The sequence below is a fragment of the Diadema antillarum genome, unplaced genomic scaffold, assembly GCF_040938485.1.
Source record: "Diadema antillarum isolate AM-2024a unplaced genomic scaffold, OU_Dant_1.0 scf00000029, whole genome shotgun sequence".
Taxonomy (NCBI): Eukaryota; Metazoa; Echinodermata; class Echinoidea; order Diadematoida; family Diadematidae; genus Diadema; species Diadema antillarum.
Genome location: NW_027270918.1, coordinates 5,466,437 through 5,538,525, shown reverse-complemented (window position 1 = coordinate 5,538,525; position 72,089 = coordinate 5,466,437). Strand labels below are relative to the sequence as shown.

Genomic DNA, 72,089 nt, shown 5'->3' with positions numbered 1-72,089 from the left:
GATTAGCAAAAATATAGATGAATAAATAGACTCTTCATACAGTCTCACTTTCTAGTCTTTCCATCTACTGGGTATATGCAATATTCATGGAAGTCCATAATACTTTCACATGAAGAAAAAAATGAGGGAGAGAAAAAAATATGAACAATGACGATAAAGTTAGAACTGCCATAACACACACAAAAGGAAAATATGCTTACTCAAATATTTTGTAAAATCTATTTAGATGAGAGGGTTTGATGTTCTTCTTTAATTTGATTGCTGCTTTTCATGACGCCATAGGTAATAGGAGCCGTGGAACATTTCGGAAAGCCTTCCTTTGGTTTACAGAAAGATAATAAAAGCTATTCAATACCCTCTTTTTCATTTTCGTAAATCCCTATCTCTTAGACATACTCCTACGTCGATGAAAGAAAAAGGGGCGTAATATAGATTCTCTATTGCTATTGATAATATGTTACCCTTGAGAAGGAAATGTCATAGCCAGAAATCGTCGACAAAAAAAGACACAATGTCAACATTTAACCCGTTCACTTCGGGAACCTGGTGACCTGTGTATTAAGTCTATGAGGATTTTAGAATTCAGTACGAAAGTGGTTAAATACAGCATGGCAACGGTGTTTTCTCGGCCTTTCTTGATATGCATTATGCTATTCTTCTATCACAAAACTAGCCTCCGGTAATTCATGCTGGGAATTTTATTGCAGACGTGGCAATTCAAAGAATGAATGTTTTCTTCAGTCTCCTGTGTGAAAGAGTGTGAAAGAGTTCGGGCTTCATTGAACCTATTATGCTCTCCATTCCATTGTATACCTGTGCAACAGAGGCGGTTCCATTTCTCGTGTATTTATCATAATTGCCGATATTGAACCTTTACACGAATACAGTAGAGCCGAAGAGTCCGCTTTGCTTGATTTGACAAATGTCTTTCATATCAGGCTTAAAGTCACACTCCCAAGGCAAATAAGACAAAATAAAAAGTTATGTACACTTTATATCCCGGGGAAAAAGATATCTTGTGCTTCAAAAGGCGGGAGAGAGAATGCATTACAGTATAATCATGATCACTGTGGCTCTTTCAAACCAACTAATTCAGTCAATGAATCTGTCTTATTATGGCATGTCATTATGCAAATATATATATTAGTCAATGTGTAATGTCGAGTACAGTCCTACTGTAACACCAGCAATTTCATACAAGCATTTCAATTAATTAACTAGTATTCAGTGGGTCTTTTAACGTGCATTATTTGTCATCTAAACCAAAACAAACAAAACAAAACGAGTAACTTTGGAGCTCCTTATGGCGCTAGGTTAAATTTCCAAACTTCTCTTCGTCAATAATGTTCTTGGCATAATCAAGAAGATTTAATTTTACCAGGTATAAGAGGACCGCGCAGACGACAACGTAGGCGGCCTTGAAACACGTCACAATGGTATCCAGTCACGTGATCGTGCCAATCCACCAGCCAATAGAGTGCAAGCTTTTATAAAGGATATTTGTTTTTAAGACACCCTCGTTATTGCTTTCCGGAATCACCCTATATCTCTATATTTTATAGCTTACACCGTCCTGGTCATAAAGAGACTCATTGCAGGAGGTCTACCGCTTTAATCGAGATTGTGAACTTGTCATCTCAGCCTTGTAACACGTCTTTGAGCAAAATTCCATATATTCTAGCAATTTGAATTCAGTATCAGGTAGTAAACTGCTCGTAGTTCTCTGCAGCATCAATGAGCTACTTTCAAAAGAGCATGACAATTTGCTAAGTCAAGTGAAATACTTATCATTGCAGTTAGTTGATGCATTTTTGCCCTTGTCTGTACAGCTCCTTTACATATTATTTGACTTTGTAGTTTACTGAGATTGGTGAAGTAAATCTTCCCAGATCGGAGACAGACTATTTCTTTCAACGTAATAATCAGGGTAAATATGACCACGGCATCAGTGCAGACATACCCTACACTTTGGGTTGAAATTGTTCTCGACAATTCAACCGGGAGTGAAGTATACCCTAAATCTGGAGGGTCGAACTCTTCCAGCATTTTCGGTCTCCTCTGGCCCTCTCTGTTTACGGCCTGCATCATTGTCGCAAATTTTCTCACTCTTGCAGCTTTTTGCGTCAACAAAAAACTTCGCACTTACAACAACTACTTTATCATCAACCTATCCATTCTTGATCTTCTCTCTGGTGTATATCTTATTATTACTGTTGTCCATACCCACGTCGGCTACTATCCTTTGAACCAAACCCTTTGCAAGATCCTGAGCGGGATAAGTCAGGCTATCATCGGTGGTTCTAATTTCGTCGTCGTGATCATCTGCGCTGACCGACATCGTGCAACTTACGACCCCATCAACCATTTTATGACTCGCAGCAAACGTAAGGCTTTGTTTCTTAACTCCCTGGCGTGGCTTGGTGCTTTTTCTTTTTGGATGTTGTTCATCACAACATGGGAGTTCGTGGACAACTTTGACAACGGACGTCACTGCGTTCGTCGATATACTAACATGCCAGGCGTGTCCATAGTCAATGGCATTGTTATCTTTTACCTGCCGCTCGTTATAATCTCCGTTCTCTACCTTCGTATATTTCTAAAGATCAGAAAGACGAGGGGTGGGAAACTTGTCGAAAAGAAATTTGATGTGAAGGATGATATCAGTACAGCTGTTGCAGATCTTACCAAGGTCACCACAACCTCGTCTCTGAATGATCCAGTTATCGATACCGACGTTGAGTCGGTCAGAGAAAAGGAATATGGACAAGATATGCCAAGGAGGAGTACCGGAAAAGCAGGTTCAACTATCAACACGAAACCAATCGTAAGAGATCAGCTTTTCCCCCTTTCTCAACGGTGAAATCGTCATGTTAACTAACACGACGATAAGTCTATTACCGCTCTAAAATGTGTGTGTTTAAGAATATTTGATTTCGTTATTACTCCCTGCTGTAGCAAGCCCATATAAAACAAGTTATTTCAGAATCCTTTATGAAGATCTGAAGATAAGTTGTGAAATTGACAATTAATAAATGACTGGCTTTTAGAGATAAGAAGATGAAATGAACCTTTTGTGTTTGTTGTACGTTGCAGAATGTTATATGTTTTATAAGATAGTTTAATCTCCTGTCTTAAAAGGGGAAATCCAGGCAATTTTCAGAACTTCACTTCATGTAGTACGTGTTCGAAAGCTCCATGTCTAGATTTATGGAATTAATTGCGGTCCTTGAGAAGTGAAACCAATACTCTGAAAAGACTAAAACAGTGGGGGCTCAGCATAAGAATGCATCAGTACAGGAGGTTCACACGTTTCAGAAATGTAGCAATGTGATTCCATTACGATAGAGATTGCAAGGACAAGGTCACCTGTATCGAATTTATGCGTGCTTTCTTCTTTTGTTCTGGTTCCTTGAGCCCCCACGCATGCATTCATATGGTGAAGCTGTTATGTCATCATCCTTGTTCATTTCGATTTGTTTATAGATTTTGAAAACATTCTTATTTCTGAATCCCAATCACTATACATTCTGAAAGTCTGTACCACTATTACCAATTGCTGTTGTTCAAATGTAAAGTATGAAAATCAGCCGGAGTTCTCCTTCAAATGTTTTTACTATAATGAGACAAAATTAGCAATACAACAATATAAGTGGACACTTCTTTACATAAGTAAATGGGTAATGGTTAATATATCCGGATATGGACAAATCTTGACCAAAAAAAAAAAAAAATGCAGCAATCAAATACATTTTATGTGCATCTATACATGGGTGTTGTTCGTCATTCTGAGGGTTCGTTATTTTGTAACACACATTTTCCGTATACCACATGTTCGAAAATGAAATAGGTTTCGTTAACCCTAACGTTCTGCGGAGCTATTTCGAAGGTTTAATATTACAAAGGTTCGTTAATCCTAAAATGGCATCGAGTTCCTTAATCCAAAAATGAAAAAAAAAAGAACAACTGCGTACTTACGAATCTTCGAAACTAGGGACCTTATTTCATTTTTTTTTTAAAACCCTTAAAACAAAACTCTCTTCTTCATTTTCGGATTAACGAACCTTCGGAAAAACGATCTGGAAGTACATAATGCCTCTAAACAAAACACCTCAGTCTGTCAAATATTTTGACTTAGACATGGATGATATGAGAAATGGAAAAGAAAAAGAAGGTAACTCACTGTATCTAGAAGTTTATCATAGAACACAACGTACAAAACGCATATCCCACAAATATCATTTTTTGTTATAATTTCTTATAATCAGTAATAGGAGCAAACTCTTTTAGATGGCACATTATTGAAGGAAATTTTGTTGTTAAGGTCTTTGATAATGATAAGAGACCAAGGTATGTGACGGTATGAATTCAAAAATGCTTTTCCTTGTTCCCTATTTCCAGCGGAAGCGTGAGTCGGCTGCCGAAATGCGGAAAGCAACACGAACCCTCTTGTTCATCGTACTATCTTTCGTTGTTGCCTGGTTACCCCAGAGCATCATCGGTTTGATCTACTCCATCAATCCCCTGCTGGTCTTCCAGGGATTACCTCGACCTGGAAGACTCTTTTTCACCTGGTTGGCATCCTGTAACGGCCTTCTGAACCCGATCTCCTACGCAGTAAGCCAGCCGCTTCTCAGGTCAACATTAAAGAACATGCTTTTTAATCATTGCAAGGAAAGATCTCCACAGAAAAGCGTAAATATTTGAAGCTTAAGGATTTACTATATTTGTTAAGGACGTTTAAAGATTTAAAAAAATGAGCTCAGTAGATTCTTCATAAAACTGACCATACGCATATCAGTTCACTGTAAATTGCATTCATTAAATAAAGTAAGGCAAAGGTATAATGTAAGACTTTTAAACATTTAAAGGCTTATGTAATCAAAATTTAGAATGTCATGAATGAAGATCATGCAATGCGTTCATAAATTCGGTTTAACTCTTGGTAACTAACTGTTTGCAAGGATCGTTGCAATATTCGAGTGATTTGATGAGTATACACGCACTCTCTTTGTTATCAATACGGACATGTAATATTATGTTTCAATCCTGTACGACTATACTAGTCGAGTACTACTAGTAGAGTACTTGTACATGAACGTTTTTAAGATAACCGTCACATTTAACGTATCACAGTTTGGAAGCCTCCAAAATGCTCATGTGGTGCTTTTGCACTCTTTCTGTGATAGTATGTTTCTGCGCTTGCCCGAGGCTGGATTTTGTATGATGTAAGATAAATCTATCAATATCATTAATCGTTGTATATGAAATCTACAATAAGTGATATTTGCCCTCATTAAACCCTCCGCATATTTCATGACATATATTTCATACGTTTTATGACCAGCTAAGATTAGCTTTGTTTTGGTTTGTTTTGACATTGGAAACTATACATTAAGAGACAACACAATTTCTAAGAAAATTGTGTATGTATCGACCCCCACCCAATTACCAAAGACTAAACTCTTTTCTTTCCTCTTCTTTTTTTTTTTTTTGCATACATAGCCCCGCATTTTGTATCATAAACGGTTTACTTACTTTTTGAATGAATGGATGTTTTGGGAGATTTGATTTTCATAGTCAGTGCATATTGAAATCTTTTCATGTATGGAAACTCGTATACTTTGTCCAGAACAGGCAATGGAGTTTTGTCTTGTGGAATCTGAACGTGCATAATCAAATTATATATTTCAATGTCTTTTTACGTAAGATAGTTAAAAGTTGTCAGGTGGGTCAGTGTCTTATAATCAACAAGTAACGCAGATACATTTATATACTTTATGTCGTTTACGTTCTGTTCTGAAGTGATAATATTGGAGGGGGGGGGTGTTCGTAACTCTTTCTTACTATTACAGCATTTTGAAAACAGTTTTATCTTGTAAAATTCCGAAAGTGGTTGGACCATGCACTGAACGTAATTGGAGCTGAAATGAAGATCTGAATGAGAACATTTTCTTCCTTCATCATGCCTTTTCCCCTGTCACTTCTCATGATCAGACAGGTGAAATGATCAGGAAAACTTGGTAGCATGCACGGCTGTAGCAAAAAGTAACTAGCACACCGGCCTTAATTGCTCTGTGTAGTAGATGGGAAGAAAGTTACAGCTAAAATGCGTTAGTGCTGTTTCTAAAACCTGCTGTAAAGGGTTGTATTTTATGATGGTGTTTTGTTATATTTAATTTTATATTCTATACTTCTAAAGCTGACACACTGTAAGATATGTATAAAATCTTCGCTTGCACTGTAGAAGTGGACACTCGACATTCTACACACAAAAAAAGTACTATTCATTTCACCAACAGCCGTATATCAGGTTTCTTGATGAAGCAGAATCTTTTACTATAACTGTCATGTTGATATTCTGTAGTCTTTATTCCACATTTCGTCTGTTTCACTGGTTTCATCACCCAATGACTCTAAACATCAAAACATTAACGGCTCATAGCAGTTTTCATCAAGGATTGATCACTCCTTTTCACCATTGTATGTTTAAGGCGTTTCTTTGTTAGGGAAAACATCGGACTAGTGAACAAGTTCCGGTTAAAACCTGATGACTAGTCCCCCCGAATTATCCAATATTCTTCAATCCTGTTATGTGATACGGGATTTTTTTTTTCTCCTAAATCACATTGTATATATATACATTGTATATAGACATATTGTGTTTTTGTACATGTGGGTATAGACATATTGTGTTTTTGTACATAACCTTCACATTATTTGTTTGATATTATTTGTTTGTGATATATGCTTATATCTGCTCACATCTATAGCATTCGAAATTTAATGATATCCACCCATCAATATAGGTATAATTATACTTCTGCAGTTTGAAAAAAAATCAATGTAATTCGTGTAGACGTAATCAAGGGTTCACACACACACACACACACACACACACATATATATATATATATATATATATATATATATATATATATGTATATACATATATGTACATATATATATTATATATATATATATATATATATATATGAGAAAGAAAGGAGAAATCTGTGCCTAGATTTGACATCATTATTCATCTCAATGTTCCTCCTTTTCGGAAAAGCGCAAGAGTTGAAAAATTGTCTCCACCGGGACTGGAACCCGGGTCTTTGGCATGGAACGCCAACACCTTAATTTTTCAACTCTTGCGCTTTTCCAAAAAGGAGGAACAGCAAGAGGAATATAATGTTTCATATGAAAAGGAAAAGTACGATACAAATAGAGTTATTTTTTTCAACAAAGCGTCATAAAGATAGGAAAAGTTCAAAAATATAGAACAATGTGCTCTTGTCTTCCTGTGAGCTTTAGGCTCGGGTTTGAGACCGAAAAAAAAATACTCCTTTGTTTTGGGACAAATTCCTTGATAAGATCTCCACTATCTGAATATAAATATTTATGGCGTTTCTCAGGAAACGAACATAAGGAATGTTCCTATCGATAGAATCCCACTATGTATCTGAATTCTCGAATATGATGCGTCGACAGAGAAAGAAATTCACGAGTAACTCCATCCGTTTTGTAGACAGCAAGCACAAAATGAAAAGAGGAAAGCAGCAAAGTGGACCTATCTTTCAAAAGTGTCAAATGAGAATTTTTTTCTTTCGTTCGATTGCCGCGTGACACAAAAGGCGTCATTTTAGGGAAGAAGATACCGGTGATGCGCGCTGCACAAAAGATGCTCTTTACAGACGATTCAGAAGAAATCTATATTCTGAGTCAAGTATTGATCGCACTTACGGGTATAGTGAGAGACGCTTTTCTACGTCCTTTTAACTCAAATATCAAATGAATGAAGAGAAATGCTAAATGTGCTTTTTATGTCAAGAATTGGACTTTCTTTTAAATCAAACATCAAATCAATGAAGAGAAATGCTAAATGTGCTTTTTATGTAAAGGATTGGGCGTGGGTAGTACTGGTACTCATTCCCGCGCTTATTTTTTTTCTAATGATAACATATAGGTATCATGAGTTAGTATGCGTATAAATACGTTTATGAATCATAATTGATAATTCCAGTGCAAACCAAAGTCGGCAGGTCTGATTACTTTTTAAAAACTGGTTTTGGGTTTGAATGAAGAACTTGACAGAAAGTTTAACAATAAGAAATATTACGACATCCTCAGCATATCTTGGAGCTTTTGCATAACTTTCTTTTATTGAAGTAGTTTTCGCTGAAAGCGGAAATTCCTTTCTAGCGGCAACCATTGTTCATCTCCTAACAACAAACCATAGAATTACCTGTTGGTTAAGTAAGAGCCAGCTGCATACCTTGCATTCAAAGTGTCCTTGTCATTGCATGTCATCTTTATGACTTTCAGTGATGAAGTTCGATCTTGTTGTATCACTTTTTGCGAATAAAGATAATGAGTAATCAGATAAAACGCAGTAATCGAATGAAACAGTATCCTTCCCGTGGCAATTCCTGTGCAAGCAACATTAACTATCATGTGCACCAAGCTGTCCTCGAACGAGGTTTTGAGAAGTGCGTATAGACTATAATCATTTTTTTCAGCATAGGAATGATTTATATTCAGCTTGTACACGTTCGTTTCACTTGTAGATTGCGAGGAGATGCTTATAAAGTATTGGCGAAAGTTTTTCTCCACTTGAGGCGAATAAGAATTTATCATCAATTTACAACAGGAGCGGTAAAGGTATGGTTGGACTCAATATCATTCAATTTGCATATTTTACACGTAATACATGTACGCACAAACATACACAGCATACACACACACATGTGTATCTATACATATACATATGTATTTATATATATATATATATATATATATATATATATATATACAAAAGGTTTGACACTAACGGTGGCCCGGTGGCCCGGGGCCACCAAAAATGAAAGTCGGGCCACCAAATCTAAAAAAGGGCAAATTTGGTGGCCCGCCTCGAGTAGAGTAGATAAGAATATGTCCAGCTTCCAATTCTTACTGTGATAAAACTTAAATTTCTCACTCATAAACAAAAAGGACTTTTAATGTTTTTATTGTTTTTTCGGGCCACCAAATTTTTCTCTCTGGCCACCCAAAATTTTGAATTGATGATTTTGGTGGCCCCGTCGGGTCACCAAATGAAAAAGTTAGTGTGGAGCCCTGATATATATATATACATATATAGATATTATATACATATGTTTTATATATATATATATATATATATATACACCTAGATATATATTATATGTATGTACAGTATATATGTATTAATAATATGTATGTATATTTATTCATATGCATTCTATGTATAATATATATACATTTACATATTATTTACATATTATATATGTATATATATATATATATATATATATATATATATATTGAGTTTGCGATTCAGATTTGCCATTCCCTTGTTACTACATTGCATTTTTTTCTAATAGCAACGTATCTCTAGACAGATTGATGTACAACATATCAATTCTGGCTGCTTTAGAAAAAAAAAACATTTACATAACCACAAAGGAATTCCGTTTTGACGGTGCTGCAAAATGACATTATAATACAAGTGATACAAGTGTTTGACAAAGAACATAAGCTTGTGGTTGTGAACTCTAGGTAAGGGCAAAGCTGTGAATGATATTCCACGTACATCGATTCTATTTCTTACATCATGCCGGACAGTAGACAAAGGAAAAATTTTATGATATTCACAATTACCACTACAAGTGTATTTATTCATAAACACCTATCTTGCTTTATAGAAACGAATGTGGCGTTAGCACATTATTTCTATGTGATGACTGGACGTCCTAAAAGTGTATGAAATGTCGCTCGTGAGCAGGGGTGATTGAAGAAAATCGATGTTTTTCTTCACAGCAGGCAACGATGAAAGAAATATTCTTGCTTAGTTTTTTCTTTTCTTTTTTCTTTTTTTGCAATTTAAATGAGTAACATAATTTTCCGAATATTCTACCTAGTGTGCGCAGCATATCATCGAATTGAAATCGTAAAAACGAAAAAGCCCCAGCGTGTATAGTTCATGAGTGTCGAGGAGGCGTAGGAGGGATACCACACCCTCCCCCCACCCCTCCCCCTCTCGGAGGCAGCACTCAGATATTACCCTTTTAAACAACTTGATTAGCAGGGATCTGAATAAGCTAATTTAAAGATTATGTTTCTTTTTTATTGAGTTTTCAGTAACCAATGTATTGTCATTCGTTTTGCATTGAAAAATTTTCTAGGTGTTTCTCCAAAAGTGTGCACCAGATTGTTGAATTTCATTTCGAAAAATGCAGGTTCCTTATCTTCCCCCTACTCGGTTGCCGCGATTGGATATTACGTTTTCAAATAATTCTATCAGAAAATGAAAGCATCATGCTGCAATAAAAAACCAAACTAAACTTGTTTTCTTAGTTTTATATTGCAATGTAAAGAAATAACCAATAAGACCAAAGTGTTGTCTTACTTTTTTTAATCAAAGATTTTTTTTTCACAAAAATTTCACTCCTCCCCCTGTTCAGATCCGTTCGGTTTTTCAGTTCCGTTCGATATTTACGCTCTCCCGCTCACACGTCTACCCCAGATTGAACAAATTCGCAAAGGACCCGACTCCTCCGTTCGGTCGCTTCGCTCCCGTAGAAAAGTCCACTTTTTCCTATTTTAAACACCTTCCCTGTGTAACTCTAGACAGGTCTGAGGAGGGCTGAAGAAGGCGAGGGAAGGGGGGGGGGGACATTAATTGGGGCAAGTTAGAACTACTGGACTTTGGTTAATCAATCTATAAACATCAGACTGTTACGGTGAGAGAGGGGTCTCTCTTACAGCAGCAGCACAGCATGTTTCTGAGTGTAGCTCTTAGAAGTGGTTGGGTGATCGCGTAGGAGATGGGGTTCAGAAGGCTGTTGCCGAACGCCAACCAACTAAAGAATATTCTTACTGAACGGGGTAGGCCGGGAACAATTAGGCCAGGTTCGATGGCGTAGATGAGTTGGATGATGTTGTGTGGTAACCACGAAATCACGAAAGACAGGACAATGAAGAGCAGAGTACGTGTTGCCTTCCTCGTCTCGGATGCTGCCTCGTGATTTACCTTATTCACGTAAAGAGATAAGGAAAACTATATCAACAACACATTAAGTCCACAAACTAGCTCTCCTGTTTTTTTCAATCTCGATGAAAATTAGAACTAGACTCCGGGACATTACGAAGCCACGAATCACTTCGAAACATCTAAATACAAAATAGTAAAAGTAAAAATTAACCATTACAGTAAACGTAATCTCCGTGCAATGTAAACATGGCAGTTCATGAACACTAATTTCACACTTCAATAGGGCAACTAATACAGGTACCATACTTTTCTGATATATGGATATCTGCGAGTATGGCGATGCACATTCCTGTGTACATAGAGTTTTCTGTGATAATGTTAGGCACGTAACAGAAAACAAGACTCATATAGATACTCAACCACTTTCAAACTTAAAGCAGACAGCAGGAAAATCCTTACATAATACTGTGGGTTCCTTTTTTTTTTCGTGTCATAAAACTGCATCCCCATATCTACATTTCTTCTGGTTTTGGTGTCAGAGAAATATATTTGACGTCTTACAACTTGTTAGCTTCTCCTTCTCCACGCTTCTCACCTTCTTGAGCGAACTTCTCTGAATACTCTTGCCTGCCACAAACTGAGTCGAAACATTGGTGTCGGAGGAACTCGGAGTCGATGATGCGTTTTCTTTCATAAGGTTTGCCATTGTTGTCGTGTGTTTCTTGCTCCCATCAGCGTTAGAAACAAATTTCCTTGTGACGTTCTTCCTGTTTCGAGTTTGTCTTATTTTTCTCAGGATACGAAGATATAGCACGGAAATGACTGCAAAGGGCATGTAAAACATGAAAATCGTGTTGATGATTGATGCTCCTGGTGAGCTTGTGTATCGACGAAGACAATGCCGTCCGTTGTCGAAATCGACAATGAACTCCCATGCCGTCACATATGTCATCCGGAAACCGAATGCGGCCAACCAGGCCAGAGAATTGAGAAAGATAGCTTTACGTCGGCTGCGAGACATGAAGTGGTTGATTGGATCGTAGGTTGCACGATGTCGGTCTACACAGATGATTACGACCACGAAATTGGAGGCATTGGTTACCGCTTGCCCGATCCCGCTCAGTATCTTACAAAACGACTGGTTGAGAGGATAGTAACCAATGTAGGTATGAACAACGCTGCCGATTAGACGCAAGCCAACAAGAAGATCGAGAATGGACAGGTTGATGATGAAGTAGTTGTTGTAGGTTCGAAGTCGTTTTTCGACAGAAAATGCCACTAGTGTTAAAATGTTTGCGGCAATTATCAAACCTGTGAACACGGAGGGCAAAATAAGTGTATGAATTTTGGTGTTGGTTGAGGGGACTGCTTGTACCCCAGTAACATTCACGAGGTTGGCATCCACCGAAAAAATGGTATTGGAATACGTTGTGACTGCCATCATATCTGGTGATGATTAGGTCTTCACGAACTAAATGTACATACAAGATCAACGAGCGGTCACACTGGAGAAAACTTACATTCCAGATTGCCAGAAAAGCTCCACTTCTCGAATTTTAGTAGACCCTCTCTTCAGCTTCTTTATATACGCTGAAGAAGAGAATCGTGTCTTTGTAATTGCCTAATCTTTACGACTTCTGTGAGGCAAAAAATTTTCAATGACGATCATCATGATCGCGTTTCAGATTTTTTTTTTCAATTTTATATGTTTCTTAGAGATTTTACTTAAAGTAATATTCCACATGCAATAGAGAAAGCGGATTTCTAAATTCAATGTGAAAGTAAAATATTTGAAAATACTCTGAAGTGCGGCACAATGCTACTTCCCTTGACATTTACTAACTAGTCGAGGAGTGAATGAAGTGCTAGAACAATCCGTGAAACAGATTCCATGAAAGCAGAATGGGAATCATTCCCCATTATTCCAAATCTAACGAACGAATACTGGGAACCCTCTATCCAAGGGATCATCAACGCAACGTATTTTGAAGAAAACGGAGAACAAGGCCGAGTCTCTGAATAGATTCAGGTCACCTGATTCCGCTATCTAAGAGCTAATGGCGGCAAAGCAGCCGTAGCCACCAAGCTTGCTGATTTATAGTTGTTCAAGCCCTCGTCTGGAGATGCGTTTTGTACATAACTTTGGTCTATTCTCATTAAGTGACACCAAATAAATTGTCCATGGTATTCCACAAAGAAGGAGCATATTTGTTGACGAATGACAAAGAAATAAAAAAGAAAGAAAGATATAATATAAAATAGCTGCCGAAGAAATAATGATTTGGTACTGTGTTTGATGAACTAATATTTCAGTAACCGCATTCCTTCATAAAGAAGACACCATTTAGTACTCAAAATTATCATATGGGAGTTGATACTAATATTAAGACAGTATCTCAGGAATATCGACGTGTGATTACTTTGATGTCTTCAAAGTCATATTTATGAGAAAAACAGATGTCCCTTAATTATTGGATATATAAGCCAAACGTACTTGAAGCCCAAGCGACATTATCATGATGTGTTGTGGACATTTTGCAAACGGCACACATTTAGAAGTAAGCAAAATGTGGTCAAGACGGGTGCTGTTCGTTATTCCGAAGGTTCGTTATTGCGAAGGTTTGTTAATCCGAAACACGTAAATTCCCTATACTTAGAGGTTCGTTAATCCGAGAATGAAAAAGGGTTCGTTAATCCGAACATTCGTGGCGTTATTCCGAAGGTTCGTTAATTCGAAAGTGAAATAGGGTTCGCTATTCCGAAGGCTCGTTTATCCTAAAATGAAATAGGGTTCGTTATTCCGAAGGTTCGTTAATCCGAAAGTGAAATAGGGTTCGTTATTCCGAAGGTTATTAAGATTTGATTTGATTTGATTTGATTTATTCATTCTCCGTATGGCATCATATACACCTTTTCAACATAATCAAACATAATGATATACAAATATGAGACTCGTTTATAGCTAGTTTCAACAATTGTGATTACAAATACATTTGTGACAAAATTACAATACATGTATTATGAAATACCATACAGAACGGCCGCCAATAATAAGCTATAAGCTTGACCCTTTGGCAACCGATGATACAATACGTTACGTTAGAGAAAGGGGGATTCAGCATGATGCTCGTGGATAAGAGGAATAATAGGAGAGACAGAAAGAGCAAGAAAGAGAGGGTGATAGAAACCTTCCGATACCAGGCCTGCCAGATCAAACTCACAATAAATACATACACATGTACATGATTATAGATTACGGTAATGAATTCACATTTCACGCACAAATAGACATGAAACAGTGTTGCTATTTTCGAATAAAGGTTACATTGAATTAATAGAAGAGAAGTAAGAACAACTACGAAGTATACACAGTTCAGCGCCCTACTAGGGCGTATAGAAGAGTATAACTTGCCCGACATAACAAGAATAATAGACATTAGAGACAAAGACGTATGTGGGAGGAGTGTCCCGTATGTGCCGAGTCTCAAGAACAAACTACAATAGCCAGGGATAAAGAATGATCACTTATGAAAAGGGTAGGGTTTCTGCAACGCCAAAGTACATCACTGATCGTGCTGGTACTGTGTGATCAACATGTTCTTAATTGCTTTTTTGAATGAATATATGGACTTGACGTTACGTAATTCAGGAGGTACTGTAATTTATTCCAAATATCTGGGCCAGTATGTCTAATGGATTTATGGACTAAGAGTGTTTTGGGGTTACATAAGTGCACGTCTGTTGCTTGCCTTGTTGGATACCAATGAATTTCTGCATTTGGATGGAACATAATTCGAATGAACACGGTAATGAATTAGTATTGAAACGGACATGAAAAGTGCGTTTTGTAAAATATGAATATCGTTTACCTTTAAAATCTTAAAAGAGAAAAAAGGGGCATCTGTGTGATCATAATAACCAGCATTTGCACATATACGAATAGCTTTCTTTTGCAATTTGAATATGGTATCATTGCCATAAATCGAATTTGCCCATATGATGTTACAATAAGAAATGTCGTTGATCCGAAATGATATAGGGTCCGTAACGAACCTTCGGAATAGAGAGCTTTGTTTCATTTCCGGATTAACGAACCTTCGGAATAACAAACATTCGGACTAGAAAACCTTCGGAATAACGAGCTGTAACGGTAAAGACAATGAAAGATATCATTTGATGGCTTAGTATCTCTAAAACCCTTCATTCTAATTACACAACAATCAAAGACTGCGTGCACATTATGGTAAAGTCGCAAGATGTCATTGCAAAATTTGTCTGGGCCTACTTTATGCTTGCAAGTAGGCATTTGAAAGCAATTGGTACAAGACAAAGGCAATTTTGACCAAAAAAAAAAAACAAACAAACGCAAATGCGTATTGCAAAGAGTTCGATGACATTTGATTTTGCTTCTATACATTTCAAAGACAACATTCAAGAGCTAACGAAGAGAAATTCACTTGTAATACAGCGTGGCATGCTTTACGGCAGATTATTCAAATACTCAAAAAGAAATTGATCGATCAGTACGTGCATGGCTCTGAAAAATAATGAAAAGAATATATCACAAAACTTGAAAAATCTTTTTCGGCCTATAAGTTCAGGTATACTCCCTGTAAATACAACTTGTCATGATACTCTGAAAGTTTTCTATAATTGCTGTCTATTTTTTTTTTTGGCAGCAATTGTATTCTTTATCTGGTATGTGTTTGTTTGTTGTTTGTCATTTTCTTCTCTAATGAATGAAGAAAATCGATTCTTTTGTTTTTTTCACATCAGGCAGCAATGAAAGAATATTATCGCTTTGTTTGTCCCTTTTTTGCAATTTTAATGAATGATCGATGTATATCATTACATATCATTTTCATTCATTTCACACGCATGCATGTTCACATGCATGTTTTTTTTTTTCATTTCCAATCAAACATAGGTAATACACTTGGACATGATTTCATATATTGGAACATGATAATACATATTGGCTCTTAAAAGAACTTCATGGAAATGAAAATTGAGGAGCTGCTAAAAAGCGAACTTGTAGATTGCAGTCCCCTCACTTACGTAACATTACTACAATACATTAATTATATATGACTTTATAACACAATACAACGATACATGTACCGTACAAGCTAATCATTGAAAGTATACAGTTTTCATTCAATCGAATCGGATGGTTACATGAAGTATACGCTTTCACATGTATACACGTACACATACACATACACATACACATGCACATACACATACACATGCCTGAAAATTTTCAAAAAATGGAATATTCCACCTAAAGTGCGCATATCGTCGAACTTAAATTGTAAAAGAGAAAAAACCCTCGCGTTTATATGTGTGTTGCGGGGGAGGTGGAGGGACCCCCCCCCCTGCTCTGACGCAGATATTACATTTTAAAACAACTTATTAGTAGGGCCCTGAATAAGATAATTGAAAAATTCGTTTGTTTTTATTTTGTTTTCGCAAATGTGAACAATAACCAATATATTGTCATCCTTTTTTGTATTAAAAATTGTCTAGGTGTTTCACAGAATGTGTGCACTAGATTGTTGAATTTCAATTCCAAAAATGCAGATTCCTCATCTTCCCCCTACTCGGTCGCCACGGTTGGATATTACATTTTCAAATAGATTTATCAGAAAATGAAAGCATCATGCTGTAATAAGAAACAAACAAACTTGTTTTATTAATTTTATTTTGCAATGTAAAGACATAACCAAAGTGTCGTCTTTTTAATCAAAGTTTTTTTTTCACAAAACAATTCACTCCTCCCCATGTCCAGTACAGTGCAGTTTTCAGTTCCATTCAATTGCTGCGCTCTCCCGCTACACACGTCTACCCCAGATTGAACAAATTCGTGCAAGACCCTGCTACGTTCGGTCGCTTCGCTCCCGTAGAAAAGTCCACTATTTCCTATTTTAAACACCTTCCCTGTGTAACTCTAGTTACAGGTCTGAGGAAGAAGAGGGAAGGGGGTGTAAGAGGAGGGTCATTGGGGCATGATAGGACCATTGGATTTTGGTTAATCATGCTATTAGCATCAGACTGTTACGGTGAGAGAGGGGTCTCTCTTACAGCAGCAGCACAGCATGTTTCTGAGTGTAGCCCTTAGAAGTGGTTGGGTGATCGCGTAGGAGATGGGGTTCAGAAGGCTGTTGCCGAACGGCAACAGACTGAAGAATAGTCTTGCTGAGCGGGGTAGGCCAGGCCAGATTAGGCTAGGTTCGATGGCGTAGATGAGTTGGATGATGTTGTATGGTAACCACGAAATCACGAAAGACAGGACAATGAAGAGCAGAGTACGTGTTGCCTTCCTCGTCTCGGATGCTGCCTCATGATTTACCTTGTTCACGTGGAAAGATGAACAAAACTAGAGCAATAACACAGGAACACCACAAACTAGCTCTCTTTTTTCAATATCGATGAAAATTAGAATTAGGCACTTTCATTGACAGATTTTATCCATTCAGTGAGACATGCATTGCTCCTTCATGTGACACTCAAACTTGGAAAAAGGGTAGTTTGTCATTGTTGTCTTTAAAGTTCATGTGCTCAGTCATGCGTGATATTTGTCAACATAATTAGGCACCAATGGAAAGAAGAAGAGTTCTTCTTTCCTCACAACTAACATTGAGCTCTCCGTAGCTGACAATTAAGAAATGGTAGTCCTCCAAAGTTGGATTACCTTTTTTTATACGCACTGTACAGGCACTTTATATTTTTATGATATATGGATATCTACGAGTATGACGATACACATTTCTGTATAAATAGTTCCGAGTTTTCTGTGCTGTCAGGCACGTAACAGAAAACAAGGTTCCTTTTTTTCCGACATTGTTGATTTGTTAATTTCTTAATTTACAGATCAGCACTTGGACCTTAACAAATTTAATTTGTAGAGGGAGACAAAGTGAAGAAACTCACACCTGAACCTTCACCCCTCTGAAAAATATCTTTCTTTCAAAGTTCATATAGATACCTAACCACTTTCAAACTTAAATCAGACAGCAGGAAAGTCCTTTCATAATACTGTGGGGTCTTTTTTTTTCTTAGCATAAAACTGTATCCCCATATCTACATTTCTTCTGGTTTTGTTGTCAGAGAAATACATTTGATGTCTTACAACTTGTCAGCTTCTCCTCCTCCACGCTTCTCACCTTCTTGAGTGAACTTCTCTGAATGCTCTTGCCTGCCACAAACTGAGTCGAAACATTGGTGTCGGAGGAACTCGAAGTCGATGATGCGTTTACTTTCGTGACATTTGTCATTGTTACATGTTTCTTGCTCCCATCAGCGTTAGAAACAAATTTTCTTGGGACGTTCTTCCTGTTTCGAGTTTGTCTTATTTTTCTCAGGATACGAAGATATAGCACGGAAATGACTGCAAAGGGCATGTAAAACATGAAAATCGTGTCGACGATCGATGCTCCTGGTAATCTTGTGTATCGACGAAGACAAGCCCGTCCGTTCTCGAAATCGACAATGAACTCCCATGCCGTCACATATGTCATCCGGAAACTGAATGCCACCAACCAGGCCAGAGAATTGAAAAAGATAGCTTTGCGTTTGCGGCGAGACATGAAGTGGTTGATCGGATCGTAGGTTGCACGATGTCGGTCTACACAGATGATTACGACCACGAAATTGGAGGCATTGGTTACCGCTTGCCCGATTCCGCTCAGTATTTTACAAAACGACTGGTTGAGAGGATAGTAACCAATGTAGGTATGAACAACGCTGCCGATTAGATGCAAACCAACAAGGAAATCGAGAATGGACAGGTTGATGATGAAGTAGTTGTTGTAGGTTCGAAGTCGTTTTTCGACAGAAAATGCTACTAGCGTTAAAACGTTTGCGGCAATTATCGAACCTGTGAACACGGAGGGCAAAATAAGTGTATGAATTTTGGTGTTGGTTGAAGGGGCCACTTGTGCCCCGGTAACATTCACGAGGTTGGCATCCACCGAAAAAATGGTATTGGAATACGTTGTGAGTGCCATCATATCTGGTGATGATCAGGTCTTCACGAACCAAATGTACCTACAATATCAACGAGCGGTCACATTGGAGAAAACTTATATTCCAGAAAAGCTCTACTTCCCGAATTTTAGTAGACCATCTCTTCAGCTTCTTTATATATGCTGCAGAATAGAATGGTGTAATTTGTAATTGCCTAATACTTACGACTACTGTGAAGCAAAAATTTTCGATGACGATCATCACGATCGCGTTTCAGAAACGTTTTCAATCTTATGTTTCTCTTTAAGATTTTACTTTACGTTATATTCCACATAGAGTAGAGAAAGCGGCGTAAGGATTTCTGCATTCAATGTGAAAGTAAAATATTTGAAGATACTCTGAAGTACAACACAATGCTGCTTCCCTTGACATTTATCCTCAAGTCGAGGAGTGAAAGAAGTGCACGAACAGTCCATGATACAGATTCTAAGAATGCAGAATGGGCATTTATTCCAAAAATCTAGCGAACGAATACTGCGAACCCTCTGTCCAAAGAAACATCAACGCAATGTATTTGAAGAAAACGGGTAACAACGCCGAGTCTGTAAATAGATTCAGGTCAACCGATTCCGCTATCTAAGAGCTAACAGCGGCAAAGCAGATCTAGCCACCAAGCTCATTGATTTACATTTGTTAAAGCCCTCGTCTAGGGAAGCGTTTCGTACATAACTTTGGTCTATTCTTATTGAGTGACACCAAATCAGTTGTCCATGGTATTACACAAAGAAGGAACATATTTGTTAACGAATTACAAAAAAAAGTAAAAAAATAATAATAAGAAAATAAATGCCGAAGAAATACGTTTGTTCTGTTTTTGTGACAAATAATGCATCCCTTCATAATGAAGACCTGCTTTAGTACTATATTATGTGGGACTTGATACTAATATCAAAATACTATCTCAGGAATTCTGCGCCAAATATCGACTTGTGATTCCTTTGATGTCATATTTGTGAGAAAACATATGTTCTTTATAGGGTATATAAGCCACACACTTGACGCCAAAACGACGTGATCATGCTGTGCTGTTGACATTTTACAAATGACCCACATTACGAAGTAAGCAACATGTGGTAAAGATAAAGTTTGATGTCTACATATCCCTAAAACACTTCTTTCTAACTACACAACGATCAAAAACTGCGTGCATATTGTGGTAAAGTCGCAAGATGTAATTGCGAAATTCATGTCTGGGCCTACTTGCAAGCATTTATGCATTGAAAGGAGATGGCTAGTAAGTGATCAGTGGGAATATTTCCAGGTTAGCATGTCTGTACAGTGACGGGCCTTAAACTGCACATTACTTGAATATGAGACCATTCTGAAGCAAATAATTTTCACACAACAACAGATATATAATATACTCTTAAATGAATCCCACAAGGATTGGAACAATCATCCCCCAGCATTCTCACTGATTCCCACTGATCAGTTACTAGCCATCCCCTTTACGTTGAAAACAAATGTCACAAAAAAGGAAATAATGACAAAGGCCATGCAAAGAGTTCGCTGTTCTTTGATTTTGTCTTTGATTTCGATGACTATATTCATGAGCAAACGTACAGAAATTTACTTATAGCATGCTTTTGGGTAGATTATTCAAATATTTTAAAAAGGGAAATGACAGATCAGTACGTGGCTATGGCAAATAATGAAAATAATACATCAGACAACTTGAAAAGTCCTTTCAGCAAATTAGTTTAGGTATACTCCTAAAATACAACTTGTCATAGTACCCTGAAATTTTCTATTGCAACTTATCATCATTATCAGCGAATTTTCTGATCGCTCGATTGTTCGATTTTGCATGTTTATATCATAAAGTGTGTTCCATTGCCTTAGGATAAGACAAACTATTATTGCTTTAAACTTTAACAGTTAATAAAAGATTGAAAAAAAAACCAATGTCTGTTGACCGAAAAAATTTCTACCGTTATCGACCCCCGATTCGTAAACAGTATACATGCAACATAAAGAGCATTGCCACAAGGAAGACACGCTGGACTATTAATCTTGCTAATTAGCTCAGTTTGAAAAAAGAGGGTGATCGTCTCTTTCAAAATTTGTGATTGAACCATTCAATATTTTTCCATTAAATGGCATTTAATTCTTAGGTCATGAGGGAGGAAAAGCTTCATTAAGGAGAGACTGTTCACTGGAGCCTATCTCTTCCACGGTGACTCATCATATTTCTGATTGTAGCCCTTAGAAGTGGCTGGGTGATCGCGTAGGAGATGGGGTTCAGAAGACTGTTGCCGAACGCCAACCAGCTGAGGAACAGATATGCTGAACGGGACAGGCCGGACACGATTAGGCCAGGTTCAATGGCGTAGATGAGTTGGATGATGCTGTGAGGTAACCACGAAATCACGAAAGACAGGACAATGAAGAGAAGGGTACGTTGTGCCTTTTTCGTCTCGGCTGCCGACTCACGCTTCTCCTACATGTTTGAAAAGAAAAGCATAGGATTTATCTGACGCTATCCCTGAGGACATTTGTCTCTTTCCAAAGGAATCTCTATAGCAAGGTGTAGAATACTAGTATTATGGAATCTTCATTTCACGTGTTTACATGCCCTTGATTCCTTTTTTTTATCAAAATGATAATGAAATGTGTAAGAAGGACGTTTTTGCCATTTGTCGAGGTATGAAGAATTCTAACCCCACCCTCCCCCCCCCCCAAAAAAAAAAGAAGGTTGCTCTGGAATGAACGTGTGCCAGTTACTAGCAATTCATTGGATCACTTAAAAGTAAATATAAGGGATTGTAAAGATTTTTTTCCACTATCTGTGAGGGTATTGCGATTTCGCTTTGACATATAGTCCTATTATGACACAACTTGTGGTATTTTAAACCATGATTATGCAGAGACATGAATTTGATATACTGCTAAACGGAAAAGCAGACGAGTCCAGTCTTCACCAAAGAGAAAAAGACTGATATTAATGAACTAATAGGCTTTAATGACCTTACGTTTCAAATTATACAAACCCTTTTTGGGGAGTATTTTTATGGGGATTGATTCCAATAAAACGAAAATAACTGTAGGATATCTTACCGTATTTTCAAAATCCTTCACATGTTTGTTGTGTCCATGCCTCTTAGAAAAGCTCATTGCAACATGGATGTCATGTGGAGCTGTAATTGACGAAGTCGAGAGTTCTTTCATATCACCCGTTACTGGATTATTTCCAACTACGCCGGCATTTTTGTTTCCTTGAGATGACATCGTGTTCTTCAAATTTTTGCCTCCAACCGTCTTTCGTATCTTCCTGAAGATTCGAAGATAAAGGACAACAATCAAAACTAAAGGCAAGTAAAACAGGACAATAATGTTGACGATATAAGCCCCAGGAATGTTGGTAAATCGACGTAAATAATGATGTCCGTTATCGAAGTCGTTAATGAACTCCCAAACTGTAACAAACGGCATCCAAAAAGCAAGAGCAGCTATCCACGCCAGGGAGTTGACGAAAATTGCCTTATGTTTACTGCGAGTCATATAGTGGTTGATTGGGTCGTAAGTCGCACGATGACGGTCGGCGCAAATGATCACGACGACAAAATTAGAGGCACTGCAGACCGCCTGACCGAGTCCACCAAGGATCTTACAAAAGACTTGATTCAAAGGATAGTAGCCAAAGTAGGTATGGACAACGCTGGTGATGAGATTTAGACCAACGAGGAGATCGAGAATTGAGAGGTTGATGATAAAGTAGTTGTTGTAGGTGCGAAGTCGTTTCTCTACGCCAAATGCTGCGAGGGACAGGCAGTTAGCGGCAATGATTAGTGTTGTGAACAACATCGGCCAGAAAAGTCGATGGATGTTAACAAACTTTGAATGGACTACAGGAACCTCTCTTTGGATCTCGTTTTCTGTATCATTTTCAAACTCGATCTCAGGGGCTAACGTCAGAGACGGTGTCCATGCCATGGTCGACATATTGCAGTTTAATGTCCTTAATGGTTCCCGGTGTCTTGCCTCATAGAAAAGAACCAGTCCTCATCGACTTTTTGTGATAATGTTTGATTAATCTGAGAATGTGACGTATATTTATATATGTATGTAATCATCTACATGTACGTATATGCTGGTCAAAATTATTGTTGTGTATGTATGGAAGTTCAACCTGTAAGAATTTTGTTTTTTATGTATATACAAGGAGTATCTATAAGCCTTGGCATCACGTCTTCCATATAAAATTACTGAAATCATCTTACGGTTGATCTTGTCTTTCTTTCTTTCTTTTTTTCTTAATTTCTTTAGGAACTAAGTTTCAAGAAACAAACTCCCCTCAGCACTCGGGAGAGAGCATCGATCACTGCATATGCGACATTGTGTTATTCGTTTGACATTTCATTGGTTAATCAAGAGTAAAAGTCAAATGCATTTAGGATTTTTTGCACAATAGAACATAAACCGATAGGATCTTTTCTTTTTTGAGTAAAACAGCAGTGCAAGAACCTAATCAGCTGTCAAATATCTTAACATAAGAATTTATTTCACTACAAATTTCGAATAGTGTTCATTACTTACTCTTGAATGCTCCTGTTCAGAAAGCTTAGAATCAGAAATGGTGCGGATGCAAACAAAATTTACTGAACGGACTAATCGATACTTAGCTCTTTCGCGGAATGACTCGATCTTCTGTCAGTGCTGTTTGAACGAACGTCGGTAATAGAAAGGAATATAAAGGAGAAATGATGGACTTCGATCCAGTTTGCAAGCAAAAGATAACATTTTACATTCTCCGGGACAATTTCAAAACTGCGAGCCTGAATGACTGATTGACTATAGAAATCCATTAGGAGAATACTCTTTCACTCTTACCTCAAATTAGAGAACCGCGCATCTCACGTCCAAATGACATTCGCAATCAAATCTGGCATGATAGGTATTCTTATGCCTAAAAGGCATGGTGATAGAGAGGGTTGTGGAAAATGGGCAGAATTCGTCATAATATGTGGAGAAAAAGGAATTAAACATGAGAAAAATCGCATTCAATATGGCACAACATTTATCATTTTAGCGATATATGTATACATATTATATGATTGTTTATCTCCTCATGGAGAGTGGATGGTCAATATAGAACGAATTCAGTTACATTTACTGTATGTTGTTTCATTTTCCATTTATCAGAATTCGTCATAATATGTGGAGAAAAAGGAATTAAACATTAGAAAAATCACATTCAATATGGCACAACATTTACCAATTTAGCGATATATATATATATATATATATATATATATATATGTATATATATATATGATTGTTTATCTCCTCATGGAGAGTGGATGGTCAATATAGAATGAATTCAGTTACATTTACTGTATGTTGTTTCATTTTCCATTTATCTTTTTCATTAGCTTTTCTAATGAGTTTACACATAAACTCATCTGTCACAGAATTTGGCCGATTTCCATCCTTTATAATGAAAATAGAACGGAACAAAGAAACTTTTATAACCTCTGAGAACTGTTGTCAGGCGGCAAATCATACAAGACGAAACGGAGGAAACAATGTGCATTCAGTTAACTCAAATATTTTAATTTTCTATAACTGTGAATTTTGGTTTTACAGCAAATTATAAAAAGGAAAAAACGAACAAATTTCACCCTGCTCAGTGGCTTTCTGGCTCTTGAGAATTTACAACGTTTATCTTAAATTGGGATTATTTCACCTCGATCATGGCAGTCGACAGATGAACAGCGTATACTGCGTGATGATGACGTATACAATGACGATGTATGACGATGACGATGTAGGTCGATGACGGGGCCCCGTTACGCTGGTGCTGGTATAGACGGTCGCTCGGTCCGTCGTAGCAACTCGTCGCGATTGCCGTTCGCGTGGTCGTTCTCCCGACGGATGCCTTCGCGATGTCTCCTCAGCACCCAGGAATTATGTTCAGCGGCGTGAGTCGACAGTCTAGGCTCCCTTTACTGCCTCGGAGCTGGTCGACAGTCAGTGACGCCTTCCCGTACCTGCCTCTTGCAGTGGTCCTTAACCCTTCGGGAAACCCGGAAACCCTTCGAATATTAAAATGATCAGATTACTTAAAGCCAGAGCACTGAAGCACATTCATATTACATTCACATCCTGACTGACGTTCAAATTCCCTCTTTATACAAATATATTCAGGCTCATGCAATCACAAATAATAACCATTCATATAACACTTTAATAGTTAACCGAACTATTCATCATAATTCCCTCTCACTTCAGACATCATTATATCAGCCAACGGAATATTACAATTGGAAATATGAAAATTACAGAAACAATGCACTTACCACTATCTGTGGGTATCTTTACTGACTGGGGTGGCGGCCCCTGTCACCGTTACCCAGTGGCCATTCTCATAATACAATGTGTCACGGAGACAGCACCGCAACTTCGTGTCCCCTTCAAGGCCTGATGTCATACTGCCGCTCCTTACCACACATAGCACTACCTTGGCTCTACCGAGAGCGATCTGGAATTTCTTCTATTGAAAATGTTAAACAGTTTGAATCAATTTACATGCTTAAGTGCTCATTTGCAAATTCCATGCAAATTGACCTCAGTGGAGGAGAGCGTCTGTCACTCCACTCGTGACATCATCGTATATTTGTATGTGTATGAATGTGAAATATATTCAGCCTGAGGCTGGAAATAAATGTTCAGCACTAATACCTTCTATACCACTAATACCACTAATACCACTAATACACTTCTTTCCGCGTCAGGAAGAAATCTTGAATAAATAATGCTGGGGGAAATTTCAATAGAAACAATATAATGGTAATTTTGTCCGACATTCAAATATGAGTTCTTCTAAAACATTGATCTATTACTTTATATGTTTTTATTTGTTCTTAAACTTAAAGGGGATGGCTAGTAACTGATCAGTGGGGATCAGTGGGAATGCTGGGGGATGATTGTCCCAATCCTTGTGGGATTCATTAAAGAGTACATTATATATCTATTGTTGTGTGAAAATTATTTGCCTCAGAATGGTCTCATATTCAAATAATATGCAGTTTAATGTTTCCATGTAAGCATGCCTGTACAGTGACGGGGCGATCGTCAACGGGCTGTTAACAATTGCCCCGACACTGTACAGGCATGCTAACCTGGAAACATTGAACAGCACATTACTTGAATATGAGACCATTCTGAAGCAAATGATTTTCACACAACAATATCTATACATATATATATATATATATATATATATATATATATATATATGTATATATATATATATATATATATATATATATATAATGTACTCATAAAGGAATCCCACAAGGATTGATGCAATAATTCCCCAGCATTCCCACTGATTCCCACTAATCAGTTACTAGCCATCCCCTTAAAGTAGATCTAAATTCGACTTCAATTCAAACTATTAATGTTTCAATATCTCAAGACAAAAAAAGATCAAAATAGCAAAACCTTCATCACATCTAGAATGTCATTTTTTAAGCGCACCAAAAACACACATTTTTTTTTTTTTTGGGGGGGGGGACGATATAATTTCTTATTCAACAGTATTTCCATAATATCATTTTTACAAAATACTTAGCGCCTGGACATTACTGGAAATCTTAGGTAGATAAACATCAGAAACTTAATTGTCTGTCCCGAAGTCTGCCCTCTTAGCAGCAAGCTTGACTAATTTTGCATAATTTTTAGCATGTTCCTTTATGCAGGGCCGATGAAACGAGGGAAGGGGGTGCCCCATTGTTTTTAGCATAATAAACATGGCATTGGTGGAAACTTTTTTTAACTGCTTGTCAGTTTAAATTCCCGGAAGTGCCACCAGAAAATGTTAAGCTCACTGCCATTTTGGGGGCTTGTCAGCCATTGTTTTTTTTTCAAATTATCCTCCTTCCATTCTCAAAATCGATGTTCCCGTTCGAAAAAAAAAATTAAAATGTGCCCCGTTACTAGTGAAAACGAATATAGCGCCTGCCCTGATATGTACGTCAATGTGCACAGTCAATAACGCAAAATCTAATGACTGTGGGGATTTTGGTTTTCTAATCGCTGCTGTCACTATATATATTTAGATTTTACTTCAGTCTTGAATGTGTATCCTATTTTTTCATCATATTATCAGTTACCATATTTTCGTTCGCTTAACTTTTCATAAAACTCATATCATTGCTTTGCTTTAAAGGGGATGGCTAGTAACTGATCAGTGGGAATCAGTGGGAATGCTGGAGGATGATTGTTCGAATCCTTGTGGGATTCATTTAAGAGTACATTATATATCTATTGTTGTGTGAAAATTATTTGCTTCAGAATGGTCTCGTATTCAAGTAATGTGCAGTTTAATGTTTCCAGGTTAGCGTGCCTGGTCAGTGACGGGGCATTAATCTGCACATTACTTGAATGTGAGACTGTTCTGAAGCAAATAATTTTCACACAACAGTAGATATATAATGTACTCTTAAATGAATCCCACAAGAATTGGAACAATCATCCCTCAGCATTCCCACTGATTCCCACTGATCGGTTACTAGCCATCCCCTTTAAAACGAAAGTCACTATAGAAATACTGTGCAGCATCCAGGAAACACTTGCAGAAAGTAGCGATTATAAAAGTCTGTGACATGCTCGTACATGTCTAACCATTTCAACTAGGGCAAAGGGATAGTTCAAAAACATGATCTAAATCAATTAAGCAATCAATGAATTAATGAGATATAGAAATAAGGATCAAAGCAACAAATAGAAGATGAACACAATTGAAACCTCTCATATTGTCTAACATTGGTGCATTCGTGCACAACAGGATCGAGATTTTGTACAAGTGATAATGGGTTATGGCTCTCAATTTTATTTTGTTATATCAATTTCTATGATCTATCTACCACGGCAGCTTATCATATTTCTGAGTGTAGCCCTTAGAAGTGGTTGGGTGATCGCGTAGGAAATGGGGTTCAGAAGGCTGTTGCCAAACGCCAACCAGCTGACGAAAATATATACTGAACGGGGTAGGCCGGGCACGATGAGGACCGGTTCAATGGCGTAGATGAGTTGGATGATGCTGTATGGTAGCCACGAAATCACGAAAGACAGGACAATGAAGAGAAGCGTACGTTGTGCCTTTCTCGTCTCGGCTGCCGACTCACGCTCCTCCTACATGTTTGGAAAAGAAGAGGATGGGATTGTTCTGGCGCTATCACCGGGGAATCTTGTTTCTTCCCATAGAAGTGGATATAGCTAGGGGTGGAATACAGTATGTTCCAAAAGATTACAACGGGACCCTCCACAATGATAAATTTAAAGAATAGTGAATCAATCCAACAGCAATTTCAAGGTATAAAACTATAACTTATTATCGTCATCTTATACAGGATACCCTATCCGATTTGATTCAGTGGTCAAAGAGAAATGAGGAGGGGTTTTTTTTGAGCATATCAGTTCTGTCCATTGTGTTCACTCATTATGCAGTTCCAAGAGCATCCAAGTACTAAACTCGGAAGAATCAGAACCACATTTCTCTGTGATCACTTAACCAAATCGAATGGGGTTTTCTGCAAACTATAGCTAAGATGTTATATTTTAAGACCCTGAAGTAGCATTTAGGCAAGTTCATCATATTGGAAGTTATCAATGCGAAAATCCGATTGTAATTTTTTGGGGGACATACTGTATTATGAACTTTTAATTATACGTGATTACATACAATTGTTTTTTATCATTATTTCATGAAAATGATTATCAAATATGTAAGAAGGTCATATTTGCAATTTGTCGAACTATGAAGACTTCTACGCCCCCCCCCCCCCCCCGGAAAAAAAAAAGAATAATCTGAAGGTAGGCCAGTTACGACCAATTCATTTCACTACAAAGTAAATGGTAGGCATTGTCAAAATTTCTTTTCAAATGATATGCGAGTATTGCAAATTCGTCTTGACATATCGACCTAGTTTGGCACACCTTACAGTAGTTTAAGCCTTGCTTGCACAGAAGTATGCTTGATAAAATGGGTTCAAAGCTACGCAGACGAGTCATTTCTTCACCAAAAGATAGATAGATAAATAAACAATAATAAATGACTGTACGTTTCAATTCCGAGAAACACTTTTGGGGGGCTTTTTGTGGAAATTGCTTCCAATAAAAGGGAAAATAATTGTAGGATATCTTACCGTTTGTACAAAGTCTTTCAGAGGTTTGTTTTGTACATGCATCTTAGACAAGTTCATTGCAACATGGTCGTCCTTGACAGATCCAACGTGGGTGTCATTTGGAGGTGTAATTGACGAGAATTCTCTCATACTACCCGTTACTGGATTATTTCCAATTGTGGCGGCATCTTTGTTTCCTTGAGATGACATCATGTTCTTGACATTCTTGCCTCCAATCGTCTTTCGTATCTTCCTGAAGATTCGAAGGTAAAGAACAACAATCAAAACTAAAGGCAAGTAAAACAGGACAAAAATGTTGACAATATAAGTCCCAGGAATGTTGGTGTGTCGACGTAAACAATGATGTCCGTTATCGAAGTTGTCAATGAACTCCCAAACTGTAACAAACGGCATCCAAAAAGCAAGAGCAGCGATCCATGCCAGGGAGTTGACGAAAAGTGCTTTACGTTTGCTGCGAGTCATATAGTGGTTGATTGGGTCGTAGGTCGCACGATGGCGGTCGGCGCAGATGATCACGACAACAAAATTAGAAGAACTGGTGACCGCCTGACCGAGTCCACCAAGGATCTTACAAAACACTTGGTTTAAAGGATAGTAGCCAAAATAGGTATGGACAACGCCGGTGATGAGATTAAGACCAACGAGAAGATCGAGAATAGACAGGTTGATGATAAAGTAGTTGTTGTAGGTGCGAAGTCGTTTTTCCATGCCAAATGCTGCAAGGGACAGGCAGTTTGCAGCAATGATTAATGTTGTGAACAGCATCGGCCAAAAAAGTCGATGGATGTTAACAAACTTTGACGGGGCTACAGGAATCTCTCTTTCAATCTCGTTTTCTGTATCATTTTCAAACTCGATCTCAGGGGCTAATGTCACAGACGGAGTCCATGCCATGGTCGACATACTGCAGAGTAATATTTTTAATGGTTCCCCGTGTCTTGCTTCATGGAAAAGTTCTAGTCCTCCTCGACTTCTTGTGGTAATATCTGATTAGTCTGAGCAAGTGACGTATGTGTTTATATGTGTACAATTATATCAATATTTGTATGCAGCTAAGAAATATGATATGTCGTGTATGTTTTCAAGTTCAAACTGTAAGAATTTTGTATTCATGAATATGTTTTGATAATCTATACCTCAGCATATCACGTGTCCATATAAAATGATTGAAATCATCTTACGGTTGATTTCGTCTTTGCATTCTTTCTTTTTTTCTTCACGGGTACTTCATGAACGAACTTTCAAGAAACAAACTTCCCCGAGACCTCAGGAGGGAGCAATTGATCACTACATATGGCACTTTGTGTTATTTGCTTGACATTTAATGGGCGAACCAAGGGTAAAAGTCAAAAGCATTTAGGATTCTTTCCATAACAGAACATGAATCGATCGGATCGTTTCTTTTTTCGAGTATAGACAGCAGTGCAGGAACCTGATTGGCTGTCAAATATCAAACAAAATTTTCTGTCTTAACAGACATTTTTATTTCATTACAAATCTAGAAAAGCGTTCATTGCTCATTCTTGGATGCCCCTATTCATGGAATCTTAGAATCAGAAATAGTGCGGATGCAAGTAAAATTTACTGATCGAACCAATCGATATTAAGCTCTTTCGTGGCATGACTCGATCTTCCGTCAGTGCTGTTTGAACGAACGACGGTAATAGAAAGGAATAAAAAGGAGAAATGGTGGACTTCGATCCAGTTTGCAAAGAAAAGATAACATCTTACATTCTCCTTGACAATTTCAAAACTACGGGCCTGAATGACTGAATGACTATAGAAATCCATTAGGAGAATACTCTTCCACTTTTACCCTAAATCAGAAAATCGTGCGTCTCACGTCCAAATGACATTCACAATCAAATCTGGTATGATAGGTATTCTTATACCTTAAAGGCATTGGTGATAGAGAGGGTTGTGGAAATGGGCAGAACTCATTTTGATGATTAATATGTGGAGAAAAAGAAATCAAATATGAAAAAAAAAATCACATTCAATATGGCGCCTTAGCAATTTAGTGATGTATTATGATAGTTTATCTGCTGATAGACAATGGACAGGGTCAATATGTAATAAATTCAGTCACATTTACTGCATGCTGTTTCGCTTTTTCATCAGCTCTTCTAATGAGTTTAGGCATAAACTCATTGTATATATGTATGTGTATGAATATGAAATATATTCAACCTGAGGCTGGAAATAAATATGCAACACAAATACCGCATTTAGCCTTCGCATCTTCCCGCGTCAAGAAGAATGTTGAACAAATAATGCTTGGGGGAATTTCAATAGAAAGAATGAGTTTCTCTACAACATTATCATTTATTTTTATTTTTTGTTTGTTCTTAAACATAAATAGATCGAAATTCGGCATTAATTCAAACTGCTAATGTCATATCTCCAGACCAAAAAAAAAAAATAAGATAGCAAAAATTACGTTACCTCTAGAGAGTCCAATCATTTTGAGCGCACCAAAAATGCACATTCATTCATTTGATTTTTTTTTTTTTTGGGGGGGGGGGACAAAATTTCTTATTTAACAGTATTTCCATAATATCAGTTTTACAAAATACTTTTATGCCTGGACATTACTGGTAATCTTATCTAGATAACAAACTGCATTGTCTGTCCCAAAATCTGCTCACTTAGCACTAAGCTTCAGTGATTTTGTATAACTTGTAGCAATGTTGATATTGCTATATGTAGGGCCGACGGAACGAGGGGAGGGGGCGCCCCAACTCTTTTTTGCATAATTAATATGGTCTTGTTAGATAACTTTTTTAATTGCTTGTCAGTCGATAAATTCCTGGAAGTGGCGCCAGAAAATGTTACGCTCACCGTTTGTTTGGGTTTTTTTCGGCTTGTCAGTCGACTTTTGGACACGATTAACTTTCATCCAAAATATTCCCCTTCCATTCTCAAAATCGACCGCCCTGTTTTCTCATAAAACTGGGCCCCTTCATTTTTTACACATATATAGCGCCGGCCCTGATGTACGTCAACGTGTACAGGCAAAAAAGCAAAATCTAATGACTGTTCTTTTTTCCCTTTCTAATCACTGGTGTTATAGCTGAATTTTACTCCAATCTTGAATGCGTATCCTATTTTTGTTGTCATAATTTATTATCACCTTGCCATAATTTTATTTTCGTTCGCTTAACTTTTTATGTAACTCATATCATTCCCTTCCTAAAAGTATATATAGAATTACTCGCAGCATCTAGGCAACACTCGCAGACACTAGTGATTATAAAAGTCTATGACATGCTCATACATGTCTACACATTTCAAATAGGGAAAAGAGACAGTTAAAAAATGATGTTCCTCACTTAATCAATCAATCAATTAATCATACATACAAATTAGTTCAAAGCAAAGATGAACAGAATTGAAACTTCTCATATTGTTTAACATTGGTGCATTCGTGCACAACAGGATCGAGATACAACTTAAAATGGGTTATGGCTTACATACATTTTTATCTATTTTTTGTTACACTAGAGAGAGAATTTTAAATTTTATGATCTATCTGCCACGGCAACTCAACATATTTCTGAGTGTAGCCCTCAGAAGTGGTTGGGTGATCGCGTAGGAAATGGGGTTCAGAAGACTGTTGCCGAACGCCAACCAGCTGAAGAAAAGATATGCTGAACGGGGTAGGCCGGACACAATGCGGACCGGTTCGACGGCGTAGATGAGTTGGATGATGCTGTAAGGCAACCACGAAATCACGAAAGACAGGACAATGAAGAGAAGCGTACGTTGTGCCTTTCTCGTCTCGGCTGCCGACTCACGCTTCTCCTACATGTTTAGAAAAGAAGAGGATGGGATTGATCTGGCGCTATCACTTAGGTCTTTTGTCTCTTTCCAAAGGAGTCTCATAGCTACGTGTAGAATATCATGAAATTTCACTTCTACGTGATTACTTACAATTGTTTTTTATCATTATTCCATGAAAATGATAATGAAACATGTAAAAAGGGCGTATTTGTAAATTGTGGAAGTATGAAGATTTCTAACCACCCCCACCCCGAAAAAAAAAATGCTCTGAAGGTAGGCCAGTTTGGGGCAATTCATTTCACCAGAAAGTAAATACCAGGCATTTGTAGTTTTTTGCTTCAAATTTATTATAATTTTGACATATCGGCCTAAAATGGCACACCTTACAGAAGTTTAAATCTTGATTCTACATAGATATGTTTGATAGATGGTTAAACATTTATGCAGACGAGTCGTTTTTTAATCGAAAAAAAAGATAGATTCATGACTTTACGTTTCAAATCCTAAAAAACTTTTACTGTTTTTTTTGTGGGAATTGCTTCAAATATAAAAAACGAATAAAACGAATATAATTGTAGGATATCATATCTTACCGTATGTTCAAAGTCTTTCAGGGGTTTGTTGTGTCCATGACTCTTAGACAAGCTCATTGCAACATGGTCGTCCTTGACAGATCCAAGGTGGGTGTCATTTTGAGCTGTAATTGACGAGAATTCTCTCATACTACCCGTTACTGGATTATTTCCAATCATGGCGGCATCTTTGTTTCCTTGAGATGACATTATGTTCTTGACATTCTTGCCTCCAATTGTCTTTCGTATCTTCCTGAAGATTCGAAGGTAAAGAACAACAATCATAACTAAAGGCAAATAAAACAGGACAACAATATTGACTATATAAGCCCCGGGAATGTTGGTGTATCGACGTAAACAATGATGTCCGTTGTCGAAGTCGTCAATGAACTCCCATACTGTAACAAACGGCATCCAAAAAGCAAGAGCAGCGATCCATGCCAGGGAGTTAACGAAAATGGCTTTACGTTTACTGCGAGTCATATAGTGGCTGATTGGGTCGTAGGTAGCACGATGACGGTCGGCGCAGATGATCACGACAACAAAATTAGAAGAACTGGTGACGGCCTGACCGAGTCCACCAAGGATCTTACAAAACACTTGGTTCAAAGGATAGTAGCCAAAGTAGGTATGGACAACGCTGGTGATGAGATTTAGACCAACGAGGAGATCGAGAATAGACAGGTTGATGATAAAGTAGTTGTTGTAGGTGCGGAGGCGTTTCTCCACGCCAAATGCTGCAAGGGACAGGCAGTTTGCGGCAATGATTAGTGTTGTGAACAACATCGGCCAGAAAAGTCGATGGATGTTAACAAACTTTGAATGGACTACAGGAACCTCTCTTTGGATCTCGTTTTCTGTATCATTTTCAAACTCGATCTCAGGGGCTAATGTCAGAGACGGAGTCCATGCCATGGTCGACATACTGCAGTGTAATATATTTAATGGTTCCTCGTGTCTTGCTTCATGGAAAAGTTCTAGTCCTCCTCGACTTCTTGTGGTAATATCTGATTAGTCTAAGCAAGTGACGTATGTATTTGTATGTGTATAATTATATTAATATTTATATGTAGTGCAGAAATATGATGTGTCGTGTATGTTTTCAAGTTCAAACTGTAAGAATTTTGTATTCATGGATATGTATTGATAATGAATACCTTAGCATATCACGTGTCCATATAAGATGACTGAAATCATCTTACGGTTGATTTCGTCGCTGCGTTCTTTCTTTTTTCTTCAATTACTTCATGAACTGACTAAGTTTCAAGAAACAAACTTCCCTGAGTCCTCGGGAGGGAGCAATAAATCACTTCATATGCCACTTTGTTTTATTTGTTTGACATTTAATGGGTGAACCAAGAGTAAAAGTCAAATACATTTAGGATTCTTTGCACAATAGAACAAGAATCGATTAGATTTTCAAGTATAGGCAGCAGTGCAGGAACCTGATTGGCTGTCTAATATCAAACAAAATTTCTGTCTTAACAGAAGAATATATTTCATTACAAATCTCGAATGTTGCTCATTGCTCACTCTTGGATGCTCCTATTCAAGAGAGCTTAGAATCAGAAATGGTGCAGATGCAAGCAAAGTTCACTGAAAGAACTAATCGATACTTGGCTCTTTCGTGACATGATTCGATCTTTCGTCAGTGCTGTTTGAACGAACATCGACAGTAGAAAAGAAAGCAGAAAGGAGAAATGATGAACTGCGATCCACTTTACAAACGAAAAAGAATATCTTACATTCTCCTTTACAATTTCAAAACTGCGGGCCAGAATGACTGAATGAGTTTAGAATTCCACTAATCGTATACAATATTCTACTTTTACCTCAAATCTGAGACTCGCGCGTCTCACGTCCTAATGACATTCACAATTAAATCTGGCATTATAGGTATTTTTATGCCGAAAAGGCATTGCTGATCAAGAGGGCTGTTGAAAATGGGCAGAATTCGTTTTGATATGTGGAGAAAAAGAAATCAAACATTAGAAAATCATATTCAATACGGCACCACATCTAGCAATTTAATACTTTGCGATAGTTTATCTGTTCATGAGCGGTGGAAGGTCAATGCATTGAGTCCAGTTACATTAACTGCATGTTGTTTCATTTACATTTTCGGTGGGGTATTTTTGTCAGCTTTTCTAATGAGGCTTCACATACGATGATTGCATGTATGTATGTGTGTAAGTGTTTGATTGTGAAATATGTTTAACCAGGGGCTTGAAATAAACGTTCAACAGTAATACCGCATATTCCCGCGTCAGGGGGAAATATTGAACAAATGATGACTAGGGAATTTTGATAAAACGAAATGAAGATTTCGCCCGACATTTCAAATAGGAGTTCTTCTACAACATTCATCTATTGTTCTATATGTCTTTATTTTGTCTTAAACTTAAGTATAAAAAAAATCGACTTCAATTGAAAGTAATATTGTTTCTACATCATGATATATACGAGAAAATAATGAAAAAGAAATAGCAAGAGCTATATTCCCTTTATGATAACAATGATAATAATAATGATAATGATAATAATAATAATAACAATAGCATCAATGACAACATTTCGTCGATGAAATGACTGATTTCGTAATGAAATAGGTCATGCCCACACTTGGAGCTCCATACAAATTGTCCATGGTTTAAACCATGGTTTCATTTGTACCACCTTCGTGAATTCGGGCAGTGAAATAGGACAACCTTAACTCATTTTAAAACAACTGCCTAAACCCCTTAAACCAGTTAACTATGTTTCTCCTTAGTTCGGTTCCATTAGGTATAGACACTGGTTTTAATGTATTTACATAGATTCCTTCTGTATTTCTGCGTTTCTCGATTTGCTCGCATCACACATACATGGCTCTTCATAAATTTGATAGAAGGATAAAGCCTGAATATTTTATGATTATTGAAATGACGGAAATATTTGATCATAAGGAATAAAACGTTAGCTCTACCTGACCCGATCATCACTTAAAAAATCATAAGATAAACAACTTTCCATAATGTCAGACAACTATGTCAATGTATGTGTTCTGAGTTTATCTTTTTGTGGATCGTCATCAAAGTTGTTTAATGTAACAACAACACTCTTTGCCCATTTCCCTCAACATCGAAATAGGACTTAAAACTCACGAGTGAGAAATGTGAAGATTCTTTCATTAGAAGTGTGTTTTACATATCAAGCGCAGTTTTTTTTTTACCATAGTCTTACAAAATGACATTTTAAGGCGAGGTTATTTTCAATACCAAATGTAAGTAAGGTGAAAGGCACAAGATTACCCTTCTGCATACTGGAGAAAACGTTTCTACGATTTTGAAAAACTCATTGTGTGTTTCAAAGCACTTCGTTTTATATTGTTGTTGACTTTAGGCAACAGGAACAATGTCTTCTACACCTTAATATCAGATGCTGCTGAACCACCTCGTTGGACATTCGATTCAGGAAGCTGCGTCCGGGATAAGGCCGTCGGAGAAAGTGAAATATCTTAAGCCCTTGTCACACTTTGCTGGATAGGCACAGGTAATTGTCATGTGACTAAGCCGTGGGTGTGCGTTCAATGTGCTGTACATAGTCGTTCTAGCCGTTCCATATCTTGCACCGACGGACTTTACAGGAGGCCTGGCGGGTCGGAACGGGTGGAATACTACAAATTCCAGGAACGATACAGGAGAAAACGTGCAATTATAAGGACAAGGGTCGGATTGCGCTATCCGTTTTGATGTAAAACTTAAAAACACTATTTTATATGTATTTACTTTTCATCTTTTATTTCGTGCACAACATCATGTTAATAGTGTGCAAGAGTGATAATGGGTTAAAGATGTGTGTTTTTTTTTTGGGGGGGGGGGGGGTGAGGAGGGTTGTTACACCTCGGAGAGAATTTTAATCACTGAAACTTATCTGCCACGGCAGGTTATCATTTTTCTGAGTGTAGCCCGTAACAGTGGCTGGGTGATAGCGTAGGAGATGGGGTTCAGGAGACTGTTGCAGAACGTCATCCAGCTGAAGAATAGCCTTACTGAACGGGGTAGGCCGGGTACGATGAGGACCGGTTCGACGGCATAGATGAGTCGGATGATGCTGTTTGGCATCCACGAAATCACAAAAGACAGGACAATGAAGAGAAGCGTACGTTGTGCCTTTCTCGTCTCGGCTGCCGATTCACTCTTCACCTATATGTAATATGGAAGAGATAGAGCAAGAACGGTAATAATCTATCAGCGTGGCCTCCTTGTTCTTCCTGAAGAAGCGGCTATTGGTAGAAGTAAAATGTTATTAAGTTTTAATTTTACATGATTACGTGCCATTAAGAGAAATGATTATTTTTCCTTCATTCTGGTGACTCCATGATCATTGTTAAATCACTATTTTTCAACTATTATTTTTTATTATCGTGGATACGGCAATAATATGTGCAGAAGGATGTGCGTGCAATTTTGCCGGAACCTCGACAACTTGTCCTCTAGAACCAGGGTAAGTGAGTTACGAGCACTGCTATTACTTGCATATAAATTATTATGTTTAAAAGTGCAATCATGACATGTGCATTGTATGAAGCTATGCTGTTGATACATAGTTACTATAAAGATGGATTTTAATTGACGAAGGCGAGTACCGCAATGATTAAATTATAAGTTATCATAATGTTGCTTTTGTGTTAGTTATCTGCGTCTTGACGTATTGGCATGTGGCACCCTACGATTGTTTACACCTTGACTTTTCAGAGATTTGTTTTGTTAATGGATAAACAGAAATGCAGATGCGTGTCTTCTTCACAAACATACAAATATGTCATTCTTTATTATGTAATTTCTTTCCCTGCATGTTTGCCATTTCGCCTCTAACTATCTTGGATCGAAAGAACAGGCCTCTTTTGACCAAAAAAGAACAAAAAATAGAAGAATAAAACGAATGGCTTTTACTCTTTTACTCCTTTATTTCTTACTGTTTTTGTGGGTGACGTGTTCTAATAGGAAGATTTTTATATTGTATGATATCTTACCGCATGTCCAGAGTCATTCAGAAATTTGCTGTGTCCGCGCATCTTTGGCAAGCTCATAGAAACATCGCGTTTCTTTTTGACAGACTGAACATGAATGCCATTCGGAGATGTAAATGACGAAGTCGAGAATTCTCTCATATTACCACCCATTGCTGAAGTATTCATAATTGTACTGGCGTGATCGTTTCCTTGAGATGTTTTCCTGACATTCTTGCCACCGACCGTCTTTTGAATCTTCCTAAAGATTCGAAGGTAAAGAACAACAACCAAAACTAATGGCAGGTAAAACAAGACAGTAATGTTGACGACGTATGCCCAAGGATTGTGAGTAAATCGACGAACGCAATGGCGTCCATTGTCGAAGTCGTCAATGAACTCCCAGACTGTAACAAACGGCATCCAAAAAGCAAGAGCAGCGATCCACGGCAGGGAGTTGACGAAAAGTGCTTTACGTTTACTGCGAGTCATATAGTGGTTGATTGGGTCGTAGGTCGCACGATGACGGTCGGCGCAGATGATCACGACGACAAAATTAGAAGAACTGGTGACCGCCTGACCGAGTCCACCAAGGATCTTACAAAACACTTGGCTCAAAGGATAGTAGCCAAAGTAGGTATGGACAACGCCAGTGGTGAGACTTAGACCAACGAGGAGATCGAGAATAGACAGGTTGATGATAAAGTAGTTGTTGTAGGTGCGCAGTCGTTTTTCCACGCCAAATGCTGCAAGGGACAGACAGTTTGCGGCAATGATTAATGTTGTAAACAACATCGGCCAAAATAGTCCATTGATGTTAACAACTTTGGAAAGGACTACAGGAACGTCATTTTGTGTCTCGTTTCCAGTATTATTTTCAAATTCGATCTCAGGGGGTAACGTAAAAGACGGAGTCCATGCCATGGTCGACATACTGTACCCTATGCTATCGTTGTCATTAATGAAATATTTTTTATAGTTCAGTTGTCTCGTTAGATGGGATATTTCTTGATCGTGCTCCTTGACGTGATGTTTTCGATATCTCTGAGCAAGTGGTTTATACATATATATATGTATATATACAATATATACATACATATATATATATATATATATATATGTATATATATATTATATCAGTATACAGGTTTGTAGTCAAGCACTGTCAAGCGTATAAGAATTGTATGATATAATACTTCGTACTGACAATCTATATATCTAAGAATCTTTCCTCTATCGTTTATGGTTAACATTGTTGAGAGTATGAATGTTGTCTTTCCTTTCTCTTTATTTTTCAAATTGTTTGCTGGAAAAGAGTTTTCAGAAACAAACTCTTTTGAGTGATTTGAGGAAAAGAGGAATTGATCAATACAAGTGCCACTTTATGTTATTTGCCTGAATTAATTCATCAGTGGACTAAGTTCATAGTCTAAAGAATCTACACGAATCTTAGCACAATAGAACAGGAATCAATCGGATTTTCTTTTTTGGTTTATGTGTGTGTGTGTGTGTGTGTGTGTGTGTGTATGTGTGAGTGGTCAGAAATGCAGGAACCTGATTGGTTATCAAATATCAAACAAAATTTTCTTTTTGAACAAAATAACTTACGTATAGTGTTCAATCCTGAAAAGAATTCTTAGCCCGCTCTTGAGTGCTCTTATTCAGGAAACCTCCGAATCACAAAGGATATGGATGCATAAGGATTTAACTGAGTGGAAATCAATAGTCAGCGAGTCACGATTCAATCTTTTCTGCCATTTCTGTTTGAAAGAACGTCCTTCAATAGAGAAAAATAGGGTTAAAAGATGATGGTATGGTATTTTGCAGACTATATATTGCATTTTTCTGATAACCTCAAATCCCTGGGCTTGAATGGTTGAAGAATTCTATTCAGTGATAGAATCCTCTATTCCCACTTTAGGTGAGAGATTTGTCCACGTGGAATAAGCGGTATTTCCCGTCCATATGGCATCAACAAACAAACCTGGGTGATAAGTTCGTTTATGCTCGTAAGGGATAAATGGTGAGAGGGTAAACTATAATGTTGCGTACTTTTTGAATATTAACACAAAAATACGTACTAACTAAAGTACTGCATCCTCCCACGAGTGTTTGTGTATGTATATGTGTGAAAAATAGTTGTATTTTTTTATTATTATTATTATTATTATCATTATTATTATTATTATCAATGGATTACAAAAAGTGACGGTTGTCAATGTATTAACTCGTTCTAATATGTGGAGAGAGAAAAAAAATCAGGGAAGTTGCATTCAAAACGACACTACATTTGAATAGGGATATGCGTGGTAGTAATAGCCTGCTCACTTGAATGGTGCTTACTTCTTATGATAATGTCTTCTGCATTTCTATCATGTGTATTATATTTAGATAAGCACATTTTTTTTCTCTTAATCCACAGGTGCACAATATTCTTCAGCTTGAATATGCATATAATGACACCTGCATGTCTTAACATAAATTATCATGAAAATGTTGTACATTACATTTAATTATTTGCCTGTTTCCAAGTGTTTTCACTTATTCAAATATTACTCAATAACTTTTTATAATGACCTTTGTGCTACATTGTATATTACAAAAAGCGTGGAAAAATTGAAAAAGGAGAAAAACGAATGGAAAAACTATAAAACAACAACAACAACCATATGGATTCCACCTGTACCTTTACGTTTCTGGATTTGGGCGTATTAGACACTAACTAGATCCCCCTGAATGATTTGAACAAATAGAATGATTACGCTAAGATTCATCGTAACTTTTGTTTTATATTATAGTAAAATGATACATGGAACGAGCCTGGAAATTTTAGAAACGTAAAATGTACTAGATACGCTTATTACTTGTAATAATCACGCGCAAATCTCCCGTAAACCCAAGGACGTATCATGTTCAAAGTCAATCTTTTCACGAAACGTCATTATATTATTATTTCAAACTATAGCATGACTTACACTAGTGAGAGATAGAGGGAAATGTGTAAAGATGATTTCGTAAGTTTCCCAAGTTTAAATAGACATAAAACCCAGACAATCCGGTATAGGTCCGGATAAACGTGGGCCTGATCGATGGCGTAGAGGAGTAGGACGATGATTTGAAGTAGCCAGGCGATCACAAACCGGGCAAAGAGACTTGTATACATGTACGGAGGAGATAAACTTGACTATGATTGTTTCAGATTGTGTTTATAAATAAAGCATACTTTTCGTTCTTATATTGATCTCAATTTGTACGTCTACTTTCAACGATTCATATTAAATCACACATAATGAGCTTAAGCAAAGTTTGAAAATGATTGACATATTTCGAGAGTAATGAAAATTAATCAAAAGTAATGTGTCATCGATAGATTAAAGTGCAATGAATAACAATAAAATAAATATGTATACAGTGCGTATCAAAAAAAAGTGAATGAAATTTTGGAGGGCTACTTTTTTATAATTGTCAGCTATGGAGAGCGCAATATTGGTTGTGAGGAAAGGGGAACTCTTCCTCTTTCCATTGATACCTAATTATGTTGACAATTGTCATACGTGACTGAGCACATGGACTTTGAAGACAACAATGACAAATTGCACTTTTTCCAAGTTTGTGTGCTATTGTAAATGTCTCACTGCATGGATGAGATCTGTCAATGAAAGTGGTCAAATCATCAGGCCAGCCTGCATGACTGCAGATTCGTGTTTAGGGGTTCTTCTTAAGCTTTATGGTTCATAACCTTCAACATGACCGCGTTGTCGATAGCTTGGTCCTTCCCATTAAGGCAAAACCATTATCCATTTTACTCTCTTCATATTCAAGACATGGTTTGTCACTGGGATATATGTGTTGAATATGAACACAGAAAATGGACTGTGTAGGTTGGCCTCTGTGGGAGCTACCAAATTATCAAACAAAAGGCCACATGTTAAAGGTTATGGACCATTTAGTCTGGTAGGAATGGGGGGTCCCCATGCACCCTCAGAACACATTTTTTTAACTTACTTTTTTGTAACCCTTAGGGTGTCTAGTTAATGAAATTTTTTGTTCCCAAGAAAAAATCGTGTCCCATGGGGGTCATTGGCGGCCATCTTGGCAGCCATCTTGGATTTTCAGGGAAAATCATGAATTTCCATAACTTTTTAACTACACAGCATACAATTACAAATAAAGCATCTCTTCAGGGTAAATGTGACATGAGGAATCGATTGAAACGATTATTTACATGATTAAAGAAAAATTGAAACAAGAAAAGCCAAAAATATGACAATTTCAGTGTCATTTACACCAAAAAATACCCAAATAGTTTTACTTTTGAATTACATAACATACAATAACAAAGAAAACATTTCTTCAGAGTAAATACGGCACGAGGAATCGTTTGAGATAGGTATTTACATGATTAAAGCAAGTTTCATACTAGAAAAGTCCAAAAAGGCAAGAAAAATTATTGTCGTTTACTCTAGAAATTGACCAAATAGTCTATATACATAGTACATGACAATCTCATGCCTCATAAGAGTGACTGACCACTTTGTCTTGATAGTCTTGTAGTAAAGGGGGATCTTCATACACCCTCCTTTTTGGTATCCCTTAGGGTGTCTATTAAATGTGACCCTGCACCTCAAAACAAACAAAAAGTCGCCAGACATGAATTTCTAGTGAAGACCATATTCTGGAAGAACAGATTTTAAGCTTTAAAATGATGTATAACTCAAATCAAATGGACTTTCCTAACCTATCTAAATATTAGAAAGAAAGCACAAACTCAGGAAAAGTGTGAACTGAGAAAAGAGGCTCTGAAGTACAGTGTCTATTCAAGCGCTTAATCTTTACCAAACCGTGCTGACTGTGCGATGAATGGGACAAAAAACAGGAAATAAACCACCAGAGTAAGAACAATGAAGGGATTATCAGATTAAAATGAAATTGAGGATGCCTCATTACCAAATTCTGTCCATAATTAATGCCAACTTTCAAAGCAGTGGCACTATCCTTTCAAAAGTTATTAGAGTTGAAAGTGAAGAGTGTGGAAAAGCTTTTTCAGAAATGAAAAAGGGATTCTAAAGACACACCTAATCACACTATTCTACCAAAAATGTTCGAGATAAACTGCTAAAAAACACACTTTCCTGCCCGTTTTATGATACCAAATTTTAGCATAGTGTAAAAGAAGACCCACTCTTTCAGAAAATATGAAAAAGTCAAGTTCGGCTAGGTTGACCCATTTCACTCATTTTCAGCCCTCACGCAAAATCAGTGTGTGCGACTTTATGTTCGTTTTGAGGTGCACGGTCACAAATGATTTTTTTATGTTTTCACGTAAAAATCGTTTCCTATGGGGGTCATTGGCGGCCATCTTGGATTTGCGAGGAAAATCATTGATTTCTATAACTTTTCACATTACCAACATTATTCTTCAGAGTTAGTATAGCATGAGGAATCGTTTGAGATAGTTATTTACATGATTAAAGCAAGTTTCATACTAGAAAAGTCCAAAAATGCGAGCAAAACTAGTGTCGTTTACTCTAGAAATTGACCAAATAGTCCATATACATGCATGACAATCTCATACCTCATTGAGTGACTAACCACTTTGTCTTAACAGTCTGGTAGTAATTTGGGGGGGGGGGTCCCATGTACCCTCCTTTTTGTATCCGTTAGGGTGTCTTTATGATGATTTTTGTTTCGTTTCCAAGTAAAAATCGTGTCACATGGGGGTCATTGGCCGCCATCTTGGATTTGCGAAGAAAATCATTAATGTCTATAACTTTTGAACTTTTGAAGTGACCGTTGATAATCGACAAAAATAGCACCTAAAATGAAATTGAATACTTTTTGTGTGCATTCTATTTCACTTAATTTGCATATGAAGAGTTTGAGTTGGGGTATTTTCATGAAAACAATCACTCTGCCAAGATGCTCTGCCGATTTCAACAATTTAGGTGCCAAAATGTTATCATTAAAACTTATTGAAGATTAAGTTAAAAGTGATTCATTCAAACGTATTTGTTCAAAGCCTTTCTGTCTGAAAATAAACATGAATTTCACTTGACAGCCAGAAATCCACTCTGTGAATAGAGACTGCTATATCAATGTGGATTGCGGCAACTGATTTTGGAATATTTGCATACGAATCGCTGATGTGCTTACATATGTATTCTATTTCAACAAAAAGAAATTTCAAATTGTTTGAAATTAACTTTTCTTTTAAATTCTTTTAAAAGTTGTCTGATACAAGACAAAATATTTAACCTTAGATCAACAGACAAAGTGGTTAGTCACATTTTGTTACTTGTGTACTGCAGTATGTGTTTTCCATGAAGTATGGACTTAAAGTATATCGAGAAAAGTAACACAATATGACTTCACTTTGTCAAAAGTACTTCACTTTGTCAAAAGTATTCTGAATTCTCATCCTGTGCAATTATACAAAACACAGAAGCGGTAAGCGATATGATAGCTTTTGGTTTCACACTTCTGTAATTTCTAGTCATCATCAAAACGATCATTGTAATTAATGTCTGGCTGCTCCTCTTCATCCTCCTCCATCTACGCAGTAATTTTCTGAAGTAATCAATGAGGGAAGTAGTAAGGATAGGGCCAGTTAACCATACCGGGTCCATGATACCGAAGGCTGTCTTCTGCCACCCTTGTCCAGGATCAAAGGGGCTAGCGCGCCATAGGACTGGCTGATCAGCTCGCTCAAAGATGGCAAGGTGGTGGTTCACACATTGACAGTGTTGGATAAGGTTGCCTCTGCCAGGTGGGAGCATGGAGAAAACCACCTTGGATTTGGTCATCAGTTGCTCGCCCTCTCCCATCATCTGCTTCAGCATGATGCTGCGGACGCCATTAATAGACTTCTCCCGGGCCTTGCTATACATTGGCATGTGAATGCTTTAATGTCATCTGTCACCTCTGGCTCCACAGACTACCCATCACCAAGATTTCTGAGGAAAAACCTAACAAACATTGGCACATAATAAAGTCATATTTTAAGATTTCAGTAGTGTTTATTATGATAATACTGAGCAAGTTACTAGATTTCAGTAAAATACTTCTGGAATTATGATATCAGACTACTCTCACATGAATGCTATGTGGTACACGGGGTGGCTTTGTAGATTCTTTAGGGGTCCAACGTACCTTGCTCAACCCTTGAAGGTACTTCATCTTCCCCGGTAAACACATACAGTCCAAGTATTGTGGTACAGTAGTCAGCTCATTTTGATTCTGCATTCAATTTCACTGACATTCACTATCTGGCAATACTTGACAGTCCGTTTATTAAGGAAGATACTACATTGTAGAAGTGAGGGCGATGGATTAAACATGGAGCAAGGGGATCGAAAATGTCTGTGTCAGGAGTCCTCACAAAAGCTACCTTGTACCAAAGCTTAGGGGCGCACTTGAGGTAGAGCACGACCCTGGTGTCCGTCTGATCCTCCTTGTTAGACAGCCGCTCATGGATATCGCTTATCGTCTCCTGGAACATATCATTGTGTAAACAAAAGGAATGTAACAAAAATCACATTCTCTGAAGCTCAAGTGATTCCTGTTACATTATTTCTATTCACACAATGATGCGTCCCAGGAGACAATCAGCTCTATCCATGAGCTGCTGTCCAACCAGGAGATGGACACCAGGGTAGTGCTCTACCTCGAGTATTCCACTAAGCTTGGGTACAAAGCAGCTGGGCGAGGACGCCAGACATAGACATTTTCTTGATCCTCTTGCACCATGCTCACTCCGTCAGTAGCTCTATATTCCTTGATAAACAGATTTTCGAGCATTGCCAGATTGTAAATGTTGGTGAACTGGCATACAGAATCAAAGGGAGCTAACTACTGTACCACAATACTTGGACTACAAGTGTTTACCGGGGAAGATGTAACAAGTGCCTTCAAGGGTAGGGACAAAGTCGGACCCCTAAAGAATCTACAAAGCCACCCCATGTACCACACATGATTCAGGTGAGAGTAGTCTGATATTATAATTTCAGCAATATTTTACTGAAATGTATTAAATTGTTCAATATAACATTTGATAAACACTGCTAAGATCTTAGAACATGACTTTATAATGTGCCAATGTTTTGCCCCCCTCATAAATCTTGGTGATTGGTGATCTGTAGAGCCAGAGGTGACAGATGAGATTGGAGCATTCGCATGCCGAATGTATGGCCACGAGGCCTGGGAGAAGTCTATTAACAGCAGCATCATCCTGAAACAGATGGTGGGAATAGGCGAACAAATGACGATCAACTCCAAAGTGGATTTCTCCATGCTCCAACCTTGAAGAGACAACCTTATCTCACACATTTAATGTGTGATCCATCGCCTTACCATCTTAAAGAGAGCTGACCAGCCAATCTTCTGGTGCTCTGTATTGCATGACCCCTTTGATTCTTGATAAGGATGGCAGAAGACAGCTTTCGGTATCACGGAGCCAGTGTGGTCAAGTGGCCCTATCTTTCCCACCTCCCTCATTGACTTGCTTCAGAAAATTACTTAGGAGATGAAGGAGGATGAAGAGGATGAGCTAGACATTGATTACGATGATGGTTTTGTTAATGACTAGAAATTACAGAAGTGTGAAATGAAAAGCTGACATATCGCTTATGTCACAAATGTAAACTCTAGTAGTTATGTACATAATGATGTACTGTATGCATGGTTGTTTTAATGTGTATGTACACAGGTTGACCAGAGGAACATTCTATTTGGTATAAATATAGTACGGTACATACAGGCTGACCAGATTAGTAGAGAATTTTCTAGGTGGTATACAATGCAGCTACAGTACACGCATGTGACAGGAAATACATGTACATTATAGCTCACTCAATCTTTATCTCACCCATCTAGAATGTTCCAGGAAGTGCTTAAAATACATATTTGGCTGAGTGATGCACTGTCCCTGTAGCCCAATGTGATTGGTAGTTATTTTTAGTAGGCTGTTATGCACATAGTTAGGCAGTGAGTCAGCTCGGATTTCTAGAACCGTCTTGGACTTGCTAGTATATACAAGTGTGTGGCCCCAGGTTGGAGAAAATTACAGAATCTTCAAGACAGGGGTGAATGGATAGTATTGTAAGAAGGGGAAATTCTGAGGTAGGCAGAGTACCCAACACCTCTGCTCTGAGAGTTACGTCACTTCTGGCTCTGAAGCGACTTGTTAGATATAGTCATTCCTGTGTTACCAGCTGACCTGCTGTACAAAGTGTGTTTGTGGAGATTAGGCTAGGGAGACATTTTGCCTGTAGAGAATTATTTTGCCTTCATTGGAGATAGACTCCATATTTTAATGTCAACGGACATTGCTACGGCAAAGCTGTGACGGGTGGATTCCTAGCTGGACATTATTAAAGTGAATCATCATTCAACGCATCGACTAGACGCGGTCGTCATAACGTTGCATTTTTGTACATATTTCGCTGTGTACATATACCCTGGATATACTTAATGTGGACTACTATTGTAACCAGCGCCTCTGGATTTACGTCGGAGGAATCATTCATCGGTGAGTCACAGATCATTCATCGGTGAATCGCGGATCATTCATGTGTGCATTGAGCATCGTATTTGGACATTTCCAGGAGATTACATGGATTTTGTGATTTGAGATTTGGCTGTAATACATGTAAGTGATTCCATTACTGATACATAATTGTTTATATTGATTATTATTGTACTGATGTTAAAAACGATTACGAGTCTGTACCCACAATATCACTGTTAAAAAACTGCCTGAACATTAGTTTACTGTTTCTTTTTTCTTTCTCAGAGTGATTTTGGTCGTAACACTTACCGCTTCTTTTGTTTGTACAGTTACACAGGATGAGAATTCAGAATACTTTAGCAAAGTGAAGTCATACTGTGCTACTTTGTTTTTTCAATATACGTTTACTTCCATGCTTCATGGAAAGCATACACACGTCACAGATGTAATCACTTTGTCTTCTGATAACAGCTTAAATATTGTGTCTTGTATCAGACAACTTTTAACAGAATTTGAAAAGAAAAAACTTAATTCCAATCAATTTGAACTGTATTTTGTTGACTTTGAATACAGAATGAAAGCAGAAAAGCGATTCATATGCAAATATTCCTAAATAAAAGTAGCAGCAATCCACATTGGTATAACAGTCCCTTTACACAGGGTAGATTTCTGGCTGTCAAGTGAAAATTTGCTCTTTGTTTTCGGACAATAAGCTTTAAACAAATACATTTGAATGAACTGCTTCTATAACCCAGCCTTAAATAAGTTTAAATAAAAATATTTTGCCAGCTACATTTTTGAAATCGACTGAACATTTTGTGTTTTCATGAAATTTTTTTCATATTCTTGGACATTTCTTGTATCAAACTTGCTTTCATCATGTAAATGACTACCTCAATTAATTCCTCGTGCTACCTTTCCTCTGAACAATGTTTTATGTGTCCCTGTATGTTGTGTATGGTTTAAAAGTTGAACTATTTTGGTACTTTTCGATAAAAACGACACTGAATTGTTCATATTTTTGGACTTTTCTTGTATCAAACTTGCTTTAATCATGTAAATAACCATCTCAATCGATTCCTTATGCCACATTTGCCCTGAAGAAATGTTTTATCAGTCCTTGTATGTTGGAAAGTTGAAAAGTTATAGAAATGAATGATTTTCCACGCAAATCCAAGATGGCCGCCAATGACCCCCATGGGAAACGATTTTTACTTGGAACCAAAAAAAAAAAAATCATTGAATAGACACCCTAAGGGATACCAAAAAGGAGGGTGTATGAAGATCCCCCTTTACTACAAGACTATTAAGACAAAGTGGTCAGTCACTCTTATGAGGTATGAGATTGTCATGTACTATGAATATGGACTATTTGGTCAATTTCTAGAGTAAAAGACACTAGATTTTCTCGCTTATTTTTGACTTTTCTAGTATGAAACTTGCTTTAATCAAGTAAATAACTATCTCAAACGATTCCTCATGCCGTATTTACTCTGCAGAAATGTTTTCTTTGTTATTGTATGTTATGTAATTCAAAAGTAAAACTATTTGGGTATTTTTCGGTGTAAATGACACTGAAATTGTCATATTTGTAGGCTTTTCTTGTTTCAAACTGGCTTTAATCATGTAAATAACAACTTCAATCGATTCCTCATGTCACATTTATCCTGAATAAATGCTTTATTTGTAATTGTATGCTGTGTAGTTAAAAAGTTATGGAAATTCATGATTTTCCCTGAAAATCCAAGATGGCTGCCAAGATGGCCGCCAATGACCCCCATGGGACACGATTTTTTCTTGGGAACAAAAAATTTCATTAACTAGACACCCTAAGGGTTACAAAAAAGTAAGTTAAAAAAATGTGTTCGGAGGGTGCATGGGGACCCCCCGTTCCTACCAGACTAATTCAATGCCAGGAGAATACCTAAGCACAAACCCTACACACAAACCTGCATTTGTACAGGCTGGCCTATTTGGCAACATTTTATTGACAGATATCATCCATGGAGTGAGACAAGCATTGTTCCTTCACAATAACACCCAAACTTGTCATTGTTGTCTTTATCATGTTTATAGTTCATGTGCTCAGTCATACATGACAATTGTCGCCATAATTAGGTATCAATGGAAAGAGGAAGCCCCTTTCCTCACAACCAACATTGTGCTCTTCATAGCTAACAATTATAAAATGGTGGCCCTCCAAAGTTGGATTACATTTTTTTTTACGCTCTGTATTGAACAATGGAAGGACGATTTCGATCTCTTGTATTAGATTACATTTCAAAAGGGGCTGAAAGTCAAGAACTTTGACCAATCAGTTGACGCGCAGCAAACTTTATTTCATCCCAATCACGTGCTATTTCAATCAAACCTTTAGTGATACCATTGCCTGTTGAATCGCCTCTCAAGAGATTGGTAACACACTGCCAGACGTTACTTTCATCTGCTGATGTCGCTCGCTTAATATCATTGCCTTACTTACAACGTCGGAGGAAATGAAATATTTTAAGTTAACACACTATCATTTTTTTTTTCAGCACATCGTTGGAATAAAGATATTCATGTGTTTTACGGTCATGGTGTAGTTTAACGGGAAAAGCATTGAACATTTATTTTGAAAAGACAGTCTGGCTCTCACAGGGTTTATGAAAAAAAGAACAAAATTGAATCTAAAAAAAATATGAATACAAAACAAAATATTCAAAGTGTGACGTTTAGAAAATCTTAACTTAGAAACGCTATTTCATGTTACATTTCATCTGTGATTTCATTTTATCATCGAGCGGTGTTTGTCACCACGCATCGCAGATGTTGAGGAATAAAGGGTAGAAGGCACTGGTCACTGGCTGACCAATCCAGCATGGAATTCAGAGGAAAACTGGCGATAGGGATATGGACTAACATTCCGGTAAGACACAACCAACGAGGAGATAAAAAAAATTTAATGATAAAGAAGCTGAATGCTCGAAGTCGTTTTTTTTTTCAAAAATAAGCGATAGGGTTTAAGGTCTAATTCATTAGTACGTTGCAGTAGGTGGGGAATGAGAAGATATTAAGTGATGCGGGTTTTGATCACGCCCATGACGAGATGAAAACATTGCAAAGAGTCCTGGAGATCTAGATTTGGCAAGTTAAGGTGTAATTCGAACTCGTTTGTTACATGAAACGCTGTCAGAGTCATAAGATTGCACAAGGGTTGGCGATCTTGGAACACCGCCGGCCAAAAACGCCTCAAATATTGCTATGATATTAGGAGATCGGTTATAAAGGAAGTGTTCATGTTATCTAATGACATTCAAAATAAAATCACCACAAGTTTCTGTTCATCATTTATCAACTACACTTCTTATTCAACCGTATTTCCATAATATTTTATTTTTACAAAATACTTTGCGGCTTGACATTACTTGTAACCTTATGCAGATAACAATCAGACTTAATCTTCTGTAATACATGTAAAGATTGTGTGAGTTTACACTATAAGCAGCAAGCTTTAGCAATTTTGAGGAGCTTTTAGCAATTATTTTACTATATGTACGTCAGCTTGCACACTCAATAAAGCAAAGTCTGATGACTGTTTGGTATCTCTAATCACTGGCGTTATTTTATAGTTCAATTATACTGTAGTCTTGAGTGTGTAGCACACTTTTGTCATCATATCATCATTTTCCCATATTCCTATTCGCGTAGCTTTTCATATAGCTCAAAACATTACTTTGCTGGACGAAAGTCGCTATATTGCTGTGCAGCGTCCAATCAACACTGGCAGAAAGTAGCGATTATGTCTATAACATGTTCTTACATGTACACACCTTTCAAATAGGGAAAAGGACAAGTCAAAAATATGATCTTTATGAATTAATCAATCAAACCTAGAAATAAAGATCTAAGTAAAAAAAAAACAAGATGAACAGAAATAAAACTGTTGTAACCTTGGTGCTTTCGAGCGCAACAGGATTAAGATAGTGTACAAGAGTGATAATAGGTTATACTAGGTGTTTCAAAAAACATTTCCCACTTTTGATTCTTAATAATTCAAAAATTATATATCAGATAACACTGTCATTGATATGAGTGATAGCTGGACAGTGTACAATTTGGTTGAAAGTGGTTTAGATATGAAAACATAAATAAGTTTCATGAAATCAATGATTAATTTCACAGTTAGGTTCCAGACTTTGCTCTATTTTCAACCCTCTGTACTAAATTTCACTTTGCGCAGGGGTCAATGGGTGTGTATGGGAGTGTGTGGTTAACACCCTGACAATGGTCCTGAAAAATGGCCAGAGTTTGAATGCTTCATTATTTATTCATGAGAAATTCCACTATCACAACTAGTCTTTATACAGCCTCTGGCAGTATCTGTGTAAAGTCAAACGCCTGTCGATACTGTCGTTGAGTCGCGACAGTGCTCCTCCTCGGTTATACTTCTGAAAAACAGAATTACAATGAATACCTTCTGTTCTATCGTAAACGTAGTGACAGGAAGCAAAGAAAATCAATTAGAGTATATAATAACTTGTGTATATGGAGCCTTAAATAAATCTATTGTGAAACAAATCGCCCCAATGATAAATGCTGCTGAACTCTTTACCAAAGATGATCGCTTTTTATCGAAAAAGCGAAAAATGTTGTCAGACAATTTAATTAGTAGACAGTTGTATTGAAATGAGGAACTCTAGATCATTTATGCTTATTCATATCCCAAATTTAGGGATGTGAAGCAAATTTGAAAATGATTGCCAGCTGGAATGAAATGTGGTGTTTGCAAGCACTTTACCGTGCATGAATTCAGACTAGCAGTGCCCAGGGCAATCCACATGAATTATTGATGAAGCATTCATGTGCCAGGGAGCGCGAGACTGACGCCTAGTCAGCAGGTGGTTCAGGCATGTCCATTGTTCAGGGCCATTGTCAGCACACACTCACATACACATCATTGGTTCCTGTGCGAAGTTCAGTTTTTGTACAGAGGATTAAAATTTGACCAAAATCTGAAACCTTACTTCAAAATCAATCTTAGATTTAATGAAATTGATTTATGCTTTCACGTGCAAATTACCTTCAACCAAATTGTACACTATCCAGCTATTACTCATATCAATGACATTTTTATCGGATGAATAGTTTTTGAACTATTAATGATCAAAAGTGGGAAATGTTTTTTGAAACACCTAGCACATAGGGTTTTTTCGCTTATACCACAGAGAAAATTTAATCACTGAAACCTATCTGCAACGGCGCGGCGGCTCATCATTTTTCTAAGAGTAGTCCTCAGAAGTGGCTGGGTGATCGCGTAGGAGATGGGATTCAGGAGGCTGTTGCCAAACGTCATCCAGCTGAAGAATAGCCGTGCTGAACGGGGCAGACCGGACACGATGAGGACCGGTTCGATGGCGTAGATGAGTCGGATGATGCTGTGAGGTAACCACGAAATCACAAAAGACAGGACAATGAAGAGAAGCGTACGTTGTGCCTTTCTCGTCTCGGCTGCCGACTCACGCTTCACCTATATGTAATGTGGAAGAGATAGAGCAAGAACGGTATTAATCTGGCGCTATCAGCTTGACCTCATTGTTCTTCCCGAAGAAGCGGCTATTGGTAGAAGTAAAATATTATGTTCATTCTAATGACTCCATAATCACTGGTAAATTGCTTATTTCTTTTCCAGCCATTATTTTATGGAAATCATGGATATGGGAATGATATTTGTAGAAGGGTGTGCATGCGATTTTGCCGGGACCTCGACAACTTGCCCTCTAGAACCAAGGTAGGTCAGTTACGAGCACTGCTATTGCTTGCATGTTCATGTCTACAAGTACAATCATGACATGTGCATTGTATAAAGCTACGATTTTGTTAAATAGGTACTAAGATAGATTTTAATTGACGAAGGCTAGTAGCGCAATGATTACAATAATTATAAGTTATTATTATGTTGCTTTTTTGTTAATTATCTGTGTCTTGACGTATCGGCATATAATGTGGCGCCCTACGCTAGTTTAGACCTTGAATTTTCAGAGATTTTTTTGTTTAATGGAAACACACACACACACACACACACACACACACACACACAAAAGATGTCATTCCTTATCATGTGATTGCTTTCTCTACATGTCTGTCATTTTGCCTCTGACGAAGACTCTGCTATAGTATCGAAAGCTCAGGCGACTTATGACTAAAAAAAGAAGAAGAAACAGATGAAAATGGGCTTTACACTTTTAATCCTGTCTTTTTTTACGTTTTTGTGGGTGATGTGTTCAAACAGGAAGAAAATAATCGTATGATATCTTACCGCATGTCCAAAGTCTTTCAGAAATTTGTTGTGTCCGTGCATCTTAGACAAGCTCATTGAAACACGTTTCATTTTGACAGAGTCAACATGAATATCATTTGGAGCTGTAATTGACGAAGTCGAGAATTCTCTCATATTACCACCCATTGCTGAAGTGTTCCCAATTGTATTGGCAACATCGTTTCCTTGAAATGTTTTCCTGACATTCTTGCCACCAACCGTCTTTTGAATCTTCCTGAAGATTCGAAGATTAAGCACAAAAATTAGAACTAATGGCAGGTAAAACATGACAGTAATGTTGACGACGTATGCCAAAGGATTGTGAGTAAATCGACGAACGCAATGACGTCCATTGTCGAAGTCGTCAATGAACTCCCAGACTGTAACAAACGGCATCCAAAAAGCAAGAGCAGCGATCCACGGCAGGGAGTTGACGAAAATTGCTTTACGTTTACTGCGAGTCATATAGTGGTTGATTGGGTCGTAGGTCGCACGATGACGGTCGGCGCAGATGATCACGACGACAAAATTAGAAGAACTGGTGACCGCCTGACCGAGTCCACCAAGGATCTTACAAAATACTTGGTTCAAAGGATAGTAGCCGATGTGTGTATGGACAACGGTGATAATGAGATTTAGACCAACGAGGAGATCGAGGATCGACAGGTTGATGATAAAGTAGTTGTTGTAGGTGCGAAGTCGTTTTTCCACGCCAAATGCTGCAAGGGACAGACAGTTTGCGGCAATGATTAATGTTGTAAACAACATCGGCCAAAATAGTCGATTGATGTTAACAACATTGGAAAGGACTACAGGAATGTCAGTTTGGGTCTCGTTTTCAGTATTATTTTCAAATTCGATCGCAGGAGGTAACGTAAAAGACGGAGTCCATGCTACTGTCGACATACTGCACTCAGTGCTATCGTTGTCATTAATGAAATAGTTTTGATAGTTCATGTTGTCTCGTTAGATGGGATATTTCTTAATCGTGCTTCTTGACGTGATATTTTCGATATCTCTGAGCAAGTGGTCTATTTATGTATATACAAGTATACAGGTTTAAAAAAAATGATTTGTCGTGCTCAGGTGTTGAAGCATATAAGAATTCTATGATATAATACTTCGTATTGAGAATCTATATATCTCAGAATCTTTCCTCTATCGTTTAACGTTAACATTGTTGAGAGTATGAATGTTGTCTTTCCTTTCTCTTTATTTTTCAAATTGTTGGCTGAAAACGAGTTTTTAGAAACAAACTCTTTTGAGTGATTTGAGGAAGAGAGGAATTGATCAATACAAGTGCCACTTTATGTTATTTGCCTGAACTAATTCATGAGTGGACTAAGTTCATAGTCTAAAGAATCTACACGAATCTTAGCACAATAGAATCAATCGGATTTTCTTTTTTGGTTTATGTGTGTGTGTGTGTGTGTGTGTGTGTGTGTGTGTGTGTGTATGTGTGAGTGGTCAGAAATGCAGGAACCTGATTGGCTTTCAAATATCAAACAAAATTTTCTTTTTGAACAAAATAACTTACGTATAGTGTTCAATCCTGAAAAGAATTCTTTGCCCGCTCTTGAGTGCTCTTATTCAGGAAACCTCCGAATCAGAAAGGATATGGATGCATAAGGATTACTGAGTGTAAATCAATAGTCAGCGAGTCACGATTCAATCTTTTCTATCATTTATCTTTGAAAGAACGTCCTTTAATAAAGAAAAAATATGATAAAAAAAAGATCATGGTATCGATCTATTTTGCACACGAAAATGTATATATTGCATTTTTCTGATGATTTCAATTCCCTGGACCTGAATGGTTGAAAAATATTCCATTTAGTGATAGATTCCTCCATTCCCACTTTAGGTGAAAGATTTGTCCACGTTCAATAACAGATATTTCCCATCCATACGGCATCAACAAACAAACCTGGGTGAATAGTTCTTTTATGCACGGAAGTGATAAATGGTGAGAGGGTAAAATAAAATGCTGCGTATCTTTGAATACACAAAAATATGTAGGCCTACTTACTAAAAGTACTGCGTGCGCGAGAGAGCGTTTGTGTGTGTATTTGTTTGTAAAATAATTTCATTCGAATGGATGAAAAAGAAGTGACGGTTGTCAAATGTATTAACTCGTTCTAATATGTGGAGAGAGAAAAAAAAATCAGGGAAGTTGCTTTCAAAACGGCAGTAGATTTGAATAATGATATGCGAGGTAGTTAACCTGCTCACGTATGGTGGCAGGTTAAAGCAATGAATCCAGTTAATTTGAATGTTTGCTGTTCTATAGCTGAACCATCAACTTGATTTTCTTTTTTATCTTTACTACTAAGGATTTCACAGGTCGAACTGACGCATGTAACATAAACGAGATATATGATATATATACTGAAAGATACTGTTTATGTTTATGTGATTTGATATGAATGAAATGTATAATGGGGTATAATGATGGATTTTGGAAAATGTACGTATTTGCGATTTCTGACACGATTGTGTCTGATTATATATTTATATGTAACATAATATAAACTATGATTGAATATTAGTTATTTTGAAATGTTGTTGATATTCATTGTATGATGACACGATGCACGATTACTGTTGAGCGTCAAGAGTTGATTTGATTGGATATGAATAATATGCAGAATAGTGCATGATGGCTCTGGGAATATGATTTGTGATGTTTTGATATGATTATGTTTGATTTTATATGCAAAATAAGAGGTATTGTGATTGAATGTTAATTATTGTATTTTTGGACAGAAGATGAGCACACGGTGCTGTGATGCAGGACATCACGTCAAATGATACACTTCTCACGCAGGTAATTCATATAATGTTGTTGTTGTTTATATATCTGATTCACGAGTTGATATATTTTGGCAGTGGTTAAGGTCATTATATTTCGGTAATATAAGAAATATATATGATATGTTGATTCAGATAGTATTATATCAGCCGGAGTTGTGTGTGTGTTTGTGTGTGTGTGTGTGTGTGTGTGTTTGCTTGGGTATGTGTGTGGGTATGTGAATATAGCATTATGTGTGTGTGCATGTATGTGGGTGTGTGTGTATGTATACATATACGCAATGCAAATAGACATATGAACATGTTATATAATTATGTATATGACTTTGTTTGTGATTATTATGTTCAGAATTATGAGAAAATATTGTTATTATAGGTCAGCACTATGATATTAGAATCTATTCATATATATTTTCTGGATATATGATGTTATTTTGATGATGAGATGAGGCTAGATTGGATATTTGTATTGAATTTAATGATTGATTTGTGTATATAAAAGAAATAATTCAAAAAATTGGTAATATATGAAATTGCATTACATATTATATGACACATCGGGTTATTCAGATAATAACTATTTTGTTGGTAGATCCTGAGGAAGGCCTGATGACTGGCCGAAAGCTTGACAAATAAAAGGGAGACTCAAGATCGAGAGCAACGTCCACCTCAGTCTACTTTCTTTTAGTACAGTGATTGTATACTACTTACGTATATAGTATATGCAACCAACATATGGCACCGCGCACGTTTGGGAAGGGAACTATTTCTCGCACTATATATATGTATATATATATATATATATATATATATATATGATAAACATACACTTACATGAGCTGAAAATACATAACTCCTGATTTATTCTGTGTAATGTTTTGTTGGAAAAGAAGAATGAAAATAAATGAAATGAAATGAATTGAATTGAATTGAATTGAATTGAATTGAATTGAAAAGTCACTTAGACTTATGTTTGCCTCAAGTCCACATGGATTATTTATACCTTATCCCACGATATCCTGGTCGATAATTCAATTCAATTCAATTCAATTCAATCATTTATTGTCTGATTTAAAAAATACAGAAAATCTTCCTCCACTGGCAAGATAACAGAGCATTACACGACAAAAATAACAAACAGATCACATATATAGAGAAACAAACAAACAAACAAACAAACTGATAATTAATTAACAATTCGATAAATCATCAAACGATATATCGTAACTAATTAGACTGAAATACTAATGAAATGGAGAGGTATGTTTGAGACTATAAAAATAGAACATTACAATGTACTATTAATGCACTGAATCTTTTAAACATGCTGACGTCTGACTATGGCAAATATATATCAAAAATGCAAAGTCATGAATACGAAATTGCACAGACCCTAAAAATATGTTGGGAGTGAAACATGTGTGATGTACATAATGTACATTATGCAGAAACCCAGGGATCACGTGTCGCATGTGTGCCCAAGAAGAGCAGGAATAAGAAGAAAAGAATAGAGGTGGAAAAGGATGGAGAGGGTTCCATAGAACAGCTGCCTCTATGGGCACACATTGTAATACAGTGTTGTTATGCAAATATGCATGCACACGTATGCGAAAACATTCCGTGATCATTCCAATAAAATAACAGAGTGCAACAATGAATGCTGCATAATGTAAGTGTAAATCACAGTCCATGTGTGCCCAGGAAGCAAAATAGAAAAGATAGAGGGAAAGAAGCAGAGGATAGACGGGAGGGGGGAGGGATTTCCGGGAAAAGCTGCCTATGTGGGCACACATACAATTTGATATGCTTTACATAAATACATGTATCAAAATTCCATTAGTCAATTCACAAAGGGCTGTAAATAACTTGCATAATGAGACATATTGATAAAAGCACATGAAATTGCACACTTATACATGGTGAGCTGTCTTGAAAACCTGTCAGTACAACAGCGTTATCCTGTAATAATAATATTGCATTAAATTCGGAATGAATCATGCAGACGGTATCATGATACGACTGTGAGTATGTATGTGCTGTTCCTTGTTTACTTTGTGTGAATTTATGATACTGTCGATAAACGTTAGAGTCGTGTCAATGTTTGCAGTCGATTTGTGGCACTGATGGCACGGTAAATAAAAGTACCTATACGAATGAAAATTTGCCAGAACCGGGCACTCGATTGCTGCTCATGCTATACAACTTGTCTCTGCAGCTTTTCACCTTTTGATGTCATTCACAGTACCGACATTAATTCTTTGAATAAGAATCGCAACGTGCCTTCACATGTATGAAATTAGTTTCATATTCATTTCGCTTTGAATTATTGAATGAAGTGCTGTCTAAATGTGTCTGGTATTATTCGTCATCATTCAAAATCAGCATAGGCGTCATTTTGTCACCACTGTAAAGGGAAATTTGCACAATCTCCCTCCCCTGAGTACAGACGACACAATCTCACATATACAAGACGCATATCTACACCGGTGCACTGAGGTTTACCTTGTGAAAGAAAAAAAAAATGAAATTTTGATTTTGTACAGAGTTACAAATTCTGTAGCTGAGCCTCTTGCCCTCATATTTAATCTGTCGCAAAGCTCTGGTATCGTTCTAGACAAGATGGAAATTGCAAAAGTTATACCCGATTTCAGAAGCGCCACCCTGAAGAATTAAAATCACAGACCAGTCTCTCTTCTCCCTACATTCTCAAAAAAAAAATGGAAAAGGTGGTTAATTCTCGTGTTGATTTTCATTTTTATGATATGTGTATCTCAGTTTGGCTTTCGAAAGAAACATACAACTTCCCATGTCATTCAAAGTCGCTGAACACGATAGCTCAATCCACAGATAAATTTCCTCTTACAGCTGGGGTGTTTTTAAAGGATTTTTCAAAAACCTCCGATACTGTTAATCATGATATTTTATTATAATAAGTTATCTCAATTCGGAATAAGACGCAAATTATTAGATTAGTCCAGTAATCATTTGCATAAGAGGAGACATTTGATCGGTGTTAATGGCCACAAATCTTACCTAAAGTCTATCACGTGTGTTGTACCTCAGGGGTCACCCCTTGGTACACTGTTGTTCTTGCTGTTTGTAAATGATTTTTCCAGGATCGAGTAATTTGCTTTCCTTTACTCTTTTTGCTGATGACACAAGTGTATCTTATTCTGACCCGACCTTTACTGCACTTTTGAATACTTTGAATTCTGATTTGACAAAATAAATGTTCTGAAATGAGTAAAAGTAAACAAAATGTCACTAAATATTTCCAAGTGTGATTATATGTCTTTCAGTAAATGCGGCATCAATCTACCTTCTCCTGGAAGTATTGATGGGACTGAACTAACCATGGTTGATTCTACCAAATTTCGTGGAATAATCATTGATAAGAATTTGTCCTGGAAGACACACACACATATCTTGGCAAAGTTATTATCCAGGAACGCTGGTATTATTCATAAATTGAAGTCTTTCATGCCATCCAATATCTTATCTATGCTTTATGATACGTTGATAATGTTACATTTAAATAATTATCATTATTGTTATCAAGGCATCTGTCACTTTTTCTTACACGTATGTGTCTTCACTTTGTATCAGGTATATGGAGCTGCATTAGTGCTCACCGGAAATGACATAATGACGGCAGTGCATAAAGTGGATAACAAAATGCGAGCAATGTAATAAACACGAAGAACAAAAAAACCCAAAACAAACAAACAAACAAACATGGCCACCTATCCAATATCTTGGTCTCTCGCACAAAGGCCAACCCACATAGTACAATTTTCTGTTTATATTCAACACATAGCTCGCGGCGACAAACCATGTCTTGAATATGAACAGAGAAAATGAATAATGGTCATGATGGTTACCCTTTGTGGGAGTGACCAAGTTATCATCAACGCGCGTGGCCATGTTGAAGGTTATATGGACCATAAAAGATTAGAAGAAATCCTAAAGACATCAGCCTGCAGCCGTGCAGGCTGGCCTGTTCATTTGACCACTTTCATTGACAGATCTCATCATTCAGTGAGACAGTTATTGTTCCTTGGCCTTCACGATAACACTCAAACTTGAAAAAGTGCAAATTGTCATTCTTTTCTTTAAATTTCACGTGCACCTCAGTCATGCATGACATTTATCAACATAATATTAGGTATCAATGGAAAGAGAACGTTTCCCTTTCCTCAGAACCAATATTGCACTCTCCCTAGCTAACAATTATGAAATAATAGCCCCCCCCCCAAAGTTGGATTAGCTGTTTAGTTTAGTTTACTTTTGTTTTGTTTTTTGCACACTGCATGCGGTATTGCCTCTCGACTGATCTGTAGCCAAGTGTGAGACGTTGATAGATAACGCTGACGTAACACTCGATAGCTTTATCACGTTTTGCCTAATTGGAACTTGGTAATCAGCATCAGAGGAAGGATGAATATGTTCTGGGATAACCCCGTATTTTCACACTATGCATGCTTTAATAGAAAGAGGTTATATTCGGTAACGGTGTATTTTCACTCTCAAAGTACATGTATTTGACGTTTATGGTGAAAAAAAATCCTGTTTATTCTCTCAAGATTTATGACTAAATGAAAACAAAACTGCGAAGAATGCAAAAAGAAAAAAATCTCGACACAAAAACCCAACTAAAAGTGTTACGTTTGAAACTTGGGAAACGCCAATGCCATGTCACATTTAATCTCGAATTTCATCAGAAGATATAGAACAATGTTGGTCATCGCAGATACTGAGGAAAACGAAGTCAACTGCCTGACCAATGCAACATAGGATTATCAACAGGACTAAAAACAACGACAAACAAACAAACAAACAAAAACAAACAAACAAGAAGTATGAATTACTCCCGCAGCCTCGTCCAGTATGAATCGGAAGTAATCCAATTAACACGGAAATTGAAGTGGGTTTGTGCGGAGCCCAGCTTTCTGGCTCAAATTCGTTCTAGTGCATCTCTTGGATTTGAGGTCACTGTTTACACGTTTACATTAGTGAGACATGGATGACTCATTAGAGACAAAAGTGTGCAGTTATCGTGCAGGGAAACTTTCTAGAACTTGTATCTAACATGGTAAAGGTAACACAACGTATGTTTGCTTGGGATCTTCCATGTTTTGGATTAGTTGTCTTTTTAGCGTTGTAATGTGTCCATTAAGATATGACTATACTAAATTACTATATGGAGAGGGCCAATCTGCAGGGATATACTGTATTGGTGGGGAAAGGTTAGGAAAGGCTTGTAAGGGGCCTTTAATGATTACATTGTGAAGTTTTCCTATCCCACTTCTTGACATCTTCGATGACATCGAGTTTTATTTCTCCAAAGTGAGAATTTATGATGATTATCCAATTTCAATTTGAAAACAACAGCTTGCATTAATCTATCTTTTCTGTCGAAGAAGTCACGAATAATCAATATTATGTATTGTAATGATAACTGAAACGAGGATGACGCTATTGCAAGAGTCACAGCTACATACTGTGCAATATTTTTGTCCCCTGCGCCCGTTGTTAAAACTGCTGATGGTACGATATGTGTTTATCAAGTATGCATATAATATAAATGTCATACTGACAAGCGTTAGGGTTTCGAGGAGAGCACTGTGAAGTTCGTAATGTCAGTAAAAAACCTGTTTCTTACAAAATTGATTATATGAGCGGGACTACTTAGTGAATCTGAAATGAAATTAACACTTAAAGCATGACTATTTCAGAAGTAAAATGCTACAAATCCCTATATTTGGCTGTTCCAAGTCTCTGGAGCTCTCTACCAATGAAGTTTCGAAATTGTAACAACCTTGATACCTTAACATCTTATCTAAATACCTATCTTTTCCAGCAATTCTGTGAATAATGTGTGACATAATATCGTTTATAGTCTTTGAATGTTTTGACAGATTAATGGCGCCATGTAACTGCTGTTCATCATCATCATCAGAGTTGCCAAGCATTATCCATTATATTGATCAGTCATTACACTAGCAACAAAATTAGTTCGGAAAGAATCCCAAGGCTCCATGTAGTTGTGGATCACAATGATTCAATAGACAGATTAAAGAACAGGTAACAGCTATGAAAGTGCTATTTAACATTAACATCATCATCATAACTGCCAAACATTATCCATTATTTCGGTCAGTCATTACAATGGCAACAAAATTAGTTCGGAAAGAATTGCAAGGTTCCACGAAGTTGTGGATCACAATGATTCAATAGAAAAATAAAGATTGAAACACAGGTAACAGCTATGCAAGAGTGCTTCTCATCATTATCATCATTATAACTAACAAAACATTATCCATCACTCTGGTCAGTCATTACACTGGCAATAAGATTTGTTCGGAAAGAATCGTAAGGTTCCATGAAGTTGTGGATCACAATGATTCAATGGAAAATTAAAGATTGAACCAAAGGTAACACTATACCGTGGCTCCTATCCAAGCAAAGTATAATATACGTACCTTAAAGAAATAAAATGCTCAGGAAACTCACAAAATAGTATACGAGGGCCAACTTTTTTGTTTTGCAGCATTGCTTGGATGAACGCCAACGTACATGACATCGTTAAATCAGATACATGTAGATATTATGTTTAAACATTCACAGACATATATGAACAAATGCATATACGGTATACAAACAACCAAATACACGCACACACTAGTGATATTATTAACAACCGTAGCCCGGTGGCCCAGAGCCACTAAAAATTTATGTCAGGCCCCCAAATTTCCAAAAATTTCATTCACTGTTTCTGTTTATTTCGGGCCGCCATAATTTCAAATTCAAAGATTTTAGAAGCCCATTAATCGGCGGTCAACCAGACCAAAAAAAAAAAAAAAAAAGAAGTTAGTGTCGAGTCTGTTTCAATATAAATAAATAAATAAATATATATATATATATATATATGTATATGTATATATATATAATATATATGTGTGTGTGTGTGTGTGTGTGTGTGTAAATATACGTATATATTACATATATATATATATGTATGTAAATATAATGTGATATATAATATACATACATATATATGTGTGTGTGTGTGTGTGTGAGTAAGTGGGTGAATTTCGAATGCTACGTGTAGGCCACATTGATGGCAGTGCGCACAGGTGGCAACACTACTTTAACACCAACTGTGGTACATATTGTAATATCTACAACTGTAGACGTACATTTGAGTACCTGAATATAAGAACGACCCAAGTCCAAATTTGGCTATCGCGTTTGAAAGCCATTTAGATAGTCATGCAAATACAGATAATCATTCAAGTGACTGTTTTATATTCAAATTTGAAATAATAACACCCCAATAACCGAAAACACTTAAGGGAGTAGGGAATTTTTTATTAATTTCCATTTTTCCTAAATTTTCTCTAATGGACTTGGGTCGTTCTTACATTCATATACTCATTTGTCTCAAAAGTCACTTCGTCAGGTAGATATCAATGAACGGAAGATTACAGAAACAATATCACTTCCGATTACGAAATGACCACCTCGAACAGCCAGATACCCATGGCATTATTCGTAAATGGAATCTTGACGGATACAAGCAACTCCCTCTGCGTTTGCAAATAATAAGCATGAGTCATCTGTCAATTTCATACGCAGGAAGCAGCGGTGTTGACTGAGACAACGATGCCTCATAGTCATGTTTGTATTGGCTCAGGAAAGTGCTTTTCAACTCACTCTTCGACCTCTGTTGTTCAACGAGATGTGTATATCTGAGAGTTCCACGCTGGGATTTACACACACTGCTGGTTGACTGCCCTCGTATTCTTTCCTCGTTGAATGTCGCCTCGAAGGTCTCCTCTCGAGACCAGGGCCTACCTCCGGTCAAATCATGCATAGCATGGTATGCTTTCGGCGGACCCTCTGTTTCTTGATTGTGGGACTATGCGCAGTCTACTGCCTGATCACCTGGAGAGTAGTGGGAAAGAGTCGTTTTTCTGCGACCGGAAAGTTTCGTTCAGATGAAATCACATTAAATCAACCAGTGACTCAGAAGGTGAGGCCTACACCAGTGCAAGATGAGATTATACCAAGAAACGTTTCAACAACCAAAAACGTTCCAGGGTATCTTCTGGAGCCCGTTGATATCCATGAGGTGGCTTACATTCACAACCCAGTAGACGCATGCAACAATCGACGAGATAACAAGAGTGAAGTTTTCATGATTATGTTCGTCATATCTTCTCCGCATAACTTTAAGCGTCGGGAACTTATTCGCAATTCGTACGGAAATGCGAATGTGTGGAAGTCAGCAGCGTCCAGGGAAACGGAAGTGAAAACAGTTTTCATGTTGGGATCGACTGCCAACGCTTCTGTGCAATCCATGATTGATCGCGAATCTGTTTTACACCAAGATATCGTCCAAGAAGATATGATCGACGATTACAAAAAACTAACACGGAAGACGATAATGGGTCTGAAGTGGGTGACGAATTACTGTCCACAAGCAAAATTCACCATGAAATTGGACGACGATGTAGTTGTTAACGTTGAACGAATTCTCAACATGTTATGGAAAGCGCCAAGGCAGAATTTTACTGCCGGGCAAGCTCTATTTGCCTCCCCAGTGGTTCGGGACAAAAACAGTGAGTTCGGGAAATTTTACCTTCCCGCAGAGTACTATCCGGAATCGATCTACCCACCTTACCTTACGGGTCAGGCATACATCATGTCTAAAGACCTGGTAGAGGCAACCTATAGGACCGCTTTGACCACCCCGCTCTTTCCTTGGGAAGATGTCTTCATTGGTATCTGCCTACAGAAGCTTGGGGTGAAACTAAGTAGAGACGCGTATTTTGTGTGTTTACATGGAAAGAACAACGTGTGCAATGATAAGAAAGAAAACTGGAAATCTTACGGGGTATTCTATGATTTGTCTGAAGAACATATGACAAACGTGTGGTCTGTGTTTAATACGGTTGCACAGGGGTGACACCCTGATTTAGGGATTTCCCCAGACGCGATGAGTCATGAGGCCCGAATAACCGTGGAGCTAAAGTTTACGTAGCTCCGTGGATAACCATGCCGCCTCAAGCACTTTTGTGTGAACTGGTAGGTCAAAATAATCAAAGCTTGCTATGCAAATTCGCATGTGTGTTGCAATTATGATGGTAACATTCCATTCTCACCTACCTTGATGATTATAACCTCCGAACTTACTGAAATTAGTGATCTAGCACACAAAGTGAGTATCAAAAGTGTTGGCAATCATTCTGTTGATACAGTTACGTACATATAGCAGGTTTATGTCACGTCCTTTCGTTATTTTAGATATATAGGCCTATCCCGGCAAGGAAATGTAAAATTACCCAACCATCCTGATCCAACAGTCATGCAAAAGAAGAATGATTCGGTATGCATTCGTTCAAGTGTATAAAGACTTGTTTGTAAGATGAACGCTACATGGGAGCATTTCAGGTTGTGGTAACATTTCAAATGATGGACTACGATATTCATTTCTGACATTGCAAAGTAATGTAGGTCTATATTACAGCAATCTTGACATACTCTATTGTAACAGCCATTCTATATCTTTTCTTAAAGACCTCAGATTTGCATTTCCAATCTTCAAATACTTTGATAATGATATATATATTGCTTCACTCGAATTAACCAATAGTCTGCTTGTACACATTTATGTTCCCTTCAAATACAATAACTATCTGATTGGCCACATAAGATGTAGTCACCGACGTTTCTCTTTCATTTCAATGTCGTCATATGGGGCTGCCGTTATTTTAGCCTCAACCTTTAATGAAGACACAAGAATTCTGAGGAATAGAAGCGCCTGCCTGCAGTAATTTCTTTTTCCTGGCTGGGCAAGTAGAGCGGAAGGGGAAGGTCATGGGATTAATGACTAAGTACGGCATTTTATTCACTGAAGGAGGAAAGCCTTCGTTGATCACGGATTTATTGTATTCATTTTCACGTGTACACGTACAAAACTGCGTTTATACCTGTGCGCTCTTATTCTATGTATGTATGTATGTATACAGTATGTAATGGTGTATGTATATTATGTATGTATGTAATCAGCATAATCTCTATCAACACACGTCCTCTATCCACACACGACACCCAACCACGTACTCAGTCAAACCAACCACACGCCACCGGAGGGCGTAATGACCAACACACAACTCATCATCAACATGTATGTATAACTTTTTGTATTCTTATAAAGCCTAGGCGATTTTCAATGGTCAATCCAGTTGGAAATAAGAGAGAAGTAGAACAAGCCGTAATGTCCAGAAGTCGTTATCCAACTCAGGCGAACTACTTATCGAAAACGGTATACACCACCTGTATACTTTAAGCTTTGCCAGGAATACTTATGTATATAAAGTTATAACTACTACATAATCATAATCATAACATAACATAACATACATAATCACAATGCATATTAGTAACATGAGTTCTCTCTTGTTTATATTTTCATGTGAAATGCTTCTATTTTGTCATACTAATTTCTGTCACGCAAGTTGATGAATAAAAACAAACTGAAAGTGAAAGTGATCTGTACTCATCCGATTATATCACGTTTCTAACAACTCCGCGTGATGTATTCATTTATTATGATTGTATCACGTGTATATACCATGGATGTATTACTGATACCCTGTATACATTCATTGCTGTGTCTCTGTAGTGGTACACTTCATTTACATCGAAGTCCTCGGGACCGGCGGATTTCTTTCGTTATATCGAAATTTCGTGAAAGCCGAACAGTAGAAGTGTACGAAGATTTTTGGTTGTAGGTTGGGATCTGAATCACTGCTTCGTTGGAACGAGAATTTAGTTATAACCGTGTTCGTTATAACGGGAGTGCACTGTACAGACAATGTTATTGTCACCAGGGTACTTGTTCTGCGTTTTATCAATCCTGATGATGGCCTTATGTAAGGCCGAAAGCTCGAGTTAAAAGAAAAAAAAAAGAAAAAAAAAAGGAGAAGCTAAGTCGTGGTAGAAGATTATTTCTTATATGCCTATATGTATATATATATATATATATATATATATATATGTGTGTGTGTGTGTGTGTGTGTGTGTGTGTTGAGCAAGTCGTCCACGTGTTGGCGTAAAATAATGTCATCAAAAACGAAATCGCTCAAAACTTTGTGTGCCGAAATAACCTGTTGGTGAATACAGCATGAACTTTGTTTCAGATTTGTTTTTGGTGATATGTATGTATATATATATTATCACAGTGTTTGTGTGTCTGTGTTTACTACATGCATTTACGCATGCACACTACAGCTTTGATCAATCAAAGGGTACCAAATATCCGACACGAAAATCGGCATAAATAATCACTTGACATTACAGTCAATATGAGGCTATAATGTGCAGCAATACGAGGGAATTAAACGAAATGGGAATGAAAGTATCAATCCAACGACAAAGATATCACGATGAATAATCATGAGTAATGTTACGAGACAAGGCAACACTTTACAAAACGCACAAAACTGGACAAATTGGAGAGGAGGCTATGACGCGAACACCTCACAGCGCTTTCGCTGGAGGGTTTAGAAATGATTATAAGTTAACCCACATTTTCATCACCTGTCCATGGATTTGTGTGTGAGATTCGTGCACATTTCACTCATTGGCACAGAAAAGGTTAAGATACATTTTCTTGATTAGGGATTCAACTAAACGTACAATTCTTTTCCTTTTCTATCTCTCATTATCATCTTGTCATATTCTGACAAGAAAGAAAAATTGATTTGATAAGATTTTATTTCTATTAGAAATGGCCGGTCCATGGGAGACTTGTTACGACAGTAAATCATCACCTCCCCCCCCCCCCCCCCCCATTAATTTCAATGTGAGCATTTCCACAGTAAAAGGGTACTTTTCAGATATGTCTCTGTTCCCAATGTCCACTTCTCCCCTCCCAATGCAATCTGATCATCTAGAACAATTTAATGAGAGATAACTTTGCCCCAAAATTGCTTCAGACAAGCAATCTATCAAAATTTATGCCAAAATGAAAACAAAAAATTTGAATGAACGCGTGTAACGCTGGACACAAATCTAGGGATCTACATAGCAAGCATAAAGTCAAATTATGAATGCTCATTGAAACATTGTTGTTTTTTCAATTGAATGGCTTAATTTTGATGGGAGAAGATATTTACAGCTGCAAAAGTATATTGAACATTGTGTTCTTTACCATTTCCAGACCAACTTGTCACATTTTGGTCTATGTTACGCGCGTTCACCATTTAGTCTATAAAAAAAATGCGTATTGCGCTGTTACGAAAATGATCTTTCAAGAGGTTGACCATGACTAATATTTTGTTTTTATACCTACTGCGACAGCCTATTCCTTGCATGCACCTGCCTTCTGTCCTGTTGTATAATTAGTTGCGTAAGCAGACTTTGGGTTCACGCCTCTCTGTGCCACTATTATGGAGCTATTTATGATGCATAGTAGTTATTTTCGTACGGAAACCCATACAAGAGGCGCGAAGGCAGCATCCTGTGAAAGTCCTCCGAGGTGCCTCATTTAATGCAAGGAAACCCTGTTATCAGTCATTCACACTTCGCTTGGTCATGACCCTTTTCAACAAACAAGCTGAAAACCGAATGCATGGCGTACGTGTAATAACCCATCCTACATAATTTCAGTGTTGCTGGTTGTGCCCTTGGAGAAGGCTCTGTCTTGATACAGTCTCCGGGATCACACCCCGATTCTCGTGATTCTCGGCTGCTCCTATTTATAGGAGCCAGGTTAAACCATCAACCACGGACATCCTCCCATGTCATCACAGCGTGCGGGCAGACGTTCACAGAGGGCTCAAGGGTTCGTATACGCGCCTTCATAGAGGGCGGTATAGCTCGCAAACCGAAGACATTTTCACATCACTACTCCAAATCAGGAGATCGATGGGCCCTGTGAACTATTGACAGCTGAGAATGAGCAGCAACAGCACCTGAATCCATGCAGCAAATGTTATTCAATAGAGGGTTTTATAGCAGCAGCGCCTGACGCACTGCTGCCAACGTTCGTTCAAGACACTTGCTCTTATTCTGTGTGGTGTAATGTTATTGCGAGGCTCTGCACACTAAATAGTGAAAGCACTGTTACATATGCACGACTATGGAACTCACCATATAAAACGTCGGCGCCTAGGTATACCTCTAAAGGTAAGCGACAATATTCCATTCGATCTTACAGGCAAAAAATTCATACAAATTAATTGGTATGGAAACTGATTTTGTTTATATGTACGAAAACTTAAGTTGTGTATCAATATTCATTTTCATTGTTATTGTTTAATGAACGTAATGCAGACTTAAACGAGACCAAAACACAAACATGAATGTGTATTGACTGAAAGTGGCAATAAAGATAGAAAAATAATCTATTCAAAAGTTTCGGTGCTGTGATATTCATAACGTCGCCGTATAAAGCAAATATGGATAAAACTCAAAGTATTTCTACTCTTCTAGCAAAATAAAAGAGCACTTCACTTCCTCTTTCAGAAAGCGGTGCATAGAATAATGCTACCCTAAATACAGTAATACGTCGATAGGAATTTTGTGGAATTTTCATATTTTCTTGATGATTGTTTGTCACTAATGACGTCATGAACTACAGTCTTATTATCAAGCGGACAACGGCACAACTTTAAAATCCATCATTTTTTAATCGATTGGTCGATTTTCTTCAAACTTCCACTAATTTGTAACATTCATATGCTGCTTTCAGTCAATCCACTTCTAAATTTTTCGGTTTTTGACTTCCTATCAACGTGTAGTGTGGTTAATGATAATATCAGAACTCTTAAAGAACTTAATCAATGTGATTTTTGCTTTATGATAATTGGAAGAGCTACTTTATGTCAGTATATGCCGTTTATGATGCCTCAGAGTTTTCACACGTGATAGCTGCTTTACCCTTGCAAAAATGAATTCAGACAAAATTTGTGCACTTCTGGGTAAAATTGGGGGAAGCAAAATATTTCTCTAATACAGCGTTTGAAATTTCGTTTTCCACCTGATTTTCAATTAGATAGTCGATGACTTTGTGGAATCGACTCGCATTCGACAAATAAACAAAAACATTTTGGTGTGCCATTGTTTGATATTTAACATATCATTAAATAGTTGTGGGTTCCTTAATCAGTTGGGGAAAAATCAGTTGAAAAAAAGATTAACTTTCACCATATACACGTGTGATTTTTCTCTTCACGGCCATTTATTTTTGCTCTTCAATACCATAGATGGCAATCAAGTCTCACCTGGACTGTTATTTCTTTACCTTGTCATGTTACATTTCCAATTCATTCGCGTCTTGCAAGCGTTAAATAGTTGGATGCTTTATATTTTCCACGGTTTTTGTATCACGATTCGTAACAAAAGACTTGTAAAAAAAAAACAACGACTTCTGGGATCACTCTCTAGAGAGAGATAGTTATTCGGTGTCAAACGACGGATTTTAAGGCCTAATTGAATTCACCAGTACTTGAGCCAGAAATCGTCGATGTCAAGTGAGATATAAACAATGATGCTTATCTGGGCACTATTTCACGAAAGTCAGCCTTGATTATATCACACGTGTAGCTCAACCATACCCTGGACACAATCCAGAAAAGCATCTCATTGAGGAAAGATTCATCACATTCGTACTGCTATGTATAAAATAATACAAGGAGATGCATGTGAATGGCGATTCTTTTTTTTTCAATTTTATTAGTCCCCACGTAGTGCATATATTTTTTTGATAATATCTTTCATCAAATGGAATGAAGATGTTATCTTATCACATCTGATTTGAAGAAGCCTTTTATATTGATATACTTAATGACATGATATTTTATTATCATTTTAAAGGAGGAGCGTAGAATATTGTTTTAACCGAATTTAACTACATGAATCGTATATTATTAT

General features: G+C 37.3%; 7 protein-coding genes across 7 annotated transcripts; 1 reads left to right on the top strand and 6 right to left on the bottom strand.

The window, feature by feature from the left end:
* Positions 1-1,933: 1,933 nt before the first annotated feature.
* Positions 1,934-4,704, top strand: LOC139739940 (muscarinic acetylcholine receptor M4-like). Its single transcript, XM_071650543.1, has 4 exons — positions 1,934-2,798; positions 3,671-3,677; positions 4,342-4,357; positions 4,399-4,704. The coding sequence occupies exons 1-4, from the start codon at positions 1,934-1,936 to the stop codon at positions 4,702-4,704; spliced, it is 1,194 nt and encodes a 397-aa protein (XP_071506644.1).
* A 6,040-nt stretch (positions 4,705-10,744) lies between these two features.
* Positions 10,745-12,449, bottom strand: LOC139739932 (muscarinic acetylcholine receptor M4-like). The gene is made up of 2 exons (XM_071650534.1): positions 11,604-12,449; positions 10,745-11,047 (listed from the first exon to the last, which is right to left on the bottom strand). Exons 1-2 carry the CDS (start codon positions 12,447-12,449, stop codon positions 10,745-10,747), a joined length of 1,149 nt encoding a protein of 382 aa, XP_071506635.1.
* Positions 12,450-17,057: 4,608 nt separating this feature from the next.
* On the bottom strand, positions 17,058-18,285 carry LOC139739922 (muscarinic acetylcholine receptor M4-like). The gene is made up of 2 exons (XM_071650525.1): positions 18,175-18,285; positions 17,058-17,360 (listed from the first exon to the last, which is right to left on the bottom strand). Exons 1-2 carry the CDS (start codon positions 18,283-18,285, stop codon positions 17,058-17,060), a joined length of 414 nt encoding a protein of 137 aa, XP_071506626.1.
* A 9,613-nt stretch (positions 18,286-27,898) lies between these two features.
* On the bottom strand, positions 27,899-30,081 carry LOC139739912 (5-hydroxytryptamine receptor 1A-like). Its single transcript, XM_071650516.1, has 2 exons — positions 29,188-30,081; positions 27,899-28,174 (listed from the first exon to the last, which is right to left on the bottom strand). Exons 1-2 carry the CDS (start codon positions 30,079-30,081, stop codon positions 27,899-27,901), a joined length of 1,170 nt encoding a protein of 389 aa, XP_071506617.1.
* Positions 30,082-32,715: 2,634 nt separating this feature from the next.
* Positions 32,716-34,457, bottom strand: LOC139739902 (muscarinic acetylcholine receptor M2-like). Its single transcript, XM_071650505.1, has 2 exons — positions 33,564-34,457; positions 32,716-32,991 (listed from the first exon to the last, which is right to left on the bottom strand). The coding sequence occupies exons 1-2, from the start codon at positions 34,455-34,457 to the stop codon at positions 32,716-32,718; spliced, it is 1,170 nt and encodes a 389-aa protein (XP_071506606.1).
* Positions 34,458-37,450: 2,993 nt separating this feature from the next.
* LOC139739891 (5-hydroxytryptamine receptor 1A-beta-like) lies at positions 37,451-39,456 on the bottom strand. The gene is made up of 2 exons (XM_071650495.1): positions 38,557-39,456; positions 37,451-37,726 (listed from the first exon to the last, which is right to left on the bottom strand). Exons 1-2 carry the CDS (start codon positions 39,454-39,456, stop codon positions 37,451-37,453), a joined length of 1,176 nt encoding a protein of 391 aa, XP_071506596.1.
* A 13,799-nt stretch (positions 39,457-53,255) lies between these two features.
* LOC139739879 (muscarinic acetylcholine receptor M2-like) lies at positions 53,256-55,241 on the bottom strand. Its single transcript, XM_071650486.1, has 2 exons — positions 54,336-55,241; positions 53,256-53,546 (listed from the first exon to the last, which is right to left on the bottom strand). Exons 1-2 carry the CDS (start codon positions 55,239-55,241, stop codon positions 53,256-53,258), a joined length of 1,197 nt encoding a protein of 398 aa, XP_071506587.1.
* Positions 55,242-72,089: the final 16,848 nt, after the last annotated feature.

What these genes read in the sequence shown, in the direction of transcription:
- LOC139739922 (XM_071650525.1), bottom strand. Translation starts at nt 18,285, where the DNA reads ATGACAAATGTCACGAAAGTAAACGCATCATCGACTTCGAGTTCCTCC. An exon ending in AGAGAAGTTCACTCAAGAAG is followed by an intron (nt 17,361 to 18,174) that starts GTGAGAAGCGTG and finishes CACGTGAACAAG; the next exon opens with GTAAATCATGAGGCAGCATC.
- LOC139739902 (XM_071650505.1), bottom strand. Translation starts at nt 34,457, where the DNA reads ATGGCATGGACTCCGTCTCTGACATTAGCCCCTGAGATCGAGTTTGAA. An exon ending in TGAAAGACTTTGAACATACG is followed by an intron (nt 32,992 to 33,563) that starts GTAAGATATGAT and finishes CTAAACATGTAG; the next exon opens with GAGAAGCGTGAGTCGGCAGC.
- LOC139739891 (XM_071650495.1), bottom strand. Translation starts at nt 39,456, where the DNA reads ATGGCATGGACTCCGTCTTTTACGTTACCCCCTGAGATCGAATTTGAA. An exon ending in TGAATGACTCTGGACATGCG is followed by an intron (nt 37,727 to 38,556) that starts GTAAGATATCAT and finishes TATTACATATAG; the next exon opens with GTGAAGAGTGAATCGGCAGC.
- LOC139739879 (XM_071650486.1), bottom strand. Translation starts at nt 55,241, where the DNA reads ATGTCGACAGTAGCATGGACTCCGTCTTTTACGTTACCTCCTGCGATC. An exon ending in TGAAAGACTTTGGACATGCG is followed by an intron (nt 53,547 to 54,335) that starts GTAAGATATCAT and finishes CATTACATATAG; the next exon opens with GTGAAGCGTGAGTCGGCAGC.
- LOC139739932 (XM_071650534.1), bottom strand. Translation starts at nt 12,449, where the DNA reads ATGGCAGTCACAACGTATTCCAATACCATTTTTTCGGTGGATGCCAAC. An exon ending in AGAGAAGTTCGCTCAAGAAG is followed by an intron (nt 11,048 to 11,603) that starts GTGAGAAGCGTG and finishes TACGTGAATAAG; the next exon opens with GTAAATCACGAGGCAGCATC.
- LOC139739912 (XM_071650516.1), bottom strand. Translation starts at nt 30,081, where the DNA reads ATGGCATGGACTCCGTCTGTGACATTAGCCCCTGAGATCGAGTTTGAA. An exon ending in TGAAAGACTTTGTACAAACG is followed by an intron (nt 28,175 to 29,187) that starts GTAAGATATCCT and finishes CCAAACATGTAG; the next exon opens with GAGGAGCGTGAGTCGGCAGC.
- LOC139739940 (XM_071650543.1), top strand. Translation starts at nt 1,934, where the DNA reads ATGACCACGGCATCAGTGCAGACATACCCTACACTTTGGGTTGAAATT.